The sequence below is a fragment of the Ammospiza caudacuta genome, chromosome 5, assembly GCF_027887145.1.
Source record: "Ammospiza caudacuta isolate bAmmCau1 chromosome 5, bAmmCau1.pri, whole genome shotgun sequence".
In the NCBI taxonomy this organism is placed as follows: domain Eukaryota; kingdom Metazoa; phylum Chordata; class Aves; order Passeriformes; family Passerellidae; genus Ammospiza; species Ammospiza caudacuta.
Window position 1 is genome coordinate 30842471 of NC_080597.1, and position 70729 is coordinate 30913199.

At 44.9% G+C, this 70729-nt stretch overlaps 3 protein-coding genes and 1 long non-coding RNA gene across 6 annotated transcripts; 3 read left to right on the plus strand and 1 right to left on the minus strand.

Moving 5' to 3' along the window:
* Positions 1-1855: 1855 nt before the first annotated feature.
* On the plus strand, positions 1856-15025 carry GSG1 (germ cell associated 1). Its single transcript, XM_058805660.1, is given in 7 exon segments — positions 1856-1980; positions 3826-3892; positions 8204-8522; positions 11048-11095; positions 13123-13275; positions 13391-13502; positions 14713-15025. Coding segments are annotated over 7 exon segments (1137 nt in total).
* Positions 15026-15858: 833 nt separating this feature from the next.
* On the minus strand, positions 15859-37979 carry FAM234B (family with sequence similarity 234 member B). The gene is made up of 13 exons (XM_058805934.1): positions 37880-37979; positions 31626-32018; positions 30594-30692; positions 28161-28349; positions 26187-26317; positions 25343-25490; positions 24858-24999; positions 24089-24232; positions 20713-20794; positions 20330-20485; positions 19619-19736; positions 18264-18490; positions 15859-17847 (listed from the first exon to the last, which is right to left on the minus strand). The coding sequence occupies exons 1-13, from the start codon at positions 37977-37979 to the stop codon at positions 17842-17844; spliced, it is 1935 nt and encodes a 644-aa protein (XP_058661917.1). The 3' UTR covers positions 15859-17841.
* Positions 37980-42862: 4883 nt separating this feature from the next.
* On the plus strand, positions 42863-52455 carry LOC131558009 (uncharacterized). Of its 2 annotated transcripts, XR_009274777.1 has the most exons (6): positions 42863-42985; positions 45557-45802; positions 46833-47250; positions 47860-47997; positions 48400-48529; positions 49891-52455. It is a non-coding gene; the product is annotated as an uncharacterized LOC131558009 (long non-coding RNA). The 2 variants fall into 2 exon arrangements; XR_009274776.1 differs by lacking the exon at positions 46833-47250.
* Positions 52456-53597: 1142 nt separating this feature from the next.
* Positions 53598-59559, plus strand: HEBP1 (heme binding protein 1). 2 transcript variants are annotated; one of them, XM_058805406.1, is made up of 4 exons: positions 53598-53938; positions 54028-54166; positions 55651-55831; positions 57150-59559. In XM_058805406.1, exons 1-4 carry the CDS (start codon positions 53861-53863, stop codon positions 57217-57219), a joined length of 468 nt encoding a protein of 155 aa, XP_058661389.1. In that variant the 5' UTR covers positions 53598-53860; the 3' UTR covers positions 57220-59559. The 2 variants fall into 2 exon arrangements, with proteins under 2 accessions (XP_058661389.1, XP_058661387.1); XM_058805404.1 differs by having other exon boundaries at positions 53607-53938; positions 57182-59559.
* Positions 59560-70729: the final 11170 nt, after the last annotated feature.

The following is a 70729-nucleotide window of genomic DNA, read 5'->3' on the forward strand; positions in this document are numbered from 1 at the left end:
CTTCTGGCCACCATGCTTACTGCATTGCTTGCCATGCTGCCTCTTTATTCATTAATCCTTCCCCTCCCAGTTTTCTCTTCCTCCCCCTTTTTTTTTTCTTGTCAAAGCAAGGAGTTTTTAATAGCTAAAGAACGAAAACACCTCCCACGCCTTGCCTTAAAAAAGCTAACTCTCTGTCTTACTCACTCTTTTAGATTTCCAAACCTTTCCTGCTAGCTTAGATGTTTCGTTTGAGGCACTGGTTCCTCAAATACCAGCATGTGAGTAGAACCTTAATGAACTATGTAGCTCCAATGGCCTTGAGAGCACAATCCATGTGAATAAATAAATCAGATGTGGAATGGACACCATGGGATTTCGCAGAGATGGAAAAGGTTTCTGGTTTACATTGTGATTTGATTGGAAAAATAAGATATTACAAAGGACTGTATTCTAGGATGGAGTGGTATCTCCCTCGCAAAAGAATTTTAGCAGTAGGCTTGAAGTTTTTCAGGGTGCTAAGGTCATTGTTATGCAGATGGGTTGATTAAATAATCTTTGGAGGCTTCCTCTTACTCTGCTTATTCTGATTCCACATGGTGAAATGGGGAAAAAGATAAATTGAAGCAAAGAACAATTGCTTTAGCCTTCTCATTTCCATGAGTGAAACCAAAGTGCAATGTGCTTTAACAGCATTGTTTCAATTTCATTTTTTTTTTGCTTTAAAACATATTAAAAATATCCTTGACTCCAAGATCACCTGCATCTGTGGGAAGTACTCTCTGCACAGATTAATTTTAGATCCTCAAATTTTTTCATTACCAAAACAGAATGTCTCCCACTGTCCTTGTGCTGATTCCAGTATCAACAAGGATCCCCTGTGCTGTAGATTTGCATCTGTAGGAATGACTCCAAGGACCCAACTTTACAGTGTGTGGAAACGAGGGCTATTTTGAACTATCAATGCAGCCATGGCTATGTGGAGCTTAGCACAGCTTGCTCTGTTCCTGGACTTAGGTTTGTGCCCTGCATTGTGCTCCCTGCTGCTGGAGTGAGATTCCTAGCAACACCCAATTAAAACAAGCACTGAATGTTTACTCCCCGTCACTGCCACTGCTTTGACTGCAGTGTAAACGCACCACTAATGACTTGGCCGATGGGAGGGGAAAATGATGTGTCAGAGCCAAGTACAGAACTAGGAATTTGGGCCACCAGCCAGCTGGTTAGATCACAGTGTGTGCCTCTAATGAAACACATTGATTTGTGACTCTTACAATAACATTTTTAGGAAATCACTTCACTGGGTATTTATTTTTGTGTTGGAGCAGCCTGGTCAGGTTGGAAAACTAAAGCAGACACTGTTAACAGAGCAAGAGTAAAATTTTAAGAATGAGATTAATTAATCATTGGAATAACTTTTCTAAGGATGTCATGGGTTCTCCATCATATTCTGCTGAAAAGTCAATACCGGATAGTTGTATAAAATATGTGCTATAGCTCTGGTGGGAGTTCTGTGTATCACTAGAGGTGATTATCCGAAGTCATTTGGGTTCTGTTACATCTGAGAGGAGACTATCTTGTTGCAATGGTTCCCCTTGATGGTAAAAAGCCCCAGGAGCCTGTGGTAGTCATTGAGTATGAGTGTTTGTGATTCTGAGTAGTAACAGACTGAGATCTTGTCAGTGGTAGATTTAAAAGTAGCAGCAATTTTCATAGAGGGGACTACCAAATTACAAAGGCTCATTCTGCAGAAGTGGATGCCCTGCCAATCTAGTGGCTGATATAATGTGCTGTGATGATTTAGCGAGCTCAGAAAGAATTAAACCATCAATAAAATGACAGACTTGGTGCATTTCAAAGCGTCTGCTCAGATCTCATGGAATTTCTTGGCTACTACATGTTCAGTCAGACAGAAAGACACGGGGGTGAATCCATGATCACCTTGTAGTGTTTCACTGGATGCCTCAGAAGAGCACATGGGAATAGTGAGCAGTGGATAAGGTAAGCATTTGTCTGCTTGAAGTTTTGTACAGACCCTGGCACCTCTTTAATATCCTTATAGATCTATGTGTAAATTTGAGGTTCTCTTGTCTGTTTACAGTTTATGGTTAGCTAAATTACATAAATATTTTTTTTTTCTGTGTGCTCTGGTGAACACATCCTGGAGTTTAAGTACTCTGTGAAAAGCAACCACCTAGCCTTATATATAATATATAGTCTTATATTTCCTATCCAGAAATTGAGACACCTAGAATCTCTAGTGAGTCCCCAAAGTCTTTGTTGCTGCATCTGATTTTTTTTCCTTTTCATGTCTGCTTTCTGTGTGGTTTTTGAGTGTCTGACAAGCATAAACGTTAGGAAAAAAATCCAGCCAACTAAGACTTGTTTTGAGAAAAAAAAGAAGGGGAAAAAAAAGTAGTTAGGTCCAAACTGACTGACTGGTTTGTCCATCTTTAAGATGCATTTACTTAGTCCAGTTCAATCTTTGTTTATGCCACGGTCTCAGTGTCTAGCAATGTAAGCTGATCATCTTAGAAACAGAATTCACCTTTAAATGTGCTTAGACTAGAAAAAAATATGCCTGGTGAGGTCATTTTCAGAGCAAGAGTTAATGCATCATGCAAACAGCTAAATAAAGGTTACAATCTGAGTGGAATTATTCAGAGCTCAGGGAGAAATCTGGCATTTGCAGTCTGTCACTGGGTTTGAGAAGTCTGTCTCTCTCCATGTCACTGTCACTCGGGAGACATCCTGCTTTCTGCGCGGCGGTAAGGGAGGGGACTGCGGCTCCGAGCGATCTTCCTGTAAAAACGGCAAAAGCAGGAGCGGTGGGAAGTGTCATGTGCGAGGAATGTGTGGAATGAGGGGTGAGTATGAGCCTGCCTTTGTCCAGTTTTCACAGAGCAACTCTATGGGTGTAAATAGCCACCCTTCCTCCTCTCCCTTCCTCTCCAGGTCAGCTGAAGAGCCAATGCCAGGATGGCAAATGGTCCCTGATATCCCTGGAGCATCGCAGCATGGGGGGCTGTGGGGAGGCCTGTGCCTCTTGGGACCCACCAGTTAAATACTGCAAGCTTTGGGCCCTATCTGGCAAGGTCTCCTTGACCGTCTTCTCCATCAACATCCCTGGAGTTGAATTTGTCACTTTGGGGCAAGATACACCCAAGCCAGGGATAGAGGGGATAGAGCCAGGATAAAAATGCATCACTTGTCAACGCCCAGGCTTCTTTAGAGTTGGCAATCTCCACAGTGGTGCTGTGCGACGATTTTGGGGGGTTTTGCATTTTGTTTCCTTGTTTTGTTTCTATAAGTCAAGCATTTGGCTGATTGCACAGGAAATCAACTGCTATGGGCATTCACTTGAATGGGCGAATTTTAAACGAGTCACCAGGGACTGGCTGCTGCTGAGTTCAAAGAGAAAGAGGCATGCAAAAACTCCAGCCAAGCCAAATGATGGTGGGAAATATCAGATACAAAGAGGAGAAAACTGAAGGCACAGCAGGGTGAAAGACAGATACAGTTGATTTTCCTATCTATAATAGGTCAGATTGAGGTGAGGTTAATATAGAAAATTAAAAAAAAAAAACAAACAAACCAATCAGCCAACCCAAATCCAAACCAAAACCAGATAAAATCCCCATAATTTTGCAAAGGGGAGTTTGTTGAACATCAGGAAACATGCTCTCGTGTTGGTGTTCTATGGGTTGTGTGCAATAATCTAGGGAAATTTAATGTGACACTTGACAAAATATTGTGAAAAATATTGGAAAGAATAGTTTCATGCACGGCAGAAGGTGGGCAAAAGCCAAGCTCCTGCAATCATTCCTCTTTTTTTTCTTTTCCCAGTGATTTCAAGTATTCCCATACTCAGATAATTCCAAGGGACAGATCCATGCCCCACTTCAGAGTCAAGGTAAAGAGTTTGTGTTGATAAAAATGTAAAAAAAAAAAAAAAAAAGAAGAAGGGGACAGGGGGAGGAATTTCAAGGGAAGGAATAGAAGTCTAAACTTCAGTGTTGCTTTCCCCCAGCATACATGTGAGCAGCAGAGTACCTAAAAGAAGACTAGAGAAAGATTGCCATCTTCTGGAAGGATAAATATCTGCCATTATTCAGAATACTAAATCTGCTATAAGCATATTTTTAATCATAGCATATTTCTGATCAATTTATTTCCTAACATGAATTCTTATTCATATTAAACCAATTCAGTTTAATTTCACCAATATATATGCCATGGACTCAGCTTTAGAAACTGACAAAGAATCTTGGGTTTTAATGATACTGTAACCAAGCTTAAAATTAGGAAGGTGTTAAGGGTTATCAGTAGAGATGGACTTTATTTATTCTTGAGCTCGTAAACCAGTTTTTTTTTTTCTTTTTTTTTAACTGAACATTTAGAAGTTAAATTAAAGATGTCCAGATGTGGATAGACTGCAAAAAAGAAAGCAAAAAACCACTCTCCTTTTAAATGGCATCAGCTGTTGTTCTACCTACTCCAGGAAATTAAGTACATCTGTTTCAAACAGAACCTTTTTATTAATCAAAAACCTGCAGGCGGTCCATGGAGCACAGGGACATTCAGCATTGCTTTCAGTTAGTCCGTCTTAGAAACGCTTATCTACATTAGAGGAGTTTATGCAGCGACTGGATTAAAATAACCGCAGAGCTACTGCCTGTTCTGCTCAGGGCAGGGAGGGTCAGGAGCCCGGCATGGCACAGCCCATGTGCTGCCCGTGACCTCCTCCGTCTGCTGCCCGTGCTGTGGGGGGCTGTCACAGGCTGTGCCATCACCCGGAGCTATCCCTGAACTGCTCCAGCCTCCGCGCTCCCTGTTGGACACGGGGCATGACAATGGATGCGCCACTGGTGTCCTCGGTCTTGGCAGAGCAGCATGCAGGGAATCTGCCTCCTTCCCTCCCAGTGGTGGTACGAGCTTCACCCACTTGGCATTGGGCAAAGCGCTTTGAGGAAGACAGGACGTGTCTTCCTTTGGGATGCTCCCCTCCCTGATGTTCTCCTCCCTTGCAGTTTGATTCGGTGCAACTCTGCTCCGTGGCTTCTAGTCCTTTCTCATGAGATGCGATGACATTCTTACTTTTCATGGGTTTGATACCACACAGTTATTTTGAGAGCCTTTAAACTTTCAGGACAAGAGTTCAGAAGGGACTTTGTGTCAATGTGAATCTCTGTATCTCCTTACTAAGTTCCCGAATTCATCCAATGTGAACCAGCTGGGATTCCCAGTGACCTTCACATTTTGGTAAAAGCTGCCGCTGCAAGTGACACTGACAATCTACCTCATTCTCCTAAGCTTTGGCTATTGGCTTGACTAGCTGCTGTTTCAAACACCTCCTTTGTGATAGTGATGCCATGGTGTCAGTCTGCCACTCAGCAGCTTTTCTGCTAAGGGGTTCCTTTTGGCATCAAAATTTCCAGTGCCCATGGGGAGCACTGTACTGGCATCTCTTCAGGCACTGAAATCCTCAGTCCTCAGAGCAGATGCATAAACTTTCCCCATTTATTTTATTCTGCCCTTTCTGCAACTCTTGGATGTGGCCAGGAAGATATCCTGGGATGGTTTTGGTCTTTGCCATTCCGCTGAGACAGGGCACAGTGCAAGGGGTGACCTGATGCCAAGGGTGCTGGCAGTTTCCCAGCTAAGGTCACTTCTCCCCTGTAGCATTGGCCAAAGCTGCCATCTTCCTCCATACAACCCCCCAGATAGCTACCACATGGGGATGGCTGGAATCTTTCAGTGTTTTAAAGAAACTTTCTACTCAGTTAATACAGGTCACTCTTCTGCACTTAATCCCAACCCGCCCCACCAATCGCTTCCCATATAATCTCCCAGAACAGCTGTGCTGTGATTGCATTGTGGATTACAAAATGACCATTTTCCACAAAACAGCTGCTGATCAGAAGGATAGCATTTAATAATCACTGGCGAGGAGAAGGAGGAGGGGACCAGACAAAGGAGGAAGGATTTTGCAGCAGTTGGGTTTCTTGCGGGATATAGAGATGAACAAAACAGCAGACAAAGCGTGAGTCCCACTTCTGTGCTGCTCATCCAAATTAAGAGGACTTCAAGGACTTGCTGCTACGGTAAATTCAACTATCATTCCTTTTGGGGGCTATCTAGACATTATGGTTGGTTTCTATGAGTGAGTGCTTGGTTTTTGTGAAGAGAAGCTTTTCTAACAATGTTTTCAGGAAGTAGTTCAGATTTGCTTCTCATTCCATATGTCTTCTGCATCCTTGATCCACTTCCTACTTCTGACTCATTTGTTTCTTGTACTTTTTATGTCTTTTCCTTAACACTTTTCCTGAAATTATACGGCCTTTCAACTACTGTCATAAATCAACTGGAGAGAATATTTTTCCCACTACTGAAGATTTAAATTAGAAAGATGATTTTTGTAAACATTGTGAGTGCGATTTTTTTGTTAAATAAAAGCATTAGCAACCCAAAACCTGATGACAGAAAATTTTATAATTAAGCATTGATGAAAAACTGAAAAAACTTTGTGTGCCGAAGGTTTCAATTTTCAGGTGAAAAACTGTGGTTTTGAGAAGAGCAATTTTGTCTGCAATTTCCTTTTCAGTCATAAGCCAAATTTTCCACCAAAAAAACTTTTAGTGAGAAGTTTGCCACTAATCTTAGCCAGAAACTCTTCCTAGGAGGCGTCTTCTCTGTGAAAATGGTAACATTCAACATGCCTTCAAATCATGAAAGCCATTAGTTATGGCTTTCATGTTAGTTATAACTAAGAGGTTACCATCTCCAGGGTGCAGAAAGAAATGTCCTGCTGAAGAGACAAAGAAGCCAGAGTATGAAACAACACAGGAAAATTTCAGGAGCTGAGTATTTTCTTGCTTTCAATGAGGATTTTCAGGGTAAGGCACTGCTTTCTCAGTGTGATGACATGCTAATAAGGTCCTGCTTTTCAAGAGGAGCTTCTGCGCTGTCTTTGTTAACCATGTTTCCAAGCTTGCTGGGTAGCAGAAAAAATTGGTTCTAATTGGTTTATGTGTGGGGCAGTCACAGACAATGCAAAGCTGGGTCTGTATTGTTTATTTATAGTGATGTCCACAGAATGGTCTCTCTCACACGTTCAGTGTTGGGTGAGTCAGCCAAAGTTAAGTGAAGAGGACCCACAGCATGCAGGGTCTATACAAACTGAATCTATTCATGGGTAAATAGATTTTCAGAGTCATAAATAGGAAAGGGTGGGAGTAGCTGGATGAAGTTGTGCCAAACATAGGGAGTGCCATGTGGGAAGAGACATGCATTGATTACATGAAAGTTGATGTGTGGGTAGATGACATCTAATCAATCTATGGAGTGATATTTTGGGGTTCTCAGGAGTCAGTGCAGGGTTTTGCAGGAACCCTAAAGTCTTCATCTTCCCTCTGAGCGAGAAAGTCCCTGGTTCAAAATTGCTTTCTGAATTTCTTTAAATGATGAGATGAAATCACTAAGAATGTTTGTGGCAACATTCACCCTTACAGGGAAAAAACCTTTGGCACTTTATGTGAAAGCAAAGACACTGCCATCCCACCATCCTACCAAATTTCTGATGTGCAGATGAGAGCTCAGGTGGAAGGTGCTGCTCTGTGGCTTGTACTTAAGATACCAGGTCTGGACAGCTGGGTGTTCCCTCTGAGCCAGAAACGGCTTTGATGTGTGACCTTCAGCGATTTGGGAATGTTTTCCTGCCTTTTCCCACTGAGAAACCACTATACTCTCTGCCTCCCTAGGTACAGTAATGAGCTGCTTGAAAAAGTGTTTTGGGACACTTGGCAGCAAGACTTCTCATTTAATTGGAGAGAGCATTCGTATTTCATGTAAAGGCAACACATGGTATTGAGGGAAGTTGGTTAACAGTTTCTGCCTGTCATCTCTGAGATGGATGAATGTGATGTTCCTTTCGTTTTGCTCATGTGCTCAGACAGCTCAATGCACTCAGCCCTGCTATGTCACCCTCTCTTCCCCAGTACAGATATTCAGAATGCTTTGCTGGATATGGTTGAAGCTGACCAGGTCCACTGCCCTGGCTTTCAGGGAATGGTTCTTCCATGCTGAGTGAGCTGTTGGGGTGTAGTGAGGAGGGCAGAGTGCTCACAACCCCTGCCCACAGCTGCATGCTGGGAGAGGGGGGGATTCCTGAGGCTGTGTGGGACAAGTGGCCTGTGTGATGGTGTCTCCCATTTGTGTGTTGCAGATGGAGCTGCTGAAGGGACTGCCATTGAGCCGCACTTTCCTGGCTGTCATCCTCAACCTGCTGGCTCTCACCCTCTCCACCACAGCCTTGCTGGGCAGCTACTGGTGCACCGGGACCCAGAAAGTACCCAAGCCTTTGTGTGGGAAGAGCAAAGCCTCCCAGTGTGTGGGTGTGCCCATGCCATCCGATGCAGACATGAGCAATGTTTCCTCTGAGGACACAGTGCACTACAGCTGGGAGACTGGGGATGACCGCTTTGCCTTCAGATACTTCCACACAGGGATGTGGCTTTCCTGTGAAGAGAGCATGGAAGGGCCAGGTAGTGTTTTGCTCAGGCAGCCACAACTTATTGCCTTGTATTTACTCCACAGAAGTTTGAAGCTGAAAGGTGGAAGGCTGACAACATGTGGGAGAAAAGTATTCTTCCTTTTCCTAGATGGTATCAGCTCTGTGCACTGGTCTGGTCAATATATTTCTGTCCTTCACTGGAATTTCTGTCCTTCACAGAGCAGGGAAGTGGAGAGTTGCTGTCTCTGGTGTGCCCTTTGGTCAGGAATAGGGACTGTGAAGTGCAAGTGATGGTGGTGGTGGCAGTGACTTTATGATAGCACTGTCCATCCTGATGGGAATTTCCATGAGCCTCCTTTCCCTTTCCCTGTATCTCCATTCCTATTCACAGCTTACTTCATGCTCTTCAGGGCAAATTTGTGATGTCCTCTCAGAAATCTAAGTACAGTGATTTTATGCAGATGATAATTTTTAGCTATCACTGTGATATATACATATATATATGCATACATATATACAATAGTTGGTATTCTTAAATCATCCAACTGAGTAGTTTTGCATTATTAAAAAGACACTGGGCTTTTCTTAAAAAAACCACAAATAAATAAAACAGAGAAAGGGAATTTCTACCTTATAGATACAGAGAAAACCTGAAGGATCTGAACCCAAAGGAACTAAAGCTAGGAGGTAAATTAACCTAAGGATTAGAGCTGCAATATTGTAATTGTTTTTAGTTTTTGTGATATTGTGACAGGTTTCATTAGCGATTTTTGACCATGTGGGACTGGCACTGTAAATCCTGAAGTGCCAGGGACTGACTGTAGAACCTGTACTAGAACCCTTTGGTGCTTCTCTTCACCCTTGACGTATTCCTGCCCAGACCTGCTCAAGTCCTTCTGCTGAAACCTGTGCCACGCCAGCACAGGTGGGTGCTCTGCAGTGCTCAGATGCCCTTTACTGCCTGGCACACACATCAAGGATCAGAACTAACCCTGAAGGTGGCCAACACAGAGATTTGTATCTAAAAATAGAGTGATGGAAGTCACTTTCATCAGGGCCATTCCCCTAAGCCCACCACCCTCCCTTCAGCTCTGCCCAAGTGCAAACATCTCACCTTCTTTAACCAAACCATCCTTCCAGTATAATATTTTTCATCTCTGTTTCTGTCAGTTTGAAAATAAATAACTGGTGAAGAAAAGCAGACAGAAGGAGGGGTTGGAGCAGAAGGGAATGTGCTTGAAACTCATGTCCTCGCAAGTGGGCTGCTTTTTGTTATGAGCATTTCCAGAAGGGCTGTGGAAGGAGATGTGTTTATTTATGACTGGTTTGGGTTGGGTTGTGTTTCCATGATGCTTGTGGGAGTGAAACTACATCCCTCAACTGATTTCTCTGAACAACTTTTCTGTTCACTGGGCAGTCCTGGAATAACCCCAGTGCCTGAAGGAACAGAGAAAGTATGTAACATCTGGATCACAGCAGAACACGGGAGAGAGCACAGGATAGAAGCACAGTCAGTCTCAGTCTCCTGCTCCCTGTAAATCACCCTCCCACTACTGAGCATCTTTGAAGCAACTGCATAGACAATAAAAACAACAGACTACTCTGAACAAAAGGAGTTCGAGTTGAGCTGGAGAAAAGATTTCATTTTCAAGCTAATCGCAGGATCAGTTTAGATGAGCCATTACTGAATATCCTCATTAAAGTTCTAGGTGAAGTAGCAAATTGCAAGTTAATGAGAACCGCAGATGGCACTAAACTGGGTAGCATCCTGAGAGCTGTGGATGACAGAAGTAGCACAGGAGATTTGGAAAGATTAGAACTGGGGATAGAAATTAAGAAAATTAGATTCTTACATGAAGCGGAAAAGTCAGGGAGAAAATACTGTGCCAAGTGGAGAAGAGGACCCTCAAATGCAGCAATGCAGGATGCAGGGACAGAGGCTTACAGATAATAATGATGGACCCTCAGCTGAGACACTAGTTTGCCAAAGCAAACATTAACACAATTTGTTGAAATAGCATGTCTAAAATGTGAGGACCAAGGACCATATTTCTGTATGAGTCTCTGCCACAGAAGGGGGGCTTGCATCTCTGTCACCAAGTATTTCACTTGGGAAGTTCTGTTTTTGCTTTCTTCTTTGAGAAGCAGTGCTAGAAATGCTCTTCTGAGATTAGGGTGTGTGGGAATTCAGCAGAAGTGATGGATCTGCAGTCTCTTACAAGCTACACCCTTAATAAACCTGATAATCAGTAATGTTGTGAATGAGTAGCAACACATTTTTATATTCAACAGAGGCTAGAAAGATTTACAAATTGCTGAAGCTTTTTTTTCCTGAAAAGGTAATTTCTAGTTTTGCAGGAAAATGCTGCCTTCCCATCCTTTGCCTCAGTGAAGGTCTGGAAAGATAGAAAAAGACCGGAGGTGAGAAGGTCTGATGGGTAGATTCAGGGATGAATGGATGTATGCACTGAAAAGAGAGTGAGATGAAGAGATTTTCTTTTCCCCTGTGTTCTCTGCATTGTTTTATAAACTCAAAGCTTTGGTTTTGTATTTCAGAAGAGAAATGCCGCAGCTTTATTGAGCTTTCACCACCAGCAGAGAGAGGTAAGAGCAAATCCCTCTATTTTACTGTAGCTGTACAGTGTGCCTCCTAGGGACAGGGAACCTGCAGTATTTTGCCTGTATGAGGACAGCAGGGTGGATCCCCAAAGAGCCAGGTAATAAATCCTGTCCTTGAGGTTGCTAAAAGAGCAAAGATTTCCTTCCAGATATTTGCATAAACCACTGCCATGTGAAGTCAGTGCTGGAAACCTCAGATTCCCTCCAGTATGAGGTGGGATTTCTCTCATGTAGTGAGTTGCCAGGTCTGGAGTTGTCATCTTGCTGTAGTAAAGGGGAAGAGGATGGATGCAGCCTCAGGGCAGCCCCTCCTACACAGGCTACACGTTAACTCCGTGCTTCAGTTTTGGGGCCTAGTACCATTAATCTGGAAGCTGAATCACCTCTTACTTTGTGGTAAATGAACTGGACATCTGAAAATTATGCTTTCAAGGTGAAGTCCCTGCCTCATTAAATACAAAACTACATTTGGATAGAAGAGATCACCCCTCCTGTCATTCTCACATGTTTCAAATCACTCTGTGGATAGCTTCAGTACAGTTTGATCTAAGTGTACATATGCTACGGAGGTTCTACTTAATGAAGGCTTTTCAGTTGGTGTGGGCTTGCTAACTATTCCCTGAGATGGAGGCTGGAGACAAGTCATTTCAGAAGATGTTCACATATGAAGGGAAAGGCCTGGGGTGCAAAGCCTGTCACAGCACTCAAACCCTGAAAACAAGGGTGTAATAAATGCTGGGGATTTGCAAGCACCATTTTCACCCTTTCCTGCACAAAGTATAATAATCTCAACATGACCAGTGCAGGTGCCATTGTATGGCCAGGCTAGCACTGCACAAGGGGGTGTGACTGCTGACTGTGGGATGGGCTGGCTGAGCTGGGTGTGTGCAGAGCAGCTCCACAGTACACAGGCAACATTACAAGACCAAATTACACATCATCACTGGGAAGCTTGGACTCACAAGGAAAATGATGCAGAGGTCTCTGTGTATGTGTGGTCCCTGCAACCTCCAGAACACTTTTGACAGTCTGACCTTTAATGAAATATTCTCCTTGATGGTGCTGCAGCAAGCAAGCCAGCTCCTTTAAACAGGGAATGCAGCTCATCTATTTCTGCTAAAGAGCTGGTTGACTCTATGGCACTAATGATGTTGAGTATTCAAGTCAGTGCCACATTAATGAGGGTTTTCTTCACACTCCTTTTCCCCAGCTGAATATCTCCTCTACAGCCATTAATAGTTGCTAACAGTAGTGTTCACAGTGCTGCTTCATTTGTCAGATTAATGTTTCTTCCTCAGTGGATTCTGTGCTTTTCCACAGCCCAGCATTACAGAGTGCCTTTCTTCATCCTCCTTCAGTTCTTGCTGCACAGCTGTAGAACTCACCTCAGCTGTGGACTCTGGTATCACTTAAATCCCACTCGAAATTCCAGCATGGAAGTACCTGCACTCTGTTCAAGGAGCAGGGTGGCTGGTCAGTGTTACTGCCCTGGTTGGATATCCACTCCAAGGAACACACTTTCATTTTAATTGAGGTTTCAATGAGAAATACAGGGATGCAAGAGGCTTCCTGAATTCCAGAGGCCATGTCCCAGACAGTCATGGATGCACCATATAGCTCTTAAATAGTTGAGTCCCAGGTTAAAACTTGTTTGTTATTGCTGTGATCAGAGCTTGGATGTGTTCATGGCCAATCTATGACCATTATATTTTGTGCTGATAGTCAACAGCTTCCCTGTCTCTTTCCCTTTGCTTTCCTCCTTGCTGTTTATGAATAGTGCTGGCTTGTTTACAAAGGCCATTTTAGCTCTGCCATGTTAGAGGAGCCATCCTCTGTGACATGCACTCTGTCCCCTACAGAACCCATTGGTCCCTTGCTCCCAGGCTGGGGAGATTTCTTTTGGGTGTTTGCTGCTTTCCTTTGTCCCATTCTATCCAAAGGACATCCTTTCAGGATTGGGTTGAGAGAGGGGAGTGCACCTTGAACATGGCTGCATCCTGTATTCCTGGCAGGAATCCTGTGGCTGTCACTGGGATCAGAGATGCTGTACATCAGCTTGCTGCTCATCAGCTTCATCCTCCTGATGGTGGAAATTCTGCACACTGGCAATCCCGTGTGTGGGATGAAGCTCAATGCCTTTGCTGCTGTCTCCTCAGTGCTGTCAGGTAAGTGTATTACTGTATGGAATGTCAGCACTGGAGAGCCTGCTTTTCCACTCAAGGATGAAGTATGCTGCTCTGGCTCCTGCTGTAACTTCTTTGCTTTGTCCTTTGTGTCCAGGTCTCCTTGGGATGGTGGCACACATGATGTACACTCAAGTCTTCCAGGCAACAGTTAATCTGGGACCGGAGGACTGGAGGCCACACACATGGGACTATGGCTGGGCATTCTAGTACGTGAGCTCTGAGGTCATCTTCACCCCCAGCCTTTAGAGCTTCAGCCATGCCATCCGCTTCCTCCTCCTTTCCTGACCTTCTGTGTGTCCAGTGACAGGTGTACCAAGGTTATCCTACCATTAATCTGCGGTCTTTGCCTCACCCTGTTTTAATAAATGGTGGCTGAGCTACTTAAATGAATGGTTACCAAAGGACTGGGAAAACAATGGGGTCACACCTGAACTGAATTGCCTTCAGCCTTGCTGACTCATTAGGCTTGCCCCTCTGCTGGTTTGCCCTGTTTGGTCTCAACTCTTCCCTGTGTGCAGAGGCCAGTGTCACACTTGTAATGATGCTCTCAAACACACCTTGTTTTTCTGCAGCTTTAACAAGTTGCATGCTGGCTTGGCCTCTTCACTAACCAGTGTTGGGCCAAAGGGCCTGTTCCTGTAACACCAACACCAAGCTTAGAGATGTGGGCAGAGCTCAGCCCCCAACCAGCAGCCACACCATCTTCTCCAGTGCTGGCCCAGCCATATAATGGAAGCTGCACTGGAGGCCAAGGCCATCTTAAGAAGGTACTATGTGCAGGAAGGAGGAAAAGCAGGCAGTACACCACAGGGTCACTTGTGAGCCAGGAAGAGGAGCTGTGAAAAGCAGGTGGCTCAGTGTGCCTTTCTCTAAAGGATAAAGCAGCCAAGCACAGTGGACAAGACATACCTGACCTCAAAAACAGCTGGGTGAGCCTTGCAGGTGCCCATGGAAAGTGCAGGTTCAATTTCAATGCTGTATTGATGATGACCACATTGATTCTCAAACACTCCAGTGCCCTGTGCCACCCGTGGAGATGAAATGCCAGGCTGGCAATTTGGTTATGCTCAGGTAGACAAGCCTCATGCACAGTAAGACACTGAGAGTCCAGCAATACAGAACTTGCTTCCAAGCTGTGCTCCCTTGCTCTGACCAGTTACAGATGTTCCTGCTGCCCTTTTCCCTGTGTCACTCCTGTCCCTGTCATGGGGATGACCAATATTTATCCCACTGATTTAAGAAGAATCTTGTGGTGGGATAACTGAAGAACTGTAATGCTATGAGCCTTAGTCACTCTAGCTCATGTCTGTGCCCAGTAGATTCTGCCTGGCAAACTAGGGAGAATTGGGGTGTCATGGCGTTCCTTTCCCTACATGGCTTTTCACAGCATGTGCTTCTTCTGTGTGTCTCTGGCAGCATGGCCTGGGCCTCCTTCACCTGCTGCATGGCCTCTGCTGTCACCACTCTCAATACCTACACCAAGACGATACTGGAGTTCAAAAGGAACCACATCAAGGGATACGATGGGACCCTCAAGGATCACCCTCAGCACCACCAGTGCTTCATACAGCAAATAAGCAGCTACTATGAGCCCAAAGGCAAGGTCTTCCATTCAGTCTCTGAGGGAGTCGACTTCTACACTGATCTGCAGCAGAAAATACTGCAGAGGGAACCAGAGCTGGACCTGGATGAAGTCTTGGGCCAGACAATTGGGGAGGATCGCTGTTAGGGATGAGTGTACAGGGACAGAACAGTGGAGTTTGGGAGGAACAAGAGCTCTGAACCAAGCATTGGCACCACTGTTAGCAGGTTTTGGGGAGCTCTTCCAGGCTCTACAGGGACTGAGGAGGCAGGCACTGGGTCAGGGCAACTAGAGTAGAAGTTTGGGGGTCCTCCCTGGTCATATACAATGTGATGGGTGCCCTCTTCTGACAAGGGTGAAACTGGAGGGACATGCTGGTGCCAGCTGTCTCCAAGCACTTTCAGAGTTGAGTCAGATGTCCTGATCCCAGTATTGCACTGGGGAACAGACAATCAGCACCATCCAGACGGCAAACTGCGCTGCTGGCTGGTGTCACACTGACCTTCCATCAGCACCTCCATTTCAGTGCTATGGTGAAGGCCATCAGTGTTCATATTGATCAGCTGTCACCCTCTCTGAACACCCTGCTTATTCTTAATTTCCAGGCCCAAACTCTTCTCCCTGCCCCCAGATTAAAAGTCCTGCTGCAGTAGGAATAGGAGATAGCTTTCAGACATCTCCTCCTCCTTCCTATCTGTAATGACTCCCACATGTTCCCTTCTTGCTTTTTGCCCAGAAATCTCCCATTCGGAGGTACTTTGCTGTCTGCCTCTTTTTACTGTTTCTTCGTAACCATTAAGAATTTGGCAGGACTTTTGCTTTTTATGTTACTTCTATTCATCTGTTCCTTTTTGTCCATTGTAAAAATATTGCAAACAACCCCTGAATAAAAACCCCAAGCAAGCTCATCTCTCAAAGGTGAAACACTGGTTCACATGACACATGACGCTGTACACAGTATTTATTTTGTTTCACTGCTCAAATACATTTTTCCAACAATATACAGACAGACTCTTTATTCACAGTGGGGGTGGGGGCAGGGTGAATTCACATTAAGGAGGAGCTAACATCACTGCTCTTGAATGTCAGTTCTCTCAGGAAGAATCTCAGAAGTAGCTACTTAGGTAACAGCCGATTCACCTTTCCCAGCAAGGTGGTGGCTGCACAGGAGGGAAGAAGCACTCCTGTTTAATCCCTCATATGTTACTGGTCCTCACACTTTCAGTCCTATTCTGCAGCTCTATTAACTGACACTAGCTCTATTATAAACACTAAACCCTGTCTGAAGGAAAATGCCAGGCCTAGAGCCATTGCTACAGTTGTGCTAATATATACAAAGCTATTTACACAAAAATACCATTAAAGGTATACAAACTGTTCACAGCTCTAACATTGGGAGATCAGGGCCCAAAGACCAGCCTTGGGGCTTGCAGCTAAACCTGAAGGGCTATCCTGGAAGCTTTATATAGAAATGTGGGATGATGGAAAGGGTGATACAGCAAAGAGAGGTGTCAAGGGCCCAGCAGAGCAAATCCATGGCTAATGTGCCCATCTGAAAGGAGGGTCAAAGTCTGCTATCACCTCATAACTCATGGGGAAATGTGGGGAGGCTGGAAGGGCACGTGCTAGACAGAAAAGTCCTTTGCAATCCTCATCTCAGCCTGGCTCTGTTTAATGTCAAAGCCAGGCTTAGAATGGCATACTAGGAAAGGAGTTCCTATATTGTTGCCCTAAAATACTGGTGGGGAACTACCGGGGCACCAAATTGTTTCACTTTTATATGGTCTTTTCTACTACAAGAAAATTCATACAGATGCTGCTCAAATGCAACAGAGAATAATGGCACACTCTGGGACAGAGTGGGACACACCTAACACGCTGTGAACAAATGTGTCCCAGAGGTAGCTTGCTCCTCCTGGAGCTGTACACAGGGCTGGTCTGGCAAAGGAATTGCAATATTGAGCTCAGGATAGGGTTAAAATGCACAGAAAAGCTTTCTAGTTCTGTCTCTGAACCTCTAAACCCTGGAGCAGTTGCGTAAGAATCAGCTTTTCTGTGACAAGACTGAGTGACCTTTACGGTGACATTTGGGATCTGCTGGACCTCCTATCCCAAGGTGGCTGTCTTACATTGGCAAAGGGAGATTCTGCCCATTGGACTGCAGTGTGATGTTACAGTGACAATGTGGGTTCATACAAACCTTAAGGATGGAGAGAAATAAGCTGTGAACCTTTCGCTTCTACATCACCCACATATGCCTGAACTTGGTGTCCTGAACTTGGAAGTGGGAAAGAAACACACAAGTGCAAGGGGCTGGCAGATGCTGTGGAGACCATCCTTCTCTAGATCAGGTAATTCAGCCAGAGAACTAGCTTGTTTGTGAGTCTGGCAACAGCATGGACAAGAGAGCTGAGAGCACAGGAGAAGTCGTAGATAAGACTAAACCTGCAGGAGCCAGAGGCTTCTCTCCAAAAATAAAAAGATTAAGGGTGTCCTTTAGCCACACCACTTGCCTTGACTCATCATGGCTCACTCTAGGCATAGAGCTTGTTAGACTGCTTGGGAACACTGTCTGGACATAAAAAGGTGTGTCCTAAATCTCATTCATAAATTAAACATACAAAAATATACATACGTTGTATAAATTAACACATATATATATAAAGCTTGATTTTATATATATATGTATATAACCTCTAAATTCACATTTCTGTGTTACCTGGAAGGAAGCATGCAAGAACAGCACACGGAGAGGGAGTTGCTGAGTAAGGTTTCTCTGGTACAGAACAGGTCTGCCTAGGACAAACCTGCCTTCAGTAGCATTCCCCAGACAGCTGAAGAAAGGGGAAGTGCTTTTAGACCCCATTCCCTCTATACAGCCATTTTCCTGAAGATACACAGAGCAGCTTCCTATATTCCCAGTACAGGCCACAGGTCCAACCAACACCTGAGGAACCACCAGGCTAGAGCTGAAGAAGGAAAGGCAAACAAACATTAAAGCCAAAATCGATTATCATCCAGTCTGGAGAAGTAAAGTCAGCAACAGAACCTGGGCACCACTATATGGAGGACCCTTGCTTGCCCATGTCAAAACAAGTGATCTCAGTCCCACCTCTCTGATCCCTCTGCAAGTCTCTCAGTCTCTTATGATCATCATCCCTGCTTCTACCTAAGATCCTGTGCTGTGCTCAACTGCCTAAGTACATCTTTGCTTCACAATCTGTCCATCTTATGCCCAAAGGGGCAGCAAGTCATCTTGCAAACAGTCATTTTGCATCCCACCAGTCTCCTTCCAACCCAAAGAGCACCTTAACTGTGTCTGTAGGGAAGAGATCAGATGTTTTCAAAGGCCTGGATTTCATAAGGGATTTCTGCACAATCTCACCTTCTGAGGAAAGTCAGCAAATTTCATCCGGGCCAGAAATCGCCTCACTTCTCCACGGCTGATTTTTGGAGTCCTGCTGTCCTTTAACCACACCATTCGGCCCTGGCTCATCATGGCCCACTTCAGGCCCAGCTTGCTGACTGACAGAAATCCTGGCTGCTTCTCAGAGGTTGCAGTTGTTGTCACAGTGATGTGAAATGCATCCTTTTGGAGGTCATTAATTCCAACTGATCCATGAGAAAAGGGCAAGAAAACAGTGGTGAGGAGGAAATGCTTATGGTTCTTCCAAAAGAAATGTTATAGCCCTTACTCAATCAAAATATCCACGAGACTGATAGCATATTCAGTCTGACTTTACAATTCCATGTACCTTAGTTGATAAGGGAATATTATTTTAACATTTTTTCATGGATAGAAACTGAAATATAGATCAGAAATGAAAGGGTCTGGTTCCAGGTTATGTTTTTGGGCTTGACACAGGATATGAGCATGTTTCAAGAACACAGTTCACTCTCAGATCTCCTTCCCACACCTGTTAGTAGCTATTTTTTACCTCTATAAAACTGGAAATTTGTAAAGCACTGGCAAGTCAGGTGACTCCAGTCACTGCAGAATGATCTGTACAGACCTCAGAAATCCTAGTTTCTAAAAAAAATCCTGTAACAATAGTATTCTATTTGTTCTTGCCTGAACTGTATTTTTGATTCAAGTCCAATTAGATGTTATTACTATGCAATAGTTTTTCTATGCTTCCGGCCTACTTCTCTCAGTTCTGGATGAACTGTCTTTTATTCCACACTCCCATGCACAAGAGGCTGGTTATTTGCTGAATGGCTTTAGAAAGAGCAAGAAAGTTGAACAGGACTGTACAGTCTTGTATAGATGTTAAATCCAGATCTACTTTTCCCTGAAAACACACATATATTTTGATTCCCCCTTACAAAAAGGAAGGGGAAGTAGAACAGCTCCTATCACAAAAAGCGGGAGATGACCAACAAAAGCAGAAGTGGATCTGAGGTGACAGAGAAAAGTCACAGAGGGATTTTTTATGCACGGCATTAAATTCAAAATAGCTCTGTGGAAAGCACAATAACTCTGGTGTAGAACATGCATTAAACCTGCCATCACTTAAACATATAAGAAACTTTGTGGGTCTTGTATTTTCAAAGTAGGGGGTGGACAGGGGGAAGGGGATGCTCCTTCAGAAGGAAGATGAATCTTATTTCCCATTGCCATGCTATGTGTGGTGGACCTTTGGTCTCCCTTTAAAGGCACAACTGCAGCCCACTGTTTCTCACAGCTACTTCTCTCTCTCTGTTTCTAGTCTAGGTAGTTTCTCCTCCGTTTGTACTCACCTGCTGAAGCAATGACTTTGTCTGTTGCATTGGTGAGGTCCAGAAGGACTGTAGGAAAAACAGGATGGAGGAGATAGAGGTGGTGCAGCCCTGGGCGCTCAGGTCTGGGACCAGGCTGCTGTTGGAATGAAATACACAAAAACATAACAACTGTTAGCAAAGGGGAGTCTAGTTTTGTCAAAAAAAATAAAGTTTTCTGACACTGTGTTGTTTTTACATGGATCAAAGAATTAAAACCTGTGGTTTTACAAAGATTAAATCCTGAAACCATTTTTTCCCCAAAACAGAATTTGCTCTACAATTTCTCTTTGATAAGGCTGAAATCTAGCTCTGTCATATGCAGCTTGATGGGCAAAGCTACAGTCTGGAAGTTTGAGTCTCAATGCCAAAATGTGTGCCTGCATTGACAGAAGGAGCACTCTAGGCTGAGAACAAATCTGAAGCTACTCTTCAGTGCTGCATGAAAAAATGAAATTCACAAATTTTGGGGTTTGTAGATGCAAAATTTCTGTCAACAAAGCTTTACAATGAAGAATTTGCACATGAAAATTCCTGTGTTCAGGCTCAGAGAAGTCAGAATGTCAAAGTAAGAGATGTCCCTGACAGCCTTCTCACATATTAGGTTCAAGTTCAATGACAATAGGAATAAGACAAAGAGACTGCACATACTCCACAGAGAAACCTTAAAGTGAAGAAAAGATGCATGCTCACCAAACTTCGTAACACAGGCTTGGTTTCATCAGCCCAGAAGAGAAAAACAGACTTCTTGTCCAAAGTCATGACTGAGAGTGCATCGAGTTGTTGCCTCTGCCATGGAAGTTCCTGGTTCCAAACAGGGAGGCCAGATTTGCCATCTATCACCACCACCTCAAGGCAGGGAGAGACTGAGCATTAATGGATGCCAAGGCATGGATATGCTGAGCCCCCTCGCAGAGGCATGGCCTGTGCTATTCCCTTTCATGCCTGTGGCCACACCCTAAGGAGTGCCGGCCAAAGAGAGGGGAAAAGCAAGGACCAGAGAATGTTTATTGCTTTTTACCCAGCCTACCCCACTCCTGTGCTGCCACTGCCCTCCATGCCTTCACCTGTTTTACCTTTTTGTTCCCATCTCCAGTCTGCGCTTGCAGCATGAAGTCCAGAGTTTGGTCAGCACCAAAGTAACCTGGTACAGGCTGGCTGTAAATTTGGAAAAAGAAACACTCAGCCCCATGGTAAAAAAAAGTAATTTCAGATGGAGGCAGAATAGCTGCCTTCATCCTCCATTCTGCCTCTTAAAATGACAGGATTTGTCATGCTAAATAAGGTCTTTCATTCACTCATAACAATTGTGACTGTCAGGAATCATTTGTTGGTGGATCAGAAAAGTGTAAAATGGTAAAGTGGCCCATGGTGCTTTTCAGCCATTCTTCAGAGTTGTCTGTGTGGGGGGCATTGCTTGATGGGCTGTGTAGACATCTGTTTATCCCCCTGTACACTACTCTGTCGTTCTTTGCATGAGAACCTGTACTGTTGTTGCTATAATTATATAAAATTACCCAGCCCTTCCAAAATGCATTGGCACATTTGGCTTCCTGCAGAAAGTGGATTTCCCAGGCTGCCTGAGCTGTGTGAGATGGATCTTAACAAACCATGATTCCTTGTATTGTATTCTTACTGCTAGCAGGTTTACAAGCCTTTTGGTGACTTTAAGCAGGTTAAATGAAGTCCCTTCTCATTCTCTCACTTCTGGGTGATGTAACACATTAATATCTCTCATTATAATTGTTCTTTAACCATATTTCTTGCTTTTGGCTTTCTAAGCCTTGCCTCTGTCTTCCTTCAATTCACCACAGCTGGGTGCACAATTCTAAATAAGCACAATTGAATCCACAAAGTTCACAGAACCAGAGATTTTATGGCAAGGCAGGATCAGAGTATATCCTCCCTCCTCTTATTTATGACAGATTTCTGTATTTCACCCAATTAACCAGGTATCAGTAGGCTGGCTTTGCCTCATCTTTGATGAGATGAATTCATCACTTCCCATGACAGTTAGTTCTAATGATTAATTTCACCCAAAGAAACATTCCTGCATCTTCATTCTCCTGAACATGAATGGCTTTTGCTCCAAGGCACTTGCTCTTGCTATGCCTGTTAATTTCTATTTCTTACACGCGCTTATGAACTCACCTCTCAGGCTTCTCTTTGATCATATAAACTCAATAATCAAAATTTTCCATGCCAAAGCATTTTTTCCAGACCTTTTCCCAATTTTTTTCCCAATCTTCCCCTTTAAAACATGCATGACAGAATTACTGTTCCTGAACAGTAATACCACAGCAGTGGCTTGACTTTATACTTACAACATCAAACAATGCCATTTGCTTTACAGATACCCTCACAAGACACTCCTATAGCTCAAAAGCTCTCCAGTAGCAAAAGGAAGGAGCAGACAATTCTATCCTATGACCACAAACTCAAAACATCTCCTAAGGTGCCTCTGCTCTTATGGGTCACAGCTGGTGGCAGATCCCACAAACGGAATGCACACAAATGTAAGCACATCGGATGCTACTAATCAAGTGAAAAATCCCTTGGGCACTTGCTCAAATGAACCAGAAGGTTAGTAATTATTCTGCCCAACAGTAATCCCCCCAGCAACCTGCTATTAATCCTCTCTCATCTGAAACATCCATTTACAACACAATTTGCAACTGCTTACTCAATTTCATGGTCTCTGAACTTCGCCCTTGTTTTATGACTACTGATTTTCCTTTATGGTTTTCCAGGGATCTTGTCAAAAGTTATCTGGAAATGCAGCACATCTGCAGTAGCCGTGTTGGTTTTCTCAGAAATTATTCCCACAGGCGTGCACTCAGTCTGCCTGGATGACGTGGTGTGCTTGGGGCAGGTTTACCCAGGAAAAGGAGTGCTCACAGCTGGCTTTGTAAGCTTTGTTTAACAAGGAATTCAGTCTGTTTGACTCTGTGGTAACATCCCTGACCTGAATTTGATGCTTAAGTAGAACTTAAGTTCTAAAAAAATCCAAACAAACCTCTTAATTAAATGCTTGCCCACAATACACTCAGTGTAGTAAATTTTGTCTTTCTTAACTCTGAGAAAACAGGTAGTCCAGGACTTTAGTACAGTAGCCTAGAACAAGAATTGCTTTCATTATTTTTCAATAATTATCTGCCAGCTCCTCTACATGTATTGTACTCTGTCCCTTGGGAGGTCAGGGAATGGTAAAAAGCAGCAGCCTTGAATACTAGCTGCCCAGAGATGTTGTGAAGTCTCTGTCCTCAGAAATATTTAAAACCTGACAGCACACAGCCCTGAGTAATTTGCTCTACCTTGTCTGGAGTATGCTTGAGCAGGTAGGTGGGATTAGGAAACCTCCAGAGGTACACTCCAACCTCAACCATACTAGTAAAGAATGGTTTTTAACCCTTCTTGATTTGTGCATTCCAATTTATTGCTGCATCCATTTAGAAATTTCTTGTGTATAACTGATTCTACAGCACCTATGAAGTGGCTCTGCTTAGTCACTTTACACACACTTGCCCTTTAAACTTGATGCCAGACACATTCAGAAGTCTGCAGATTCTGAATCCAAAACACTTCTAGTCCATTTCCTTTCCCCATGGCATGATCAACTAGCCATAACTCATTCCTAAAGTTGTGGCTTATGTCACCTATCAGCCCTCAAGAATGTGGACATTACCTGAATATCAAAGATAGCTGAACACCCTTTTTTCTTTTCCTTAATGAAGTTCCAGTGCCTTCTTCCCATTTATGCTCTTGACAGTTGGGTAAGACAGAGCTGAGAGAAGCTCTCTTTATTCTCAATACTAGAGCAAGCAATTGTTTCCCATGTAATTTCCCTCAATTGTGCCCAACTGCCCTTTGCAAATATTTCATACTGGGAGCACTGAAATTGCTGGTTATTACCAACCCACAAGATCTGAAAAATTACTTAATTTCCATGTGTGAAATTAGAGGATGAGCAGTATTATTTTAAGGTTTACATTTAGTATAGATGCTGACTGCCATCAAAATGCTCATTTTCAACTTTCAAGGAACATTAAGATCTCTGGGCCATACTCATTCACCTGTTTTAAATTTTTAACATTACTAATGGAACTGATCCCCTCCACTGAAGCCCTGGACAGCAAGTGGGCTGAATCACACATCAGTAATCCACTAAATTCCAATGCCACATTATTCCCATTACTTCAGTGTTGGGTACCTGAATCAAGCCCCTTATTTGTGATCATTCACAAGCACACAGCTCAAGTTCCCAGTCTTCTGTTCCTTGCTCCTCCTGACCTCCTTGCTTGGCTCAACAACACACACCTCCAGTACTTAGATTCCTCTTCAGACTTGGAGAATTACTGTCAATTGCTTTCTAAGGAACACACGTGCTTAGAACTGAAAGTTGGGAAATGGTACAGGAAGAAATAAGACAGACAAATGTTCCCAGCAAGTAACCTGCTGATATTCTGCAGCTCCAGGGTCCAGTGGCGCTCCAGGTCCTGTCCCCTCAGCAGGATCAAGCTCTCTTTGGTTGTGATGAGCAGGTTGCTGCAGTTTGTGTCAGGCGTCTTCACCGTCTGCAGAAAGTCAACACCCCCACTGGCACAAATGGAAAACAGAGGAGATCAAGGCTTGTATCTGCACATCTCAGCACTAGCTGCCTGTCCTGTGGCAATTCCTATGAAAGATGAGAACTATACTTGGAGAAGTCTATCTTTTCCCCAGTCATGTGGGCTCCTCAGTTAAGTGAACTAAATTCAAACGTGCGGTCTTCTGAATATCATGACTTACTATAAAAAGCATGAAGTTTGTGAGTTCACATTTGCTCCCTCCCTTTATTCCTATCAAGGCCAGCCCCACAGTTAGGCAGTAAAGAAGAATGAGCTGAGAAATCCAGGCCCACACACACTGAGCTTCCCAAAGAGACTCCACTAGCTGGGAATGCCTCTTTTTTCCCTTCAGCAATGCATATGGGGCTGAAGAAAGGAACAAGGAGCAGGAGAAGCTAAGGACTCCCTTTTACGACACTCTGCACTTCTTTGGCTAGGACAACCAGAGGACAGGGAGGAAATGACAGGTTCCCCACAGTATTCCCCACTTATCAACTGGACAATGAAGAGAAGGGCAGTATTGAAGTAGAAGCAACCCCCTCAAGGAGCACTAATAAGTGCCTACCCTTCCCTTCCTCTCCCAGAAGGAGCAAGATGACAAGTCCGTCTTGTACCTGTAAATGTCAATGAGCTCTGACAAGTTGACAGATCTGCGCTTTTCCCACTCTGGCTCCTCCTGCTGCAGCATTGCAGGAAAGTTGTCCCGGTTTCTGGCTTGGGTAAATATATCCCTCAGGGCAACAGCCTGAACATTACCTGCCAGGAAGAGTAAAGATGAGGATCCTGACTGCAAAAGAGAACCCAGTAGAACAGAGGGTAATTGGGATCACTGCAGTTGTGGTAGAAGGCAATGAAATGCCCAGAGCTGGAACTTCCCTGGCATGATGTGACTTTGGGAAACTCCAAAGTATTTGAGACTAGCAGGTATTGGTGCTCCTGTACTTTTCCACACCATGGCAGTGCGACTTGTGCTTTTGCCCTCTTAGATTTTACAGCAGAAGGCATGGCACAAGTATCCCAGGGACATTCTGGACCATTTTAGGTAAAACAGATGTTTTCTCAGGAAGGTGAAGTGCTGCAGAGGCAAGGTGCACCTTACCAAAACCAAACAGGATGTAGATGGCTCCCCGGCTGGTGATGTGGACTTGAGGGCCAATCACTTTCCCTTCTCCATTGGTGCTGTATCTCACAGGCCCACCCAAAGCAGTTCCAGTCTTTCCTGATACCAAGATGAAAACCACATCAGGCTGCAAGGAGAGAGAGGCAGAGATTTTTATCAGTGCTTTCAAGCATCTCTGCACTCAGAATCTTCTCCCACCCCCATAGCATGAAGCTGCACTGATAATTTCCCCCTCAGCAAGGTCTAGATAGTGCTTGCTTTCTCTTTGCTCAGTCTGGCTTCCTAGGCATCTTACATTCACATTTTCTCTTCACACAAATAGATCAAATATGAAAGGGAATTCAAAAATCTGAGCTCCTCTAACAAAATCTATGTTAGAATTGTGGGGAGGGACAAGCATAAAGGAAATCTGCATCTGAATTAATCACACAATTAATCTGAATTAATTAATAAAAGAAAGTATTTCTTTCATTTGAATAAGCTAACTGCTCCTTTCTCCAGAGATCCATCCCCACACTGCTGCTAAACACTCACTTCAAACCACACATTCATTGAACAGAAACAGATAATTCTCAAGTCTCAGTGAGGTGCACATAATGACCCTTCTGTTCATTCCCAGCTGTCAAGAATGCAGGTAGTGTCATTATTGTTTGATCTCACTGCTCTGAGCTACTGGAAGAAAAAGGGTGCTTTTCAGCAAAATCCAAGGGAATGAAAATTAAGGGCTCTTGCAGCTCTGGTTACAGTCCTTTCACATCAGTCTGTTTTTCCTCTACACAAATAGTAAAGGTCCTTCCAAACCTTGAGCAGGGATGTGCTGTACCTGTGTCTCTGTGAGAACCAGAACAACAATATCCCTAATGCCATCTCCATCTACATCTGGAAGAGTTGCAGCTGGTGCAGCCAGGATCCCACTTGAAAGATGAATGGAGTTCAGTGTCCAGATGGTCTTGCCTGTGGAAAGAACAGCATAAAAGAGACCTGTACTTGGGGAACCAGAGGGCATCCCAAGAGGGTTCCACAAAACCTTCTTGAAAAGGAAGCAAGAGAAATTATTTCTCCCATTCTGTGTGAAGGGGAAAGACACATCTACAAACTGAGACAAATTGCAGTTGAAAGTAAAATTCTTCTCCCAGCATTTCTTCAGATTGCCTTTGAGTCAGGCTTCAAGTCCTGCTGTGCTTCCTTCTCAGCATCTCTATAAAAGACCTGAGCCCTAAATAATTTTGGAAATAGGAAAGAATATTTAAGGTTCACTTTAAAAAGGAGAACCCAAATGAGAGTGCTGCTCTGCAGGACAGCAGTTGTTGCCTCAGCCAGCAGTAAAGGCTAGGTAAATGTGAGGAAAGGAAACAGATGGACAGTTCTGATATTCAGAGTGCAAATCTGTGTCTCAGTTAAATTCCCAGCAGCAAATTACCACTCCAGCATGACATGCTCACTCCACCTCAGGGGGAAAGCACGTTAACAGACATGATGTCAAATGGTTCAGCAGTCCAGCACAGACCCAGCTGGAAACCCAGTAAAACCAGACTTGCAAACTTGCAAATAAACATTAAAAAAGAGGCAACAATTAAATTTGATGCTTTTAGTTTTTCATCATTCTTTTGCCAACACTTCTGCTTTTAAAATCTTTAAAAATGTTTTTCTGCTTTTAAAATCTTTAAAAATGTTTTTCTGTAGGATGCCCCTGAATGACAAAGTAAACCAAGGGCCAACTTGTACATTGCTACTGCTGGTAAAGGAGGCAGCTCACAGTCCTGACCATGCAAACACTGTGCCAGTAACCCAAGTCCCTAAAAGCATTTTAAAAGTGTGGGAAAACAGCTGGGGGTAAAATTAGAGGAAACTTGAGAAGTTATATTCACATCCTAACAGAAGTTCTAACAGTATGGAAATTTAATAGGGTAAAATACAGTTGCTGCTCCCTGGATGGAATGTGACTGGCATGTCTGAAACTGCAACCATAGCACCTACTAAAGGGGATGGAACAAAAGGTGGGGTGCGAATACCATGGACAGACTGTAGAAATCCTTGCAGGGAGGGGAGCCTGATGGTACTGTTCAGCTGATAAAGGCACAGCACCCCTCAGCCAGGGGAGATAGGAGAAGGCGTCTTGTTGCTGAGCCAGCAACTGTGGTGAAATCGTTGTCCTTGGATGAACTGGGTTCATTAAAGCCTAACTGTAATATTAACACACACCTCCATCCCAAAGTTACCCACCTTCAAGGTACCTTTTGGTTGATTCCAAAAGCAACCCTATACCTACCTATGGCTATTTCTGCCAATGAATTAATGTGGGAGAACAAACAGCAATCCAGCAAAGGTGTACATGATCAAGTGATTAAAAATGCAATACTCATTCATATCTAATCAATTCAACTATGGGCCTAACTTCTCTGCAAGGTTTCCTGGATGTTGTGTATATCCTTATGTAACTTCTCCAAGAATGCTGTTCAGCTTTGCAGTGCTGTTAGGTAGGTCCTGAGTTGTACCAGCAGCTCAATGCTAATGAGAAAAGACTTTACATATTCTTTATGACATGGGGATGCTACAGGCTAAGATTAACACTTTGAAATATTCTGAGATGTAGGAAGAAGATGTTGCCACAGAGATGAAATGTTTTGGATTCTATTATCCTGTGTAACTAGAAACATGTTAGTTTTGACTCCATTCCGTGTGTCATGAAGTAATAGCCACCATGATGTGTCAGAACCAAATCATTCATGCTTATTAGTCCTTTAAAGTAAACAAAAAAGCAACAGCACATTTCTGATATGCTGGTAGCTGACTTTACCTGTGGAGGCACTAAGAAGGCTGAGGAATTTCGATGTTCCTGTAACAAGGCAGACAGGCCCTGCAGCTGCCCCCAGTGACAGCCCATTGCACTGCACACTTTGCGTCTCCTCCGGAAGCTGGATTGACCACAAGGTGCTGCCATTCATACCAGAAAGTGCCACCACAGTTACAGAGGGTCTAGAGACACCTAGAAGAAGCAGGAAAGAGAGAATATGATCCCTTGGTGTCAGAGGGATTACTATGACCATGTTGTCTTGGGTCCTTGTGCTGGAGATCCAGCTCTAACTCCTGGAGCTGAGCATTTCAGACAGACAAATCCACACTGCCTGAAAGCAAAGGTCAAATGTCAAATGTCACATTATGGCCCAATTTCTCTGATGCAGAGCCCAGCAGTGACCTCCAAACAAGTTGGGCTGAAAATCAAGAGCCCAGAAAATCATGAAAACCTGAGCTCATTGCAAGAAATGTGGTCAGCTGCGCAGAGAGAACCAAGTTCCTGGGGACAATGTGCTCAGTTGTGGTGTCTTCCTCCTGTGAAATTTACTGCTGTCAAATTAGACTGGTTATTCTGATCCCCTCCCTCAACAAAACACCTAGCACCAAGGGGAAACCTTAACTGACTCCCAAGGCAGACGTCACCTCAGATGAAAGTGCTGGTTTGTCTGTAATTCTGGAGGCAACAGAGTGACTGGTGGTCTGACAGCACTTTCCTTTGTTTTCCAAATGAGTTTCATTATTGTGAAAAACAGACTGAATGCAACCAATTGGTGGAACTTGGCATTCTTTTTCCAATTCACCAGTTAGCATAAAATAATTATAAAATAAAGTAGCGTATGCTGTTTCAATTGACTGTTGGTTCTGATTCCAAATGTGATCAACTTTTAGCTCAGTCTGCCCTCAGACTTCAGTGTGGTTATTGTAATTCATCTCCACCTAATATGGTCACATCACAACTTAAGATGAACTCCCACACATTTCAAAATAACAACAGACCAAGCCAACTCCTATCTCACTAGCACGTGACCTGATGACATAAAGGGCATATAAGGGCCACTGGCTAAACACAAGGCTGAGTCCAGTCTCTAAGTCAAACTCACTCTCTTCTCAAACTGAAAATCATGTGGCTTGTGCTAAGGGGGTGCCCCAGATCAAGTTATCTTTGTTACATTGATAGGGATCAAGAACAGCTAACTCCTGAATGCAGCTCACAGCTGTTGTGCCTACAAGCTGGAGAAACAGTTAACAGTGTTGCAGATTACTCCACTGGGTGCCTATTCCAAGCTTATCTCTACTTGGCACTATGTGAATGCCCCAAGCACGGGCTACAGGTGGCTGATATCCAACTATGTGAGTTTTGGACTGTGATCTGCTTACACCTGTTTTAGTGTCTGGTTTTTGTCTTCCAGCACAGCTACAACCCAGCATGCAACTAGGTATGACCAGTTTCATTCAGCGCATGCTGCCTATATGTATATCTGGGATAAAAAATAAAAGCAATGTAATGGCAAAAATATAGCGTGCAAGTACAACTGATATAAATGGAATACAGCCTCTCTGTCAACCATATCTTCTTTTCTCACTTATTTTTAAGTTACTTTACAGTTTTCTCTATGTTCATAGGTTTCTTTTTACAGAACTTGCTGTGAAATACTAGAGGCCTTGCTTGGGCCATGGAGAAAGGCATCTTCCCTATCCTCTAACAATATTTTTATTACCTCTTTGAAGAGCCAAGGCATTTTGCTCCAAGAATTTTCTTCAGGTTGTGCAATGTATGCTTGCTCCCTGAATACCTCTCTGAGGCAGAAGAGATTCACCTGGCACCAGGCCATGCCAGGACAGGCAGCTGCAGTACAGCAGGCAGCTGAGAAACTCCAGGGCTTCAGACGCCCAGTGCAACAGGATCTGGCACGAGATCTGGCAGCCCCTGTGTAATGCTGGCCAGCATCAGCAGGTTCTGCTGTCACCTGAAGGGTGTGAGGACTAACCAAAAAAGCAAAGCAGCCAGGAGGAGGAAGCAGGGCAACACCTGTTAAACAGCCAGGCACAGCAGCTGCCCCATTATCAGACTATTATTTGTGAATTAACAGCCTGGCAAGTATATGGAGTGACCTGGAGAAAAAAGGCAGCAAAGTGAGGGTGCTTCTAAAAACCAAGTGAAGTGTGCACAAATGCAAGACAAAGAGACAGAGTCGCCCCAAGACGAGGTAAGAGCAAACAGATGATGCTGACCAAAAGGTATAGGAGCACAGGCTTGTAATGAAAATTGTAAGCACGACCAACCACAGGCACAGTACACCAGCAGTTTTAAGGAACTCTGAAAAGAGCAATGCAGTGGATTTGCAGTGTCAGGGACTCTTCCTGTGTGTAAGACAAACATACAAAGGTCCCTACTGACACATTAAGAGGAATGGAAAGGAGCTGCAGTGCTTACCCATGACACTGGCATTCATCAAGGCAGTGAAGACAATGAGGATGTCAGGGAGGCCATCACCGTTCACATCACACAGCTCCAGTGGGGATAACACACCACCTGCAAAAATTACAATTACTGCATGTCAAAAAGGCCACCCAGCTCATTTTACACACTGGGAGAGTAGGGCTGGTCCAGAAAAGAGACTTGTGCATAGACAAGCCTCACAAAGTCTGCCAAGGAACCACCAAGGGTAGGCAGCTCGCAACATGTAAGATCTTTAATTTCATGAAAAGACAGAAATGTAGCATCTGGGTCAGAGAAAGGGAAAGGAGAAATGGAGTAGCTAATAGAGAAAGATTCATGTTTCCCACTTCCATTTCTGAGGCAATGTGGAGTCATGTATCTTATGAAAAGCTTGGATTTGGAAGCCAAGGGCAAAAAGCAAGGAGGCAGAGACATATAGAAATCCTGGCAGAAATTATTTCACAAAACAGTGTTACTTTATTGTAGCAATCAGAATGGGAGATACCAGTGACCCATACAGGATGACAAAAGATCTTAAATGTTGATTTATGGATTCAAGCAGAACTAAAAGACAATGGAATAGGGTTAGTTAAGCTAGTTAGAAGACACAAAGATTTCTATCCTCCTCCTGTCTAACACAACCACATACTTCAGCATGGAGGTATTGGTAAAGTCCAGGCTGTAGAAAGGGAGGCACTGTATTTTAAACTGGGCTGGGCCATCTCCATCTGGAACAGAGCACAACATCCAGACAAAAAGGCAGGGTGGAAGAAGAGTCAAAATAATTTTTGATGTTGGCAGAAACAAAATTTTGTGGCACTGTTATGTGCAGATGCCAGATTTCCCATGCCTCAGCTTCAAGAGTGAGCAGGACACAGCCACCTGTCCATTATTTTGGAGCATCTGTAGTGGTGAGGAAGGGCCTCTGCTCTGACCTGGCTCTCCCAGATAGGTCTCTCCCACAGATGCCCAGCCTGGGAGCTGCCACCTCCCCCATGCCAGATGCTGTTCCTGGGGCTTTCTCACCTGCTCCCTGACCTAGGTTGCGGTTCCAGGTGTTATGCAAGTCTCTAGGGGGACAGGGAATTAGAAATGCGCACACCAGCACAAGAATCATCGAGATCACCACAGTGAGCAAAAAGATGGCAGTGCGCAGGTACGGCATGAGAGAGGGAGCAGCCTTCTGCTCCAAGCTCCCAGCTGTCTCGGCAGGATAACCCTCAGCAGCGCTCTCTGACGTGTGCTGCTTTGTCATCCCGACCTCCACATCAGAATCGGGGTCCTGCATCTCTTCAGGGGGGCTCTTCCCATTCTTGACCCCCCCATTCTTCTGGATGTTGAGTACAAGGTCATCTTCACTTTCATCACTGTCAGCCTGAGTGAGGGGATCATATTCCCCAAGGTCTGGACTCTTCTTTCCTGAGAAGAAAGATGGAGAGAGACAATAAACATAAGTTTTTGCAGGATCTCAGTGGAGAAAAGGCTGCAGTGGAGAGTGATACAGAAGGGATGACAGAGTAGTCTGCATTTTGCATGGCTCCAAGTGAGAAGCATGAGAGAAATGACAGGGTCTCTCTCTCCATGGTTCACACTAGCATGTGTGGGAGAAAAGATGCTGACAGTTTATTTCCCTCAGATGTGCGTGTGTACACATATATGTATGTGTATGCATGCATCTATATGGAATTCATGGCTGATTCAATTCTAATACTTTCTTGATTAGCAATGAAACATGAAGTGCCAGAACCCAGGACATCTCTCTAGCTGTCCTGGATAGCACAAGCTGCTTCCAAAAAGCTCAGAGACCTTGGCACAGAGCCCAAGACACCTGTGACTTTGATTTTGACCCATAGGGCAAATTACCACCTTTATATGAAGAATTACAAGTCAAGAAAGTTTAAGCAGAATAATAGTTAGTCTGTCACAGAGCGAAAAGTAAATTTTTAGAGTTTTAGAATAGAAGCTCAGAGTCCCAAGATAAAAGAATTTAGGTGTTCCCTGTCCTTCTTTCTTCTTCCTAGCCTCCATCTTCCCAGTGATGTTAGCACTTTTAAATTAGTTTAAAGTAGAAACTCACTGTCTAACATACATGGTAAGTATTAAGAAGTTATTGTAAATAATGTTCACGTAGTTTTTAGTATGAAAGACACCACTACCTCTGAGGGCAGTCAGTGTGCCTCTGTCTAACCTGCTAAACAGACCTCAGCAAACCAAAGAAAGAATGTTATAGATAAGAAATACACAACCTTAAAAACTGAAGAATCCTGACTCCTTCTTCCACTGCCAAGCTAAGAAAAGAGACTTGTACGTATCTCAAAGTCACTCTGACCAGCAGAAATCCCAAGAAAGAAGTCTCCCTGAAGATGAGGGGAAAGTAATTTTGCCGCTTTGGGCCAGTAACATGCTGACATCTGGAGGAATCAGGCTGTTCCTTCAAGACACCACCTTCTCTGCATGGCTCAGTTCTGCAAAAGGGAATGCTCCAACCCCTGCCTGAGGCAAGCACAGTGCATCTGCCCTGTTCCTGCTCCCAGCAGAGCCCACAGTCTGTGCTTAGCCTGGCCAAGACAGATAACTCGGTATTGATCCCTTCAGGTGGTGGTGCAGGAAGGTGGCTCAGCTTTAGGTGGCTCCTGCACAGGTGCCCAGCACACACAACCTCCCCCAAGCCCTGGACAGACACAGGGAGTGTGGTGAGGGCAGGTGTAGAGCTGGTCACACACCCTGGCCTAAGGCCAGCACCATCTGGCTATGGGGACAGAAAGATCACACAGAGTCACTGCCCCGGGCTACGAGTCCAGGGTCACGTCTCAGGGAGCTGCCCTGTGCCACAAGGCTGGGCACGGAGCCATGGCCAATGCTCTGAGGATTCCAGAGTCTCAGCCTGGTTCTCTCTCTCTCTGATTACAAGGTGGGACCTTGCTATCCCAGGTATCTGTCTCATTTCCTTTTGTTTAATGCTGATCTGAAACAGGAACTGGCTGCTGCCTGATGATTCCTGAAGTGATACATGCAAGGCATAGCTAATAAGCAAAAATATGCAAGCTGTAACCCCTCTCAGACACTAAGATGATGGGAAGGCTTTACAAAGAGGAAATTTTAGGGCTTTCATGATTATTATTCCTGACTAAGACAGTACACCTTACTTCTGGTTTTCCTGCTAAAGACACTCAAGTTACAGATGTACAGTAGTACCTAGTTAGTGCAACACAGCTATTTTGCATAATCTAGAGTGTATTTTGCAGCACATGTATCTTAGTTCTTCCTCATTTCTCACCCCACAAAAGGACCTTCACTCTCCCTTCATCTACCACTTACAAGTGGTATTCAGCTTCATTTTTAGGATTTAAGAAAAACTTACAATCCCACCAAAAATTAAATGCCCCACATTAGGTGGAACAGCCAGGACAACTCACCTACACTGAACAGAAGGAAATAAAAATATCCAAAATGTTCACATATCTAAGACAGACTCTTCCTTTTTGAATTAGGGGTTTCTACAAAAGACTCAATAACCTGGTGCACATATACATTTCAAAAAACAGTTCCTTGTGGAGGCAGGAACCAAGAGATACTGCATTTCCATGGGTCAGTCTGGTGTATCCCTGTGACACACTGCTTTGTTTCACAAGCAGTGAAACATGTGCTCAAAGTGTGGGTTTTCAGGAAGTCCTGATAACCTTGGCTCCACTCCATAAGTGCACAGAAGGCCACTGACCCTGGTGGCACACAACTCTGCTCAGAGGTTGCAGTGTCATTTCACAGGTGTGTAATACTGCAGGTTGTGCTAAAAAGTGACTGAAAGACTACTCAGTTGAAACAAAAAATTCCTCACTGCCAGGGTACTTGCAGCTTCTCACAACAGATCCAGATGTGCCAGTTCAAGCCAGGTCAGAATGGCATGAAAAACAAACGTGGCAGGCCCAAGAGTAAATGGTATTAAACCTGGGAAGTCAAAGTCAGACAGCTGTGTTAACTAGACTGCTCCCAGTTTTGGAAACTGGTGACTTTTGAGTAAAACAATTCAAAGAATAATTATGCTTTACATATACTATGTTTTGTTTAATTATTTTAATTCCAAACAGTCAACCAAAAGACTGGAACCTGCTGATCATCCTTGATGCAACTGAAAGCACTGGTATGAATTAAATTTATCTGCAACAGTTTTCTTCTGGATCTCTTTCTGGAGACAGAAAGGACCTTGAAAACATGGCTCACCCACTCCTTGAACTGAGAGACTGAGATGCTGAGATTGACAGTGGTATCAACCACAACCTGAAACAGGAACACCAGCCCTACTGAAAACCACTGGGCAGTGGCTACAAAACAGCTACTACACAGTAATGACAGCTTCTGATCATCTACATAGCTAAGACTCTGGAGAAGTGTAGGGGAGCTATAAGGCAGAGAGCTGCTCAGTCTCAATTCATGTCTAAGCCAGAGTAGGAATCAGAAACTGGCACACCTTCACCTTATCTTTCCCCAAAAGGTTACCCAGCACACCCACAAGGCACAGCCATTCACTAAACTCAGGCATAAAGTGCCCTGAGTTTTGGGGTTTTTAAGCCAAAAGAAGGGAAGATATTGCCCTTTAAGAAAGGCTGTTGGAGCACTCATCTAGCACCTGCAAAACCCAATTGTATCGCTCATCTCAGAGGATTCAAAGACTTATCTCCTACTGTTCAGAGAGAATCTTAACCAGTCTGTAGGTGTTTTGGGAATGCATTTGGAATGCTGGCAAGCATGTGCTCTGCTCAGCCTCCCAAGGCTGTTCTGTGGTGCAGAGAACATGTAAATCATGATTCACCTGGCTGGAGGGAGAGCAGAAGGAACATGACTCCTCATCTGAGTTTTAGGTCACTAGCTGTGGGAAAGAGGGATAACACACCTGACTTTAACTATTCACCCTCAGATGATTTTTCAGCAGAAAAGCACAAACAAACACAAAACCAGTAAAGAATGTGTGAAAACACAGGCAGTCTCACACCTTTTAGAGAATGATGATTTATTTTTAAGTGCTTCAGAAGTCAAATTCTTTCCTTTCTGGTTAACAACAAGGCTCAGGCTGGAGGAAAACAGTTTGTCCATCAACAGAAAGCTAAAACTGCCTCTGTTGCAAGCAACCAGCTGTCAGGGAATACACAGAGTTTTCAGTTTTCCATCATGGAAGTAGAAATGGTAAGATCTGAGCTGGCCTCTTGGTGAAACTCTCACCATGTGTCCTGAAAGGATAACCACTGTGCAGCCTTCATGAGAAATCATTCTCTGAGCTAAAGCAAGCTGCAGTTCTGTGGCCTTACACAGGGACCAGGTCTGTGTAACTCACACTTTGTTATCTGTCCTCCAAAGAGACCCCAAGTGTATACAAACCTTGCATCCACCTCACAGGTATGGAGTTAGTATCAGCAAAGTCAGTTTCCCCATAGCTCTGTGCTCCCTCCCTCCCTACAGGTAGAGTCAACAAAGCATCCTCTGTTCTGACCTGCTCTAAACCATATTCCATTTTTTCCATGGCATCAGTGATAAAACAGAGGTTCCCATTCAGTGGCCTGTGTTTACAATCAGAGCAAGTTACTGGTCACATCACACTGGATTTCCTTTTTCTTTTTCCAGAAAAAGCAAATACCAATGATTTCGATGGAGGCTTTCAAAGACAGAACTGAGGGGAAACACCCCAACTTATTGGCTTTCAAGGGCAGCAGGTCTCTAAATCACACTTTATGACTTTGAAAATCTCCCATGTATTTGCCAAATGCTATTTTCACACAGGCAACTATTGCAGCAGAAGAATGTGACCTCTGAGGGAAGAACAGAGGATCACTGTGCGACCATGGTCTGGAAAGAAGGCACCCATTAGGTTATCTGTGTTCAAATGAGGTCCCAGTGACAATAAATTATTCATTTCTTGTGCTGATGGCTTCAAAGGTATTAATTGTAATTTTATTTTTCCTGGTTTTGACAGATGGGGAAGGCTTTTCTTTGGAGTGAAAAGAGAAGATCTTGGACTTTAGACGAGTGCAATGTTCAGTGCATTATTCCAGTGATGGCACAGTGGTTCCAGTACCTGTTGTACTAATTTCATGTCCTGCTTATTTTTCTGGCAGTTGGCAGGCACCAGTCACTGGGTACTGCAGACATATTTCTAAGCCCATATTGATTTTTAATTAATTTAATGAGATGCAGAAAAAAAACCAGATATAGCAATAGGCTTTCTGCTTTCTCATTGTTGTTGGAAGCTGCATTTCTCAATAATTAAACACACAAGAAAGGCATGATCTCTGCAGTTTAACCTGAGGATTGATGCAAGAACTGTTCTCTTAAATGCAGCTGCAAGGCCTGTTACAATCCTCTTCCAAATCAGTGTTTCCCAACAGCAGATATCAAATAGATCATGCTGGTTCCAAAGGTCCCAGAAGAGATCTGCACTTCTTATTGCAGCTCCCCATTGGTGACACCCTAATGCACACACCTACACCTACCAGTCTGCACTTGTCCTACACAGATTTCTTCATGGGAATGTATTCCCTCCCATTTAGACAAAGGTATATATACATATATGTATGTATAAAACAAGGAAGAAACCAACTTGCAAACAAAATTTCTTTGAATAAGACTCAACAGACACCACATAAACTAAAAGTAATGACTCCTGGTAAGGGTTACAATGGCAGGAAGGACCTTGAGGGACTGCTGGAGGAAGAAAGGACGGTGAGTGCAGCCTCTCGGGCTGGGGCCATGCAGACCATGTGGTGTGCAGCGCCAAGGAGAAGCCCTCCCCAGCCGCACTCAGCTGGGCCCTGTCTCTGTCCCAGGGCTGTCCCCAAGGCAAGACACGGTTAGGAAGCGCAATGAGCTCTTCCCATTGAAGGTAATGCAGCCAGGTGCATTGGCATCGCCTACAGTACATCCAACAGCAACCAGCACGCTCCCAAGATCTGGTTTGGCAAGGTATTTTAATTCCCTTTTAATCTCCTTACTGAAGAGAATGGCTGTTTGACTGCTGCTCACCGCACACAATAGCCCTTTATGCTTGAATATCCTTTCATCTCGCTGAAGATCTCTGGCTGGAAGGTGCAGAGGCGGCAGGCAGGCTTTAAACATTTACCTGGGTAATTGCACTGGCACTTACCGAGCTCCTGGCCTGGCTTCTATGGGCAAAACCCGGCAGAAGCGGATCGGAGAGGTCAGCGCTTCCTTTCCTCCCGTGCAGACCCCTCACAGGGCCGCGGCCCAGGGCCCCCTCTGCCACACACGACGCCCTCCGAGCCCTGAAACGCTACCCCGGCCCCTGCGTCCCCCCCACGGCCGCGGGCCCGGCGCGGAGCCCGCCGGCCGCCCCTCACCGCCCGCACCGCCGGGCCCCACCCCACATCGCCACATCGCTATGGCAACGCGCCCGCAGCCCTGGGGCAGCGGCACCCGCGCTCCCGCCACCCGGGCCGCCCCGGCCGCGGCTGCCCCTGCCCGGCCCGCCCGGCCCAGCCCAGCCCAGCCCAGCCCAGCCCGGCGCAGTCCGGCCCGGCGCGGCCGGCGGTCGGTCCGTGCCCGAGCGCGCAGCCCTTACCCGGCAGCTTCAGCGCCCGGGACAGCACCGTAGCCATGCTGGACACGGCAGTGCGCTCGCGCGCCGCCCCGCTCCCCGCGCCGCCCCGCGGCCTGCTGGGAATTGTGGTTCCCGGCGGGAGGGGAGCCCGGGCCCTCCGTGTGCCCGGCGGGCTGAGGGGCAGAGGCCCGCGGGGAGCGACGGGTTATCTGTGACCCGGGACAGCCCAGATCTCCGCAGCCTGCCTGCGCGACTTTGTGGGCACAGACCGATGGGAAATAGGCTTGTCATCCTGAGTGGTTTGCACAGAAAGTGCCAGTCCCCTTAAATTGTTGTTGCTATAAATATATGCCTTCATTCTTGAGAAGTTTTTGGTTGGAAGAAATCTAGTTGTTTTCTTTTTATTTTGCAAGTTTATGTTTATTTTATTTTATTTTATTTTATTTTATTTTATTTTATTTTATTTTATTTTATTTTATTTTATTTTATTTTATTTTTGTTGGTTAATTACAAAAGATGGCCAGGTTGTTTTCCAAAGCTGTCCTCAGTCGTCACCGCAGCCTTCCGAGGTGAGTGAATAAGTGAACTCTCCCTTTCCCACAAGGGGGAAGTTGAGCAAGGAGGGTTTTGTGGCTTCCCCAAAGCCACAAGGCTTCCTGATTCCCAAACCCTGCCACTTCTTCAAGTCATGATTTGTGTGAGAGCTCACAAGGCAATGTCCTCTGTCACTGAATGAGAGGAAGGAATATTGGCCAGATTCATCAAAAGAGACTCTGCCTGGCTAATGAACACATCACGTTTCCTCAGCATCAGCTGCTGCTCTTGCTTTCCCCTGTTTCAGGTGCTGTTTCTGCAAATGATGTACTCACTCTTTCATGTCCAGCTCTGTCCTGGAATTCCTTGATTAGTAACAATAAGGAGCAGAAGAGAGACACCAAGTGGTCTAGTTGGTGAAGAGAGTTTTTTTTGTTTTTGTTTCTTTTTTTCCAGATATAAACAGGAGAGAGAATAGTTCTGATCCAAAGTCTTTTGGTACCAGAGGGGTTTTTTCCACTGATGTCACCAGGCTGCAGAGAGAGACCTTCCTGAGGACACACCACTTGTGGGGGCAGTCCCAGGTGGCAAACTCTGGAGAAGCCATCACAGCTGTTGTTACTCTTTCCCTTCCAGGTTTTTCTGAATACAGTCTTTCTGTTCCATATGCCATTTCCTGCCCTCCAGGCTTTGATTTAAGAGCAGTGGCAGTCCTGTATCTATGTAAATATTTACAGGATAGATCCTGGATCCTTTTCAAGTCTCAGTCAGCAAAGCCTGTGATAGACAGGGCAAGAGCTGTCCAGCAGAGTGACTCCTTCTAAGAAAATGCTTCTGGTACCAATTAGGGCTGGGAGCAAAGGAACGGCAGAAAACAGCCAGACACAGGAGCTGCAATGTCTGGTGTCCTCATTTGTGATTTTCTAACATCTGGCACACACACATACACTGCAATAGCCCATAGTTTGCTATGCTTTTACATTTGTGGTGCAGCATAGCCCACTCTTAATTTCATGTGTCCCCACAAAAATGGCTTGCTCCCCGAGGCCAGAGTTCTCTGTGAGGCTAATGGATTGCAAGGACAAGTGATTTGTGGTTAAACTGATGCTTTTGAGGAACATATGACTAAGCAATATGTTCAGAGGATTTAATGATTTGCAAAGCATGAGAAATTAAGTTTTCTTTCTTTATGCTGTGAATGTAAGCTGATTTGCATATAAATTGGACCTGTCAAGTGTTTGAATATCAATCAAAAAGCTGCAAATAGTTCATTAATTGATGTGAATGTCACTGTTCATTTTATTTTTTTTTTTTTCCCAGAGCAGTTTGAAAAAGCCAGATGCTGAAAAGTTAGATACTTGGGGTTAGGCTTGAGAGCTTTGTGCAGACAACATGGTCATTTAGAAAAATGTTACAAGCAAAAAGCATGAAAATACACAGCCACCAGCCCCTCATCAGTGTGAAGCCTGTGCCATCACCTGTCTGCCAGAGACTATAGCCTTTTCCAGCCTGCTGGAGCTAAAACCTCTGCTTGCTCCTTGACCCTGAAAGCAGCCACATGAAACAACACTGCTATTTAAGGTTCTCAGGCTGGAGAGGGTCACTCGTGCAGAGCTGCACAATGGAGTGGTTGCACACACAGCCCTGCTGAAAGATCAGAGGGCAGTGGCCTCCCGATGAGCTGCTGGGGCAGCAGCTGTTCCCAGCTCTACCTTTTTCCAGGTGTCCAGAGGGAAGAAATAACCTGTGTCTTTGCATTCCTACTAGTGCTAAGCCAATGTTTTTACCCATTCTGTTCATCCCATCCTTCTATTCTGCATGGCTACATAGCAAGGCCAGGAACACCATCCTCTTTCCTCCTGTGCCTGGCTGAGTCCTTCCATGACAGAGTCATCACACTGGAGTAGATATTGCAATAAATAGGAAATGCTTGTTCAAACAACAAAATAAATACCATCAAGCTGTGAAGGATAACAGTAAGAAAAAATAAAGGCAAGTAAACCCAGGAAAAGTGATAATAACATTTCTAGCAGGTGCAAAACAGCACACTTCAGGAGGTTTCAAGTAGTGCAGATGACCATGGAGTTTCTAATGAACCCATGTAGTAAAACCAACACCAGTTCACCCTATCATGAGAAAAGGCCAAAAAATGGCCTGTGCAAAAGTTTAATCTGTGCAGCACCTGAGGCTGTGGGATGTGCCCACATGCTGCCTTCACAGAGTGTGTTTGTTGAGGGAGTTACTGCAGAGGGTTCCCCAGCCAAACTCCTGATGGCTCTGTCTCTGGTCTCAGCCTTGTTCTGCCAGCGCTGGGCACCCTGTGGCTGAGAGCCCAGAGGGAAGTGCCCAGCCCTTTATGAACTGGAGACATAATAACGAGGAGAGGATAGATGATAAGGTGATATGTTACACAAAAGGGAAGGCAGCACCTGCTGCAAAATCCCACAAACTGCCCAGCAGCAAGCATACATCCTAACGTGCCACCGGGAATTCCCTCTGAGCAGCTGGGTGTGCCAGCACGGGGTTGATACATGCTGTGAAGTGCCTTCAGCTTTGCTCACCCAGTGGCTCTGTGCTGTGCCCCATGGAGGGGTTCCTGCTCAGAGCATTCAAGCTGGTGTCCCCATCTCACACTGACCAGCAGCACTTTGCTGCCTCTTAGCAGGGAGATGCAAAGGCATAACTGGACTGTGTTTGCCACATGCTGAATGGGAAACAGCTGGAGGCAGATGATTGTTTGGGTTATTTGCCTGTTGCCTGGACATTTTGTTTGCTTGTTTGAGCCCTGAAAAAATATGTTTCCAGTTCCTCAGGAGGCTGGTCTGTGTTAAGCCTGTATATTGTGGGTTGATTTTAAAAACTAGTGTTTTATAACTTTGCAAATGAGTGTCCTGCTGTTTCAGTGGCAAGGCTCCATGAATAAGGCAGTCTTCTCAGAAATTTCCCTGCCACAGAGCCAGTGGGACTGGGAGAGCACGAGCAGCCAAAACAACATGCTTCTGGTGTCAGGGAAGCAGATATCCCTGAGTCTGGTTCCAATAGAACCTCTTTCTTCTTGACTGGATTTAAGTGGCTGACTAAAGGATAATGCTGACTGATGTTTATGGACTGTGCTTAAAAGCCACTCAGCTTCGCTCACAGTCAGCTCCTCAGGTGGTGTACACCAGCATCTGTTGTGATCACAATACTGCATTTTTAACTGCTCTGTCTGTAGCACTTGCCCATATCCCCTAGTTCCTTACTGCTGGGTGTTTGCTTTTATTCTGAGTGGCTGGGCAGTCCTTTGCTCTGTGAGAAAAGTGTCTTTTTTCTCACTGTATAGTGCAGCGTCTTGGCTGTGAAAAGCTGAATTAAGTAAGAATAGGCTGGTCAGGAAGCAGAGAGGGTGTTCTTGCCAGTTGATACTGGAGAAGTAATACTAAAAAGAATGCAGATTTGGCCAAGGCACTCGCAAGCAGTGCCATGGGTCTAGTCATGAGAGATGTGTGCAGCAATTCTTCAGCTTTGGGCTGTGGTGGCTGCACATCCTCTCAAATCACAGCACAATACCAGTTGGACACAGACATGGGACCAGAGTCAGGGGTTCCCCCCCTGCTTCACAAAACCCATCTCTTTAATACCTTGCATTTGTTTAGAAATCTCTTTATTAAGTACTGAGCAGACCAAAAGCCTGTTTGATTTGGCAAGTGCAGACCTGGGGGAGGGGATCAAAGGAAAAAAAACAGCAACACTGCAGCCGATTCATCCCTCCTTGTTTATTCCACTAGAAATAGATTTGGCAGAATGCATCAGGAATGAACTAATCAGCAGGGAATTAATTGGCGTGTTAGTTAAAAGGCAGGAAGAAGGCGGTGAACAAATTCATGACTGGATGGCTGGAGGGTTCAAGCAGCCAGAGAGAAGCAGTGCATAGTGGAAACTGTGACTAGCAGGAGAAGTCATGCAGCTGTGCCAGAGAGCCAGCGGCTGAGAGCTGCCCAAAAGAACCGGGGGCAAAGATAACGCGAGTGTCCTTGGAGACAGAGCTGTTTTTGAGAGGGCTCCATCACCCAGGCTTCCCTTGCCATAAGGCTCCCATGTGTGGGGAGGGAGAGATGGCCAATCTGCAGGAGTGGGAGGGAGGGGTAACAGAGGTACAGCTGGAGGAGGCTCCACGGAAAGACTGTGGAAATGTGGAAAGCAGGGAAATGAAGAGGGACACGTCACTCGTTGCAAGCTGAAATGCAGAGGGGGTGGTAAGGGGAAGAAAGGAGCAGGGAGGCAGAGATTTGGAAGCTTCATCACAGAAGAACTGGCCTCAAGAGCAAAGGTAATGCTTGTATACGATTCTCTGCCTTCTTTCCCAGGAATGTTTTGTTTCTTCCTCTGGAGGAAACAGATCCATACACCTCAGAAAGAGGTTGTTGCATGGAGGGACTCTAAAGGCACCTGTGGGAAGAGCCAGGAGAGGAAGGAGTATGTGCAGACTGGCATGGACGTGGAGGTTGGAGGATTGCTACCTACAGTTCCTACAGAGAACAGGGGTGTGCAGAGCAACAGAAATAGGGAAAGAGAGAAAGCAAATCCTTAGTCAGGCAGACTGTCAGACAGACAGACATGCAGAGTGCAAGGTCCGTGAGTGTCTATCTAAGGAGAGAGAGCAAACTTCCTAAGAGGAAGGACCGAGTACTAAATGAGAGAGAGTTGAAGATAAAACATCCTGAAAAAGCAGGCACTCCTGGAGAAGAGGCAGAAGGTGAATATTACCTTCTCAAAACCAACTGTACCTTACAGATGTATTGCAGCAGATGTTTGCTTTGCACCTGGATGGCTTTTTTTTTTTTTTCTTCTTTATCCCCACTTTGGCTGCCTGCTGGCAACAGCATCACCTTAGCTGTCTGTCATCAGGGCTCTCAGTCAGATCTCCTTGTTTGACAGGGTGGTTGGGCTGTTTCAGGGATTCAGATGCCCTTCACTTTCACACAACATCCAGGTAGAAAATGAGCACTGTAACTCAGTTATATGAAAAAGCACTATTTAACTCAAATTTGTAGCCAAACTTGAAAACCCCAGGAGGATATTGTAATTCCTGCGTAATGTTATTCCAACCTCAAACCGTGTGTGTGTGTGCACCAGCATATAGAATTGCATCCACACATGTAAATTGAAGAATATTCTATTCCATTCCAATGGATTTATAACAAAGACTTCTGAAACAGGTGATACTCTAGCTGTACCACTGTGGCTGGCTTAATATTGTAGGATCCAATTTTTTAAATTATTTTTGGCCTTTTTCATGATCTTTCCACCATTACATAATTCTACAAGCAAATGCTAATGTTGCTTTTTTGTTGTTGTTGTTCTTGCTTGGAGAGCTAACAAATACCATCCGCTTTGCAAGTAGGGCTCTTGCAAATACTTTGGTTGTTCTGGACTAACAGGCTTGGCAGCTTTCTCCTCTAAAAGCTTAGAGACCTTTCAAGATCCCAGGCTGGGAGTCTCACAGAACTGGCATTAGAAATTGTATGCAGCTACAATATGCTTTTTTTAAAATAGGAAACTGTTTGGTTTATGTAACTGAAACCTTCTTGAACCTAATACATAAAACAGAACCTTTCAGTTGGGTGTGTGTAAGTAATATAACCTTAAAATATTGCAATGGAAATAAAGGAGATAGAAGGAAAAAAAGACAGAGAGGAATTCCAACAGTATGCAAAACTAGCTTTATTATCTATTGAGATACTTTACAAAATAGAGACTCTTAAACATACTTTGATGTTTAAATACCCATTATCATTGGAGTGAGAGCTACATTTTACGTATGTATGACTCACCTGAGATCAAACTCCCTGATACACTTAGAACTATATTTTATTTCTCTGCAAACAACCCAAAATCCAGAATCACTCTCCAGCTTCAGTCTGACAGTAGTTCAAAAGGAACTTGAAAAAGTTATGAGAGGACAACAGACCTCAAATGAAAAGCATTAATGTAATTCACTTGCATTTCAATGTTCAAATGCAGAAAAAAAAAATCCTTAATTTTAGGTATCACTGCAGGGATTGATACCTGTAATCAACAACATCCTCTTCCCAAAACAAGCATGGGCTTGAGCTAACACACTGGGATGCTGATGCACTCAGAGAGGGTATGTGTTCGGAGCAGTCAGAGGTACAGGGGAAGGTTTCGAGCCCTCTTGGTGTACAAGGGGCAGGAAAGCTCTTCATCATACAGCAAGGACTCACATGTCTGCAATAGGATGTGTGTGCTCTCCTCAGGCTTCAGGGGAGACAGGGCTCTCTGAAATGAAGCTGTGTTTGGTACTAGAAGCAGATGACCTGCGCAAATCCCGCATATCCTGGCAGGCAGCACAACCCACAAGCAGTGGTGCACTTTAGTCATCATGCTCGACCCCACTGTCTAAGTCTGAGGCAGATACCAAGGAAATCTCAGGGCTCTGTTGGGATTACCCACTGCATTGTGAGGAGGGATGAGCACTGGAAATGGAGCAACAAGAAACCAAAGGGGTTAATGGGAGAGGGAGTAATGGGAGTTCAAATACTGGCAGTACTCCTTTGCTTTGGGGCAGGGATTCTGGCTCGGATGGCACAACTGCTGATCCCAGCAGGGCTGTGCTCAGGGTATTAAGCTAGCTGAGCTCTTTAATCATGCTGAAGTGAGGAATCAAAAGGTTAAATGATGAAAAAAATATTGTGTAATAATGAGACAAATATGTTGGTCTTCACTGCCTGCAGATGAAGGGACTGTCCAGTGAATCACTGAGCCTACTCTGCTCCAAGGGCAGATTGTGATGTAATTTTCTGACAGCACCTCATATTATTGTAATTAATAGTAACAATGACAAAGCTAATATGTTGATATTGTTATTCTCTGCATTTAGGAAAGAGTTTCCATCCAAGGATGTGAGAGAGTTGTCCCTGCTTGTCCATCTGTGCTCTACCCTGATAGTACTTTCCAGTGCAACTCTGCAAAAGAGCAGAAGACATTTGAATCGGCTGGGGATCTGGTTCCTGTTACAGATGACCCCGCAGACTTTTTCAGCCAGGAACTTTGTTAGTGAATATCCATTTGCTGTCTACAATTCCACCTAGGAGAGGCAAGATTGCTCATTTTCTGTGTGCCTGAGGTATGAGAATCTTCTACAAAGATGATTATAACCTGATGTTTACTGTGATAATAAATTACAGCAGACCCTCAGGAATGCAGGGAGCAAAGCTACAAAGAAACTGGTCTGTGAGGGGCCCTGCAAATAGAACATGTGGTTATTGGGATTCATTTGGACACCTGATGTTTTCAAAAGTTGGAGCTCAAGTAGCATGGATTTTCAGTCTAAGATGTAGGTGGAATTTATTACCACCCTACTTTTAACAAACAGAGAAAGATCAAAGTATCCCAGCTGTGGGGTATCGAAACAAGTGGGAGTTGGAAAGGATAAGAAATGGACAATCTCTACAGGAAGTTTTCCAATTAGCTTGGAAGCCACACTGTCTCCTTGATGTTGGCAGCATTTTCAAATCATTTGCAATTAGACACATAGGTGTCTGGTAAGTCCTTTCCCATCAGGGAAGATTAAAAAGGCATTTGCAGGGCATAGTCATTCAAAGAAAGAGAGAAAAAAAAGCTGTAGAGGCTGGCACATTTATCTGGAAAAGCTGAAAGGTGGAGGAGGTATGGTGTCAATGCAAATAGTTTCAAGAAGGTCCATGAAGACCTTTTCATTATGAGCCTTGGTGATATTGTCAGACCTTCTTAAAGATCTTTATTTTGGCAGCTCTGAGTTAGCAGGAAGAAAAGGTGTATGCATGTGTGAGATAGGAAGAAGGTAATTTATTTTTCCTTTAAATGAATACTGCAATTAGATGAAGAATACTAAATACAAATTACATCCTGACAGATGGAAAGTAATGTTTTTAAAGTATCATGACATTTTCCATTAGTATGGTTGTATTCATAATGATACTTTAAATAGTGGAAAAATAAATGCAGTTGCAATTAAAATGCACTAGTGATCAAATGTAAGAGAGGCAGAAAGTGAAAGAAATTATTTATTTACTGCTTTACCTGCTACAGCTTCTGGTAGGTTTTGAGGTGACTGAATTTTTCCCAGATGGTTATATTATATTAAAAAAGAAATTTAATGTCCTCATATTTTGCAGGGAGATCTTAAGCTTTTGATGCATGTACCTGAACAGGAGAATAATTCAGATTTTCTGGATGTGCCTGCTTCTCACATGAGCCCTTCCATCACTGTGACTACAGATGACCAAAATCATCACTAAACCCCATGAACTTGGCAATGCATTTTTTCTGTCTGCTATGTGCAATATGTGCATAATGGATATTTTCAGCCAATTTCTAGCAGAACATCTGTTCATGACTTTTTTTTTTTTAATTAAAATACCAGATTCAACACTGAGGGACTAATTTATTAGGAAAGAATAACGAATCAGCATGAATAAGCTGTAGAGAGACTATCTATCCTCTTAGGTTTGGAGATGGTGCTTGCCCAGGAGGGCTTGTAGGTTAGGGCTGGCTTGGGAATGATGGTAAACTTGAAAGAAAACAAGGAGTTGGGTAAGTGTTCACATCAGTTCATATACATGTCCTGTTGACTCTGCAGCTTTGCCCAGGAGGAACTGATCCTGTGATACCAGGGCAAGGTGGAGATTGTACACAGGGTTTGGAGTTACCTTTGAGGTTCCATCAATGGGCAGCATCTAAGATATTGCCACTGGTTAGTGATCAAAAAGAACATTTTTTTTTTTTATTCTGGCCACCATGAGACACTTGATAATTTGTTCAATGGTTGTTTACCCTGTTTCTCCCAAATACAGAGTAGGGATGCAGTGATTTTCCCACTTTGTAGTACCTCCTCCTGACACTGCTAGAACATTTGTAGCCATAAGGTGCTATCCCAACACAGCTACATAGGAAGCAAAGCTACTTCCCCAGCTGCTGCTGGTTGATGAAGCATCTCAGTACCACTCTGTTGCTTGAAAAGGAAGTAAAGTTCATACCTGAGAAAAAGTCCCTGTGCTTCTGTAAAACCTATTCTGAGCAACTTGAACAACTTTTTAAATAAAAACATCATCAAAGAGAAATCTGGTGTTGTGATGACAGATGGGAAGTGGAGAAAGAAGAAAAAATAAATAAAGCACTTAGCAAGATATTTTATCTCCACAGAGACAGGGGAAAGTCAAGATCCTACAACGGCCATCATGGTGACTCCTCCTCTTTTCCTCCTCTTCATCCTTTTGCCCTGCAGTAAATCTCAGGAGGACTTTCTGGACCAGCATCAGAAATGGAACTACAGAGAAGGCGGTAGGAGGTCACAGTGGTGGTTCAGCATGGGAGGTGTTCAGTAACTCAGAGATGCAGATTCACTTATTTTGTCCTTGGAGTGGGATAGACAGTGCTCATTCATGACTGCTCTTTCTTGATTCCTGGATAGCTGCTGAGACTTCTGGAGAAAAAAATGCTTTTAGAAATCATCAGCTGGGGTATTCAGTGACAGCAGAAACTCTAGGCACCTGGAGGCAGAGAATTACACTGTGAGGGAGAGTTACCTGCTTTTTAATTTAGATCCTCAACGTGTTTAAAATTTGATATTTCATCACAACTGAGTTGTGATGGGGAATGAAATCAAACTCGGAGCAGTGGCTTGTATTTCCTTGTGCTGACACATTTGTTTTCCTCTCTTCCATGGACATCCTGCTAACCTAGCTGACAAGGTCAACATAGAAGGTGTTTACAGCATTACTCAAACCCTTGAGAAATGGGGAAATGACATCTTCTGGCAAATGAAGCATACCCTGCTGAACAACCCAAATGCTCTCCTGCCTGAGTTCTCCAGGTAATTCCTCTCATCTGGAGGTGGGATTCAGTCCTCTCCTGGGTGTTCTTCCCTAAGCAGGATTCATCTTCTAAAAGATGAATTTTCATATTTCTCAGTTGGGGGGAAATAAAACACTATCTCAGTACCTGTTCTGCTAGCAGCTCTGATTAGTAAACTGAATACTCTGCTAACTATTCATTGTGAAACACTCTCAACTGCCATCACTGTATTACAAGAATCTTCCTAAAGAAAATGCCCTTGGCAGCTCACACTTGTGAGAACAGGCTGGAAAAAATGAACTGTTCTACAAATCCACACATGGGCTTGGCCACAGATCAGGGATAAGAAGCTGATTTGGTTTGTGATGTTTTTTATATTTCAGTCTCTAACACCTAGATCTGAGAAAGCCATTCACTAGTTTATGTCATCGTATTCTCCCTTTGTGTTGCTGGAGATTTTAACTGTTGAACAAACTCATAAAATTTAATTCAATCTCGTATTTCCAGAAAGAGAGTAGGAAAGGCTGGGAAAGAAAGAGAGGAAAAAGGAATATTGGGAATTACTAGAAAACTAATATTACTTAAATCAGAATTGTTCCTAAAGCAAGTAAAGTGGCTGTCTTACATAACTAATTGTTCTCTTTAGGAACAAGAAAAAAAAATGTTTGCAAATGTTACACGTTCAACCAGTTGAAAAGGAAAGGTTAGAAGAATAAAAAAGGCATTGGACAGGTGGTCAGATGGTAGCTGTACAAATCAGTGTTTCAGCAGGATACGTCATAGATTGTACATTGGCCTTGGGCATCAAGTGGATTTCTCCCTGGCTGCATGGTGGCTCTTACTAGCACAGAATTCATCACAACTTTCCCACTGACAGTGCTGAAATTCATTGGTGCCTCAGATTATCAGGGATGATATTAAGTCTTGTATTTGGAAAGTTCTAACTTTAGTCCAGGAAGATGTGATGAGAGTATCCAGCCATATATCCTGTACTGGGCATTGAATTATGAGTTTGCTGGCAAGGACACAGACTGGTCCATTGGAAATGTTGAGGACTGACAGTACTCCATGGGAACCACTGGCCTAGCCTCCAGGAGTACTCCTAGTTAATTATTACTAATTAAAATAAGGTGGTGAAAGGACCATGTTGCTCATGCTGGTCCTGAAGTTTGTGCTTTCCAGGGTTCAGATGGGGGCCCTCAGATGAACTCCAATCACCAAAGAGCAGGGTAGCTTAGAAACATCTTTTAATGGCCTCTTGCAACTCTTCCATCGTCAAAGGCCCTTACCCAGCAAGAAACAAAGGTCATGGTAAATTACTTTGCATGCTCAGAAACACTCCCTAAACCAAGTTGTTCTTCTGTATTACTCCCATTGCAGTCTCCGCCCTGTCTCTGCAGCTGTGGACAACCTTGTGAGGGAAGTCCAGTCGATAAGGAAAAGGCTGGAAGAACTGAACGAACGTCTCAATGTCATCAGCAAAACTGTCCTTCCCCTTCGACTGAATGCTCTGCAGAGCCAGAGGCGTGGAAATACTCAGCTGAGGAGACTCCCAACACACAGGAGAAGGTTATATGCTCGCAGGAGACCTCAGAGCAGACCTCGGAGCACTTAATTCTCTACCAGAAAAAAGGGGAAATCCTCTTTTTCTTTTTCATCTGCTTAAGCCTTTCTCAATGGGACATTGCTGGAGAGAAAGAAAGTAAAGCACAACAAGTCAGCTTTGCTAAGGAGACCAGAACTTCTGCATTTTGTTGCTGCCTTAGGTCAGTAGGCAAAACCTCACCCTGTTCTTTAATGATGGCTGTTTTGTGTCCCAAGCAAAAAAAAGTTGACAAGCTCAGTCTTCTTGAGCATGAATACCTTCATTCTGTACAGGCATTCTTTCTGCTTACCAGAGGAAGCTCTTTCTATAAAGATCAGGTGAATTTCTCTCTCTGTCCTATTTTTAAAGCACTCCATCTGAAACAGCTGGGGAATTTGAACTTTGAAAGTGCTGAACAACTGATGAATGCAGAAAGATGGATTAGTGCTTGGCACTTCCAGCTGGGCAGGGAGAGGGAGAGGAAGTTATGTTTCAAAATATTGCCTTAACCTATTGTCCATGTTCATATGTTCAGAGGGTGAGTAGGGCTGGATAACCTTGGTCTGTACACCATGATTCAACACTGAAGATATATCAATTGCTAGGGACCAAATATGAACATCCACCTTCTGCAAAGAGTCTTTTTCTAGCTATGTGGAACTGTGCACTCACAATGGTGTTACTCAGTAGATATGTTCAGAATTTCCAGTGCTCTGAAACACACTGAGCTGATTTTTGCCAGGACCCATGGAAAACAGGGGATTTTTAAATTGTTTTTCAAAACTATTTAGAAACCTAATGCCAAAGATAGGTGTCTGGAAGGATTTTCCAAAATAGCTTAAGAGACTCTTCAGTCCCCAAAATCACAGATAATAATTCAATTGGTGTCTAGTTCACAGAGTATTTTCTCTGCATGCCAGCATTGACCTCCAGACACTTCCCACCATCCTTTAGCACAATTAATATCTGCAGAAAATTAACAACGACACTCTACAAAGACTTTGGTCCCTCAGGGATTACCCAGAATACCCTGCCTTCAGCTTGTCTTTGCCTGTGACAATAAAGCTGGTGATAAAAAAAGAATGCATGAATCAAATTATGCACTGAATGGAGGATAGACTGGCCTTGCCCTTCAGGTCTCTAAAGATAAATCCAATACAGAGATTTCCATTCAGCACTGCAGTCAACTGTGTACATGAAATGTGTTGAAACATAAGAAAGAGACTCAGAGAGGAAAAGAAACAGGTTGTCTTTAAGGTCTGGATGAAGAAAATTATGAGAACACAAATAAAGAATGGATTATGTCTAAATGATTGTGGGGGTGTCTGGCATGTCAGTTGTTTTGAAAACACTCTCCAGTCACAGTGAGGATGCTGACTAGCTATTTAAGGATTCCCAAAGCCTGAGTTTATGGAAAGAAATTCAGTGACAGTACAATAACCTCCAAAAGGAAAAGGGTAAAATCTAGTTTCATATGAAATCTTTCAGAATGGACTAGAAGAATTAACACAGTAAGAATTTTAGCTGCAGCCTGGGAGTTAATTGAGTGGGGGAGGTAAATAATTCCCGGATGTAAGTTCTCTGAGCTCAGGTTTTCAGAAAATAACAAAACTCAGACTTGGCCTTCTTTGATTTTTGCTTGGGAACTTGAAACACTGCTTAGCTAGAGAAGGGAAAAATCAAGACTGTGAAAAGGCTGATAAAAAGATACAGTTGTGCCTTTGTTGAAGTTGTCATCATAATTTCTCAGGAAATGTAGAGCATTTTGATCACAGAATATATTTACATAAATTGCAAGGAATAACAGGAGAGAAAGGCCCCCAACTTCTTGTTATTCTGCATTCAGAGTTTCTAGGCTGTGCTGTAGCAACAGCTGCAGCCTTGCACAGACTGCTGATCCCTCCAAGGGTTGCTTTGCTTGGGGCTGTAGGGACTGCTTTTTATTTTGGCCTGTCTGGAGGAAGAGTACAACATAAATGTTAGATTTCATGGTCTTATTTTAGACACAAGCATTTTATCAGGCAACTCAAGCTGTATAAATTGAGGACTACTTGAAACACAAAGATAAGACTTCCCTAAGTCCCTCAAGTTACTGATGGCTGGTGGTGGGAGGCCAGACCAGATCATTGCATACTTTTACTTTACACCTAAATGTCCACCACCAGCTTCTGCCAGAGACAGAGAACAGAGCAAGATGAACCCCCAGTCTAACCCAGTCCACGTATTCCTATGCTGATATGTGAAAGTTTGTAGTCTTGGCAAAACCTCCTCAGCACAATGGAGAAAGCCACCATCTATTTTAAAAGAGAACAAATAAGCTGCAGCATGCAATGTGTATTACAATTCTCCAATTTCTTCCATAATGGTGAATAAACCAAATAATATAAATGGTTAATAAATTACTAATCTGTGACCTTGTCACCTGTGTCAGCAGCCCTGTCATTCACTCTGTGAATGCCCATGCCAGGCTCCAGCCCAGCTCCCTGACCTGAACACAGCCTGTTTGATCAGATGATAACAGCCAGCTTCTCTAACCTCTATGTACGACCCTCTCTCTAGATTGAAAAGCTTTAGTGTCCTATTTATTTTATCATTTTATTTTTTGCTCCTAAAGAATGTAGGAAGGTTGTGTGTGCCAGCCTACTTCTGCACTGTTCACCTTCTATTGAGGAGGCAGCAGTCCAGCTGAGCAACTTGAGATACCTCTGTCCCATCTGCCTGGGGAAGCTGGCCTGACCCATGGGACTGATTCCCAGGGACTGGTGTTTGATTTCTGCTCCTGCTAACCTCTTCTTAAGAGATCCTGGTAAGGCACTTGTCCTTAGACGTGGCTTTTACAACACAAAACCACTTGTCACAAGGTGTCTAAGTCTTCTATGCATATAAATGTATCCAGCTACAGAAGCCATCTAAGCTGTAATTTACAGTATTTCTGGGAAAGGATCTGGACAGAACGTTTAAACAGAGATGACCAGTTGGGTGGTCAGTGGAGGGAGGTCAACTATCATTAGGAACTTCTAAAATCTACCCCTCACCTAAGGCTTATAATTGACCAGACTGCCTGCTTAAAAAATGACTATGTTCCCCTTATTTCTGTTTATTTTTTAAAAACCACAAAAGACCAAAAAAACAAGAGGTTATGATTTTGCAACTCCAGGACCATGGTGCCCTTCCACGCTAGGCATGACACACTTCGCCAGTACTTCCCTTTTCCTGTATTGCATTCCTTTCATATCCCCTCTCACATTTCCCGTCTCCCAGAGATGAATACCATCTGTTTCCCGCACTTCATGACTCCTCACACTTCTCGGAGCCCTCCACACTTCACCCTCCGGGGCTGCCGCTGCTCTCGCACGGCTCCAGCCCCGCGGCTCCCGCGGCCTCGGGCGCGCCCCGGGGGCGATGGCCGCGCTGCGGGCGGGGCGGCTCCGGCCCTCCCACCTCCTGCGAGCGGGGCCGGCCCGAGCCGAGCGGGGCCGGGCCGAGCCGGCAGGGGCAGAACCGAAACCAGCGGTGCAGAGCCGAGCCCAGCGGGGCAGAGCCGAGCCGGCAGGGGCAGAGCCGAGCCCAGCGGGGCAGAGCCAAACCCAGCGGGACAGAGCCAAAGCCAGCGGGACAGAGCCGAACCCAGCGGGACAGAGCCAAACCTAGCGGGACAGAGCCGAACCCAGCGCGGCAGAGCCGAGCCCAGCGGGGCAGAGCCGAACCCAGCGGGGCAGAGCCGAGCCCAGCGCGGCAGAGCCGAGGCAGCCGAGCCGCGGCATCATGCTGGGCATGGTGAAGAACTCTCTGCTGAGCACGGTGGAGGCATGGCCCTACCGCCTGCTGAGCAAGGGCGAGAAGGTCTGTGCCGGGCGGGTCTGCGCTGAGGGGATCGGCCCCGAGCAGCGCGATCCTCCCGGCAGCGCCTCCATCCCCATCTCCTTCCCCAGGATCAGGTCAGCTACGAGGAGAGGACGTACGAGGGCGGGAAGTTCGCGGCGGTGGAGCTGGTGGGGAAGTCGTTCGACGAAGCCTCGAAGGAAGGGGCAGTGAAGCTCCTCAAGTACGTCGGAGGAAGCAACGACAAGGGTGAGGATGCTGCCGGCCCCGCGGGCTCGGCGGGTGTTGGTGGTTGAGGCTTGGTGAGAGTGGGATGGATGGGAGCAATCAATGGCACTGCAGGCCCGCCTGGCTTGTGGCTCCTGGCACGGGGAGTCTTTGATGGGGATGGCCCCTCACTGATAAAAGTAAATTTGCAACAGGCTAAGTGGTGCCCAGCCAACTCATGCTATGAGTCCGCTTATAGCCCGTCTCTGTCTCAGGATGAAATCTCAAAAATTGTTTAAACAGGAATGAGTTACCTTGCAGCTGGGATAACATGAGGACAGGCAGACAGGTATCTATCACAGCTCCCTGGGTGAGCAGCAGCTGATGAAATCCAGGATATCTGGGACACTTCAGTTCTATGATGTGCCCTTGTGGGCAGTGAAATAACAGTTACGACCTTGATATTTTATCTGGCTATTTTTATTCATGAAATGGTAATGAACAGTGAGCTTCCTTTATAATGGTATATTTTAATGTTTTATGGCAGTGCTTCCAGGTGATTGCTTCTAATTCTCATCTTACTAAAATGTGCACATTTTAACCATTCATAGCAGGAGAAGACTACAGAGTAGCTCTGAGGCATATACATGTTCTCAAACACCTTTCTCCATCTTCTAGGAGGGGATTAGTGTAATCTTTATAGGAGTAGGAGGTGGATGTAGAGGGAAATGGTATTTGCAGCAAAATTCCTCAAAAGGTGATGACTGCTGTTGCTGTAGTAGAAAGGGTGCCTTCTATAACATGTGACACAAACACAGGTATGACATCTAAGGAAAATAGATGAGAAAGATGGCTTGATCTCAGCTGTTTTTATGGCTGCCTGGTCATGAGGTTTAGAGGTTCCCTACTGCTGCAAGAAGAGTGAAGAAAACTGGTCTTCAGTGCCATGTGGTACTTCTTGGTGGTAATGAGTAGGAAAAAAACCTTGCTGTTCCTTGAGTGTGGAAAGCATGGACAGTCCTGCTGAAAGCCATAACAGCACTGAGGTTTGGGGCACTGGGACTTGTAGGATGTCTGGAAGCATTTGGGAGGTTTTAAGAGAAAGCTCCTGTCACCCAGTATTGGCTGTGGGCTCACAACTAAGTGTGCATAGTATTAATTTAAATGCTGATGTAGATTTATATGTGCCACTGGCCTGCCCTGGAGCTACAGACCCTGCTGTCTTACAACTGATTTGTTAGAAGAACAGAGTGTCTAATAGAGCCACAAAAGCAGCACCATTAATAAAAAGCATTCCAGAGGTCAGTTGGAATCCTTTTTTCTCAAGCTTCTGGTATGGAGAGGGAGCTTGGCCCAAGCAGAAGCCTGATGATGGCTGTTCTGCTTCCCCAGAGGAGCCCTCTCCTGACAAGGAGTTTGTCCATATGAGGAGTTTTCCAAAACTAAAATTAACTTTTGTGAAATCCCTGTTAATTTTGAGTTCCTGAGGGCCTAGACTTCTTTAGCAATGTCTGTATATGTTTCAGGGGTTGGAATGGGCATGACTGCTCCTGTCTCCATCACTGCTTTTCCTGCTGAAGATGGCTCGTTTCAGCAGAAGGTGAAAGTCTCTCTGCGGATCCCGAGCCAGTTTCAAGACAGCCCTCCGTGTCCTACTGATGAAAGCATTAAGATTGAAGAAAGACAGGGAATGACCATTTATTCCACGTAAGGAATGCATCCTGGGACCTCCAGTCTCAAGTGATGAGGTCTTTAGAGTGCTCTGATAAGCAGAGTTTGTTTTACCAGGTGACTTGCTGTACAAGGGGTGCATGTGGCAGAAGGAGATGGAGGAGTATGTCTAGACTGAAGACAGGTGTCTTCAAAAAAGAAACCTGACAAAAAAATTCACTTCTTACCCCTGGTCATGCTGCACTGATGTGAAATATGGATTTTTTTCCACTGGGTAAACAAGCATGAAGGCTAGCCCTGAAAGATACTGTGCCATTTCTATTGCATGAATCTATTGTTTTTCCCCACTTTCTGGGTTCCAGATTGTTCATAGTCATTAAGAATGCTCTTTGGTGCAGTTCACAAACTGTCCACTGAAGCTTCATTCAGATGGACTCATACCAGACTCCACCATGGAAACAAGCAGCTGCTGCATTGCTTCAAGTCACCTTTGAATGTCTTGGGGTGTTGACTGACAGCCTGGACTCAAACCAGCATCACCATAGCAATAAGCTCTTCACCTTGTCTTTACCCTTTGGAGGTTCCTTTGCCTACTTTCTTGAACTATTTTGGCTGACTCTGACTCCTTTCTTGCCTCCAACTGGTGCTTGGCCTTTGCTCTGGGTGTGGGCCACTTCTGCAATATCAACCTGTTTTGTCTCAAATTTCAGCCCTGAGGGAGGGTGGTGAGGTGCAGGCTGACGTGGAAACAGTTCTTGTTGGTGGGAGGTCAGCATTAAACCAGACCCATTTTAGTCCACCCCTTTTAAATGGCATTGTGTTCTGTAATTGCCAATTGTGTGTTCCTACCTCCCCTTTTCCTTGGGCTAGCTCGAGTTTGGCTTTCCTTCATGATCTTTCCTGCAGACAGTTGTTCACACCACAGTGAGCATGGTTGTTGACAGCTTTGGTGGGGACTGTGGGCTGAGCTGACTTGGAGATAACCTTGTATTTTAGAAAGTTGTTTCTCTGATATGGTGCTGATTCACAGGGCAGGGCCATTCTGCTGGCTGACATACATGGGGCTGTTTGGGGGGGATCCCTTTGGGGCCTCCCAGTGGATAACTGCCCAGGGACTTTTGTTATTGTGTTTGGTGGACCCAGGTAGATTTTATCTCATCCACTTGTCAAGTTGCTTGTCACCCTTGGCTGTGTCACCCATGCGACTTCATTTGTCCCAGATGAAGTGTGCTGCTTCACAATGAACAGTGCACACATGAGTGAGTTCACGTTGGCAGGGCCTGGATCAAAATGCGTGTCTAAATATACTGTGGCTATTTATTGTTCTCTCTCTCTTCCTTCTTTGCTTTTCCAGGACTGCTCAACAGCTCTCTGGTTACTTTGCAGGCAGTTTGGTGGCTATGCCAAAGAGGCAGATTACGTGAGCTATGCTGCCAAGCTGAAGGCTGCTCTGGGGAGTGATGCTGCCTACCACAAGGATTCCTACCTGTGCAATGGTTATGACCCCCCCATGAAGCCTTACGGACGCCGCAATGAGGTCTGGTTTGTGAAGGAGTGAACATCTGGCTCCCCGTGGTGCTGCCTTGCTCTGATAACCTCCCTACACTATGTCCCTGTCGTCTTTATAAAATAAACTAAGAATTCAACAAAGGCAAAAAACTATCACTGCTTTTTTCCATGCCTTAGTCTTTTATGGACCATAAAAGTAATTTTAGAAGAACACTTGCTGACCCTCGTGACAGTGCTGTTCCTTCATTCCAGACCAGGTCCTCAGCCACACAGACTCTCTTGATCTCTCCGTGACTTGTTTTTATGTGCTTCTCCTTTGTGCTTCCAGAGTTCAGTGCTGAGAAAACCAAAAGCACTTAATTGGCTGGTGCCTGCCAGGAGTCACGTCCAAGTGTAGGCAGACTATTAGTCTCACCTGAGACGGGCAGGGGAACGTGACAAAAGTGCATACAGAGACTTTTTTATCTCCTTCAGTTTGCTGCAGCTGTAAAATGCTGCTTTTATCTTTGCCATTCCATAAACAATCTAAAGGGACACGGACATTGCTGCCAACACAGCACAGAGAAAATAAACATCCTTTACATTAATTCAGAGTGTGCAGAAGATCAGCACTTCTGTCATCTGTCTGAGAAATGCCATTCAGAGAAACATCCAGACTCTGTTTGCAGCTTTCTTTGTTTGAGGAGAGATGTGTGCTGTGTCTTCATCTCAGCTAGCAGCTGGACAGTGTGACCTGGAGACCTCAAGATTGTTTCCTCACCTTCCTATTACTTTTGTGTAACATTTCTTTAAAACTAGCCTTATGCAAGGGCCAAAGCAGAAATATGTGTGGTTATCTAATTGATTTAGAGAAATTAAAGGCTGGGGAGAAAGCAGATACTTATTACTTGTGATCTGAGTGTGCATTTGAAGAATGGTGAAAATATGGTGAAACTACCATGAGTACCAATCTAAAAAACTTTTCTTAAAAGTTGTCAATTTTTGAAGGGCTACTCAGAACAATTGTTTTCTTTAGAGAAGGAAAAGAAAAACATGGCTATCCTGGGAAACAGGGACTGGGGTCAAATAATCAGTAGCCTTTTGGAAACTTTGAATACAATTGCAAGTGTGGGTCATATTTCAGGAAGAGTAGCAATGTTGAAATGTCAGGCATCAAACCAGCATTTTAGCTGTTGGCTCTGCCAGGGAGCACTCACCCTGCTGCTGGGTGTGTGCAATGCATTACCTGCACTAAAAGAGGTGTGCTCCTCTGGTGGTGAAGTGCCCCATAGTTCAGGTGCTTCCCAAAAGCCATTTTCCCCTGGAGACGAAAGAGACATTTGTCAGCTGGCATTATGGCTTGTGGCTGCTCAAGCTGTTGCACGTGCGCCTGCTTTCTGAGAACAAATCTCAGCAGGAAAAGGAGAAAACCGGAGGTTTTGATGTGCTTTCCTTTTCTCTCTTGCTGAGCCATATAAGAGTTTGCTGTGAGCTTCATGAGAGTTTCAGTCACCTGTGTGCAAGAGAAGCTAGTTCAGGATGGGTAAAAGGAGCAGGTAGCATTTAATTAAGCAAAAAAAACAAACAACAATGACAGGGAAAAGCTATTGGCTGTGGTTAGTGATTGCAGTGCAGGAGAGGAAGAATAAAAAGAGAAATCAAGACAAAGAAAGAATTAGGCTTTTGAAGGAATTTTTGAAGCAGCAAATGCCCTTTTAAGCTTGTACCTGAATCCAAAGGGACAGTTTATGTCCCAGATTATTTTAACCTGTGTGGGTGGGAAATGGAGGAGCACAGTATTGTCCAGTTTGTGCGTTCCCAGGTTCGGTTTGGAGCTTTTGTGGATACAGTCTGGCAACCTGTGGTGAATGTCCTTCAATAATCAAAACCTTGAAATTTCTCAAAATTTATCTTGTGAAATCTCAGATGCCAGTAATAAACCTGGTATAAACAGAGCTGCAGAGCTCAGCAGCATGGGGGGAGAATGAGAGCTTCAGACCCGAGAGTGAAAGTAAACATCTGTAGGCTCTGCCTTGCAGCCCTGATACTGGCCTTTTGCATCAGGCAGGCAGGATAGAATTTCATAAACATTGTTAAATAATGTCAAAGCCTTATGCAAACTGAATTGCCTTTTCTGTACACACAAAGATGCCTGTGTTTTGTCCGCATTTTCTAGTTTTGAGATAAATAAATAATAATATTGTGATTTACAGCTTCTGTTCTGATCACTGACTTTGTGAGCTCAGTGGGAGTAGTTGATTTGCTAGACCGTAGGTTGCCAGTTTATCTTTCTGTTTGGGGTACTAATCATGTCACAGCATTTATAAATAGTCATAATGCTTTTTCCAATAAATCACTATTTTGGGTATCCTGGCGTGGCCCTGCATTATCTGACTGTGAGAGACAGGAGCTGATGAAATAATCTCCTTTATTTGTTCCAGCCATTGAGAGGCTTTGAGCAATGTATTTGTGTTAATGTAGAAACAAGGGGCCTGCTTACCTGAGGAAAATTATGTGTTCCTGTGGCTGGGGTTTACAGGCAGTGAACAAACACATATAATGCTCAGGCAAATACTGGTGATTGATTTTCAACATGATCTATGACCCAGAAGTGCTAGGCATTTTGTCCCATTGAGGTCCATCTAGCTTGGTGCCATGTCCAGTAGTGGACACCTGAGACGAGATTACAGGAACAGTGCAACTGTGGGCTCAGAGCTCCTCTAAATGTTTCCCTGTCTCTAGTATGATGTAGCTCAGGGATTTTTGTTATTGTGCTTGGTGGACCTGGGTAGATTTTATCTCATGCATTTGTCAGGTTGCTTTCTAGAAATCAGGTAAAGTTACTATCCATGGCATCCTTTTGTCCTTGGTTATGGAAAGGTAGAAACACTCTTTGTCTGAGGGTTTCCAGCAGGCTGTCTCTCTGCTCCTTAGGCAGCTTTTTGATATGCCTCTGTCACTGCAAGTGAATGTTTGTTTGGACAGCCAGTCGCTGTTGACATTGGAGGATTTCCAGCCACCTCTTTGTGCTGGGGCCAGAAGTCAGAGGTGCATTCTGGATTTTGACCCAAGGCCAGCATGGCCACAGACACTGTTACATGCAGTGGACTCCTGAACTGGTGTTAAAATAAAAACATTTTTCTCCATCCCCTGCAGTATCTCTGAGAAGTTGGAGTGCAGCAGATTATCTAGAGATCTCCTTGCTTCTCTTCTGCACCTGTGCAGTGTCCTTTTCTGTTCCAGTGAATGCTGAAATGGAGAGATTTTGGTGCTTTTCAGCTGTTCGACAGGGCACCATGGCATTGCCTGTTGCGTGTTGGTTTAAGAAGACAGTGCCAGGGAACTCAGAGGTGGATGTTTCTCTGTGCCCCTCAGTGCTGCCAGAGGTAGCCTTGCTGGGTTGTTGGGATGTGGTGGCTTTGTGCATCACACCCTGCATTGCTGCCCATGGCCCTTTTCCCATCGCCTCACTTGTCAGGGCACTGGAACGGCTCCACAGCCGCCTGTGCTGCCTGCTGGGCTGGACTGGCTCAGCAGGGGAGTGGCCTTGGGAGTTATCTCTGCCTCCCAGAGACCGGACTGCCCTTGCTGCTTATTAGCAGCTGGGCAGGTCCCTCCCAGTGCTGTGCAAAGCAGTGGTATGATGGCACAGGACTGGCCACAGGAAGGGCTGCCTTTCAACAGAGCCAAATTTAAAAGCATAATTTTGATGGGAATTATACACGTGCCATGTAGATTTAGCTGTGCTGGATATACAACCTTCCTAAGGTACTCCACTTGTTGGTGAGGAATTTTCCTGCTGGTATTAACCATGCCAAACCCTATATTTTTATATATATATATATATATATATACATGCATATGGGTATAAATGTATGTATATGTGTATGCGGACCAGCTACTTTGATCTATTGTTTGGCTTCTGTAGTCACTGAATAACTCACTAGAGCGAATGCAGCCCCAGGGTGAACTTTTGCAGGCTGAAGTTTTAAGACTGCTAGAATGAGAGCTTTGTTAGCTTCAGAAAGGAATACTTTACTTTGTAGACACATGCTTTAATATATCTAACACTGCATTAAGAGGATGACAGCCATTATAAAAGAGCTAATTGGTTAAGTTGTCCATATACATCTTGCCAGACTTATAATACTCCAGTCACTTTGAGGGGATGGGTGATCTATGCTGAGTGAGGAAGTAACATCATTATTTCCCCATTTTCATCAATCCCCGTGGCAAAGAGTGTATGAGCAGCTATTGTGCTTATGGTCACAAATTTTCAGTTTTGCAATGCTGCCCCAAGGCGATGGGTCAGAGCAGGAAGATTGTGGCTCCTAGCTCACATCGTCCCTCCCTATTTAATTACAATAATACTTCTTTTAGAATAGCACTCTGAGCAGCAGCTCTCTTTCTTCTGTGACAGCATTTCAGCCACTCTGAGCTAAAAAAGAAATGCATCTCTTTTAACAGGACCATAAGTAGCTTTAGATGTATAACGCCTCTATAAAACTGCTTGGCAACACGATTTATTAGAGCGGGATCAGTGGTAAAAGTGACTTCTCTGACAGTAATGGATGAAACACTTCCAGCATAGCTACTCTGTCTCTGCTTGGTGCCTATGCCAACAGCAGGCTGGTTTTGTCAGCTCATTCATAATCTCTGCTTTGCTCTCAGCAGAATCCGTTGCACAAGACAGGTTTCAGCCCTGGCAGATGCTTTTTTCCTAGTCCTCTGTGGGAACTGCTGCAGAAGATGGGTCAGTGCAAATGCTGCTGGATTCCTGAGACTCTGTCTGCTTAATTCTGCATCCAGACCCTACACGTAGGTGGGAGCTGGGTGCATGCCACCCCCATACCCCTCACTGCTGCCCACCCCCATGAAGAGGAATTTGAGTGGCTGGGGTGAAAGGAGCTGCGCTGCTCTTAGACTGAGTGTGAAGTCTGACTGATCAGCAGCCCAGGTCCCAAGGGTGTCTCAAATGTATCTTCTGTGCAGTCCCTGTGAGAACACAGGGTTGAGAAGCCTGAATCTAAGGTGCAGATTTTTAAAAGTACCAGTGGAAGTGAAAGATCCCAGAAACCACATCCTGCAGTATACCATGTGCTGCAGCAGCCTGATCTGCATTGTGACCTGAGCGACCTTGGGTGTGCAATGTGTCCCGGCAGTGTGACCCAACTCTGGGGCTCCTTCTGGTGGGGCAGCAGAGCCCAGCCTGTGCCACTGCACCACCACCCACCCACCCGTGCCTGGACTCGGAAGCTAGGTGGCTTCTAGCAGAGGATTGGGTTTGGGATGTGTCTTCTTCAGCACATGAAAGCAGAGAAGGATTGCCATGGCAACTATTCTCAAGTATTTTTCCAGTGTTTTCCAATCTTATTCATTTTTCTTATATCCCTAGTGTTTAATTTAAGGCCTTTCCTAATTGGAGTCCAAAAAACCAATTGAAGTGAATTCTCTGATTAGACAGAAAGTTCAGACACCTTCCCACACAACTTGTGAAGTACAAAATCAACAGAATTGAATGTTGCTGTGAGTAAGAGGAGATCTGAAATTTGAAATGCATTGTACCCAGACAAATGGAATAAATGAAGCCTTTTACTTAAAGCAAAGCATTGAAATAAAAGATAGTGTACAGCATGACAATTTTGGGCACTCCCTTGGTGGTAGATCTTTCTAGGCTGTTTAAACACTGATTATAGACCTTCTTAATCTTCTTTATGACTCAGCTTTGTGAAGGAACATCTTTCAAAATCAACATATGCTGGCTCATTGAAGTACCTTTAACGAACTGTAGTGTTATTTAGTCTGGGTACTTTGAGGGGAATGGTTACTGAGTGGTGTTTCTTTGGGTAATTACCATGCCTCTCATTTTCCAGCACCTTGCTTCCACTTTGTGTGTATTTTGGCTGGGATGGAGTTAATTTTCTTCACAGGAGCTGGTCTGGGTTTGTGCTTTGGATTTGTGCTGAAAACAGTGTTGATAATACAGGATGTTTTTGCTATTGCTGAGCAATGCTTACACAGAGCCAAGGCCTCTTCTGCCTCTTGCTGCAGGTAGGCCAGGGGTGCACAAGAAGCTGGGAGGGCAGAGAGCTGGGACAGCTAACCCCAGCTGATATTCCATTCAGCTAGGTGGGTTCTGATATTCCCCAGCTGATATTCCATTCCATACGGGGCCACATAGCATATAAAGTGGGGGAAGAAGGTGGGGAGATGTTCAGAGTGGTGTCATTTTTCTTGCTGAGGAACTGTTCCATGTGATGGGGCCCTGGTGTCCTGGTGTCCTGAAACTCCAACCTGCCCATGGCAAGTGGTGAACTCCTTTCTTGGTTTGCTTTATTTGCATTCGAGGCTTTTGCTTTACCTATTAAACTGTCTCTATCGCAGCCCAGGAGTTTTCTGTCTTTAATTCTTCTGCTTCTGCTGCCCATCCCACCAGGACAGGTGAATCAGCGAGCAGCTGTGAGATGTTTCACTGCTGGCCGGGGTTGAACCATGACACACCTGCACACCCATTCCTGTGTGTGGGAAACCCCGGGAAGAAGGAGTTCTGCTGAGGTGTGGGAAGGAGATTGTTGGTGCCATGGCTGTGCTGTGTGTGGGGAGGGTGGTGTGAGGGTGGTTGAGTGCAGTGTCTCTGGTGCCCTGTGCCTCCCTCACCAGCCCCTTGCCTAGCTGGATGCTGGTGGCACACTGCTGAGCCCCTTTCAACAGAGCTTATGCTGTGGGGGCTCAGCACAGTTACCCACAGAAGAGATTCACCCCAGCCTCTCCATGCCTGCCTTGAGACAGACTACATCTCCTCCCTACAGCAGGGCCCAGGGAGCAAAGATCTCCTTGGAAATTCCCTGCCTGACTCTCCTCCCGCTGCGTTGCCATCTGCTTTGCACAAGACTCGGCTATACGCCTTTGTGGAAAGCAATGCTCTTCCTCTGAGGACATCTTTGGCACTGCTTCCCTGGAGGGGTGAAATCCTGAGGCACAAAGTGCAGCTGGGACTGCTCTGAGCACTCCTCCCTGTCCCAGGGCAGGGAGGGAAACAGAAATGACAATTTTATGAGATGCTGTGTCTTGGGAACCTGGTCTACAACGCCCTCCAGTTGGAAACCTGCCTGGCTGATTGCAAAATGATGAAAGCAGTCCTGCAGGTTCTGATCCAAATGGGGTAACAGGGCCTGGAGCAAATAGAGGTGGGGAAAATGGGTGCAGTTTCAAGCACAGAGAGTGCCCAGGTGTGGTTTTGTTCCTCCCTGGTGTATTTGTTACTCTGCCCGTGTGCTGACCCCTGTGCAGCTCCGGGCCACCGCTCTCCCATCTCACTGGGCATGGCAGGGGCACTGTGGCACTGCTCACACGTGGGGTGGGCAGTGCCCTCTCCCCACTTTGCCTCTCAGTTGCAGGAGTGGTTTGTACCAGCTTCTGAGGGGCTGCACAGGGCATCTCTCTGAATCCAGGAACGAAGGCCAGGTCTTGAGCCAGGGGAGTCGCTTGGCTGGAGACAGCTCTCCACAGAGCTTGTTTGTTCACAGGCAACAGGAGTTCATCTATTTTTCATCATGATGATGCTATTTCTGAATAAGAGAGAAAAATGCAGGCTTATTTCTGAAGCATATGATTTCGGTTTTGGCCTTTAAAGATTTGTTTATTTTGAATGGAAGCCCAGAATGCACATAATGTAGCAAAAAACTGCAGATACAGACAGGGACTTTTGTTTCACCTTTCAAGTTATTCCCACTCCTGATGGTAGGGCAGTAACATTTGAAAAGGCTTTGGATGTTTTACCTTTCCTTGGAAAGAAACAAATGAAAATAATGATCCTGAAGCAATGCTGAAGGCACCTGCTCCCAGATAACTCTGCTGAAAGCAGCAAGGCACAACCGGGCACCCCAGGGAGATGAGGAAAATATCCTGGGAACTGCCTGCCTGACAGAGTTTCCCTGTGACTGCAGAGCCTGCTCCTGGGACATGGGGCAAGCGGATGAATAGGAGCTCCCCAGACAGTCCTGATGGGAAGGTAAGCACAATTGTTTTCTGAAATGTTTGATCCCATAATCCACAAATCCCTTTATCATAAATAGCCTTTCAAATTGTTGTGGCAAACTCTTCTGGACTGATTCCAGCTCCTGAATTATGAGGAGCTAAAAATGGTGTCTATTCCCATGGCTATAGACAGAGAGATGCTACTCAGCAACAAATGCACCACCAAGTGCCTTAAAAATAGCCCCTGTGGAATTATTCAGTGTTTGGGACTTGTCATTTCATAAGGGTAAAAATGGATTCATTTTGGCACAAAATATGCATAATATGTATCCACAGCTTTATAAATAGCATTTATAAAATTATGTGTATAATTTTACATTAAATTGATGCTGAGCAAAGAGACAAAACAATCAACAGGAACTTAACACAAGTTTTGTTCTTAGATAATTGTAAGACTTTTTTCTTAGAAATGCAGGTGTCAAAAGAGACCTTCCTCCCTTAACCCCTCTTTCCTTTTTTTCTTTCAGACAGCCTTGGGAAAAAACTTGAAATTGCTGCTATTGTGGCAAATGTGATAGCTATAAGGCAAAGAAGAAGCCTGGCCTAAAGTTGTCACTCCACACCGATTAATTCCATGACTTTAGCAATTCTGATTTTCAAAATGTAGGCCTTTATATCTCTTGGAGTTCCAGGTTTTGCAAGTGGAGTCACAAATATGGTGGAAGTTCATTTGGTGAGGTGGTGCTCTGAGAAATAACTGGGTCAATAGCTGGAACATCACTTGAATTTCCTCTTAGAGGAGCATTTGAGGACCATGCTCTTTGTCTTCCTCTCTTGCTATTCTGCTTCCTTCCATCTCACTTGCCCTTGCAGTGCTCAGGCAGGGCTGATGCATTGGTGCCGGTGGCTGGGGAGGATGAGCTCTCCTTGGAGGCATCTTTCCTTTTCCACTTAAGGGCTCTGCTGAAAGGCAGCAGGTACAAACATGAAGGCTTTGCTGCTGCCCTGCTCCAGGCCTTCCTGTCCACCCTCTGCCCTGTAGAGCCTGGCTGTAGGCTGAATGTCCTCCTTGCCTCTAAAGGTGCTCAGTAACAATCTGTAGCAGCCTAAGCCCCAGGAAAGGTAGGGCAGGTAAACCAATATCCTGGGAAAACATTTTGCAAAATTGGAGCAATGATACAGCAGAACAAATTGTGAGGCCTTACAGGCATGGAGAACAGTTTTGTTGGTGAACAGGAGTGGTTTGGCTCACTCACACCTGCACACCTATACTCAGGTGCAGTGGATGCAGCAGCCAGGTGGCAGCTCAGGGTCACTCTGGGTCACATTGCCACATTGCCACTGAGGGCCCTGAGAGGGGACAGGCCACCAGGGAGTGACCCATGGCCTGCAGGAAGGGCAGGAGGGAGAGCTGGGCCTGTCAGCAGGAGGATGTCACCCTATACAACATCGAGCCTTGGAGCTGTGTTTGGGAAGCCTCAGGAGATGATGTAGGAGCAGACTTGGCTGTCCTGTCCTGATCGGGGGGGATGAGATAGTTGCCAAATCCCATTTTTAAACTGAGAGAAGAGAATAAAACAGACTTCCCAGAACAGTGCAATGGCACAAGACAGCAACCTCACCTGAAAGAGATCCTTCAAATTGTAATGCTTTTCCTTAGAAATCAGCATTTAAAAAACCTTTTAAATGAAGTGCATAATTTTTTATTAAAAAAAAGTCTTAGAATAGTACACTTTTAATAAAGGGTTTTTTTAATATGATTTCACAAAAGTCAGTAATGTTTTCTGCTTAAAATTACATCCCTCTTACCATTTTACTGAAATCATTAAATGGTTTCTAGGGCAACTTACCAATAGCATTAAGGTTCACTTTTCTGTTTCTTGAGGGGTCATGGAGGTCTGCATCAGAGAAATCAAGGGATAGACAAAAATGTCAGAACTGTGCTTTGATGTTTTCCCACCTCTTGCTGAAGCAAAAAAAAATTGCCTGTTAATGTGATAAAAAGGAGTGAGGCTAGCTGGAGATTTATGCCCTCCTGGAGACATAGTGTGTCAGCTCTCCTCCAAGTTCTCTCATGCTATTTCCATGGCAACTCCATATAATGATAACTCCCACAGATTTTCTCCTTTTATCTGCTATTTTGGTCCCAGATAGTGATGGAGTTGAGGCATACATTTCTTTCACACCATTTGATGCCCATCGACAAGCAAAGTAAATAATGTCCTCCTTCTTCAGGTCTTTAGAAAGGCACAGTTAGTTCACAGCCCTTTCAGGAATTCACCTGCAGAGCTGGACGGAGCTGAGACAGGAAAAGCAGCGCTACAGATGCTCAGAGGAAGCTGCAAAGGATGAATGCTCCCTGTCAGCACAATGTGACAGGATTACATTCTACTCCTGCTCTTCTCCTCCCCTTGGCCAGGGCAGCAGGTGGGCACTAGGGAGGAGGCCGTGGTGTAACGGGAGGATGGATGGTTTGGGTGCAGGGAGCTGCATCCCAGCCCCTGCCCAGGGAGACAGGAGGTCATTCTGCCTGACTGGGAGATGCTCCCATTGCCCCTGGTGTCTGCTCATGATTGCAGATCTGGTCCAGCTCATGAGACAAGGACTGGGAGTTTCAGCCAGGCATAACTGCAGCCAGAAAAGCCCTTGACCAAGTGCCACTAACCCATGACTTCCTCTCTCTTATGAAATCTCTGCAGCAAGATGCTGCTGGTTGGCTTTGCACAGCAGAAGTGGCAGGCATGCAGCTTGTTCTGGGAAATTGCACTTGCTTCCCTTAACTGGTAGAGCAGGACAGGCCAAATATCAGTGCTGGACTGGAGGCTCCACAGAGATCCTGGGGTCCAGCTGCCAGTGCAGGCTGAACTGAGCTTCTGTGCTTGGTTTGCAACTGAGTGCCAGGGACAACAGGACTGTCTGAATGTGAAGACCTATACTAAACGTCCCCTTACTCTGTGCCCTGAAAGCATCCAGGTATTTTCACCCTCCTCATTTCTTCCTACAGAGGCTTCCATTTAAGCAGATGAGCAATGCTAGGTGAAAGGACATCCTCCTCCAGGAAGGGATCTGAAACCTTACACTTGATAATAGTGTCCCTTCTGAGTAGCTGTCCTACCTGTTTGGGCCCCTCTGTCCTGCAAACCAGATGTTGGTGGGAGCATTTCTCCATTTTAGGGAGGGGAAGGAGGGCACAGTATCACAGGGTCATGTAGCTTGGGAAAGATCCCCAAGATCATCAAGTGCAACCTTCGATTGAATGTCACCATACCCACTAAGCCATACCATTAAATTCCATCTCTGCTTGGGTTTTTTTAACACTTCCAGGCATGGTGACTCCACCAGTTCCTGCAGTTCTAGTCCTTGGCTGGAAGCAGCCCAGGTGTGACTGTCTTTTCTGAGTGACACAGAGCAGCTCACCTGGGTGTGTGGGTGAGCAATCACCTCAGCATGGTGAAAATTTGACCTTCACCTTCTGCCCTCAATGTGGGAAGTATCATTTCCCCATCATGACAGAAGGATAAACATGTGGATGTGGAAGACCTTCTGAAGGACTCTTAGCAACTCAAAAGATATATCAAAACAAGACAGCAGAATTTTTGAATAGCAGATCTAAGGTCAGCAATGCAAACTGGTGACCAGCACTTTGTCCACATGTGTTGTGATGATCCCATCAAACACAAACAGCTCTCCATTCCCCAGGGTAGGACTGGGGTTGAGACAGTGGAGTAAACACAGTAACAAATCTCTGTTAAGAAGGAGGCCACAAAGACGTGTTTTTAAAATCCTTATGTTTCCAAGCTCATGTTTTTTTTATTTCTTAGGATTATGCTAAGATACATATAGCCATAAAAACGATTCCTTAGGTACTTAGACCTATAGATGTCTCTAAGGTGAGAACTAAAGTCGAAGGAACTTTTGCCATTGATTGTACCTGTATGAATTTAACTTTTTTCCCCCTAAGATTCTCACTTCAAATGTATCATCATGCTTCTATTAATTTCAGTGTGAGCATTGTATGCACAGTTGGAGGCAGAGCATGCTCCAAAAGCTGACTACATTTGAAGAGTGCACTGTGAAAGAGAAATCAGGCGAGACACTAGCAAGGGTTTCATCTCTGGGATCTTGTAAAGGAGCATGCAGCTTCTTTCAGCATTTCCTCATTCATTCCATAAAGTTGATTCCACTTTTAGAGAGTATTACCAGACGATAAAGACAAATGATATTCAAAAAAAGTAAAAACTCCTAATGAAACTTGCAGAGAGAGGACTTTCCCGTCCTCCCACCCCTCTTGTCTGAGGATTTGGTAGCCAGAACCAGGGCTAGACACCTCAGTAAATCTGGCTTTAGAACCACTGCTGTCGGATGAAAAATGTGATCACCACCAGGGAACGAACGACTGATCTGCTGTGAGCTCAGAACGCTTTGAATGGGTCAGAAATGGCTCGTGGTGTGTGTTCGTGCGCCCGGGGTGGCTCGGAGGAGCGGAGCCGGGCGCCCACGGTGGGTGCCGGTACCGCAGTGCCCCCGCCCGGCTGCTGAGCAGCCGGTGTCCCGGTGGAACACACGGATCCAGGCTCCGTGCCCGCACACCGGACACGCTTCTGTTGGGCTTTCAGGGAATTCACCAAAGCACAGCGGGCAGTAGGGCCGATGTCCTCCTGGGGCAGGAGCAGGGTCACACAGAGGGGGACAGTGGCACTGCAATGCTGCACAAACTGAGTCGACACCTCTCAGGTCATTTGAAGCAGCGCTACGATTGTCCCACAGTCCTTCCATCAGCCTCTGCTCTGAGGAATTGAGCGTGCCTTGGCTCAGCACACACATCCTTGCATCAGTGAATCCACCTGCTTGTGAGCTCACTTGTGCTTAAGGACTGGGCATTTAATCTTGGCCCTGTCGATGTCTCATCTCACACAAATAATTTGCAGATTTCGACCCAAAAGTCTGGATGTGACAAAGGAGAACCACAGCACATTCTCTGTACATAGTGTTGATGGGTGAGGATGAGGAGAAAGGACAAAGTATGATGGTGATGGGTGAGGAGGAGAAAGGACAAAGACCTGATTCTTCTTTGTGTAATAGATTTGTCCACGTTGTTGCCAGATACCACAGCTTTAACACTGGGGATCTCCTGGCTTTCTGACTGGCATAGTCCCACGTAAGCCAGCCCAGAAGCTGGTGGCCTCCATCTGGGAGGCTGCACAGGATGGGGAGCAGAGCTGGTGATCCCTACTCTGCCTGGACGGTCAGTCTGACACAAGCACGCCCACTTGTTGCCCACCAAACAATTGCCCATGTCCTGCAGCCTTGTGAAGCACCAGGAATCTGCAGTGCAGGGTCTGGGTGCTGACTGATCTTCCTTGACCACAGACACCTCAGCAAAGATGGGCAGCAGCCTCTCCAGACTACCATTTCCCTCCAGCAGCTGAAGTGCAGACAGTCAGGAAAGGGCTGGTTGTAATCCAGCTA

Coding starts and splice junctions, on each gene's coding strand:
- FAM234B (XM_058805934.1), bottom strand. CDS start 37,979: ATGTGGCGATGTGGGGTGGGGCCCGGCGGTGCGGGCGGTGAGGGGCGG. Junction 28,350..30,593: donor GATGAATGCCAGTGTCATGG/GTAAGCACTGCA, acceptor TGCTTCTTCTAG/GTGTCTCTAGACCCTCTGTA. Junction 19,737..20,329: donor AGCCTGTGTTACGAAGTTTG/GTGAGCATGCAT, acceptor TCATTCCAACAG/CAGCCTGGTCCCAGACCTGA.
- HEBP1 (XM_058805404.1), top strand. CDS start 53,861: ATGCTGGGCATGGTGAAGAACTCTCTGCTGAGCACGGTGGAGGCATGG. Junction 53,939..54,027: donor TGCTGAGCAAGGGCGAGAAG/GTCTGTGCCGGG, acceptor CTCCTTCCCCAG/GATCAGGTCAGCTACGAGGA. Junction 55,832..57,181: donor GGAATGACCATTTATTCCAC/GTAAGGAATGCA, acceptor GTTACTTTGCAG/GCAGTTTGGTGGCTATGCCA.